Below are 72,089 nucleotides of genomic sequence, written 5' to 3' on the forward strand. Positions count from 1 at the left end.
CAGTCCTTGACTCTCATATCCTGCAGATGGGCCACATGCTTTGTCATGCCCTTAGCGTTGACCTCCTAGACCCTTTCCCTGCACCCCATTTCGCTGTGTCCCCCATCTGGTCTCCATAGTGCAGGCTGGCAGGAGGTGGCCACTTCTGCAACAGGTGGCTTCCTAACTTCTCAACCCAAACTGTAGAAACTTGGTGCTTTGGAGGCAGAAAGCATCTCAGATTGTCAATCAGGTTTTGACAAACATGTCTGTATCTAGAGATCTAATGTCTCTGACACTGTCTTGTTAGGCTATATAAAAGTATCCCTTAATTCCCAAGGAATTTCCTGTCTCATTCCCCCCCCCCCCCCCCCCGCTGGGCCATTCAATAAATCTGTGCTTTAATTCCATTGACAAAAGTGAAAATAATTCCAAGTCAAAACTAGGTAACTCCATTGGGTTTGAATTTCAAACATGGATACTTGCGTTCTTAATTATTTCCTGTAAGAGATGGGTTTGCTCCCATACTACTTAAAGACCAAGAGTGAAAGGCAGGGGTGAGAGGTTGTGTGGAAGTGCTGGGGAGGAGGAGGCAGAGGGCCCGGGAGAACCCCCCGGTGAGGAGGCAAACTCCACATCTCCTCAGGATTCACAGGCAGAAGGGGATGAGCGGAGGGTCCCTCCTGGAATTCTGAAATAGTGGGGGTTCCTGGAGCTGCTCTTTTGGGCCCTTTGTCCTGCCCCCTTGATGGGGAATCATCTGACGCGACAGGAAACCAGGCCCAGAGACTCTCCCAAGATGTCAGAACATCACCCAGAGCGGGACCTTCCTGACCATCTCTCTCCAGCACTTGGCAGAGACTGAGCCATAGCCGTGTGGAGGGTGGAGAAAAGAACATAGGTCAAGGAAGGTTTTCTTAAAATCTCTCTCTTGAACAATGATGAAGGTTTTCTTAAAACCTCTCTCTTGAACAATGATTTTATATATGAGTCACATGTCGGGGTAAATAGGCTGCTTACAGGCCACCTCCTGTGCACCATCTGGGCCTGCTTTGACGTGTTCACAGGCAAAGGCTCCCCTCCACCACCATCTGGGGAGGAACCGGCGTCCCCGCGTAAAAGGCAGCTCTTGCAAGAAAGGAGAAACTGCGAAGGCTGCTCTCCCTTCCCAAAGCCCCTTCCCTGCGTGTCCCAGGCCCTGGTCCCTGCAAACATCAGCACATCATTACATCTAAAGGCACCATCATTGCCTGCCCAATTCCCATCACTTCAAAGGAAGGGAAACTCTTGCAGAAAATGTGGTGCTTAAATCCATACCCAATTCTATGACACAATTGCATGTCTCCAGCCAGGGATTTGATAAATTTCTTATCACAAAGGATAGATATTCTGGCTGAGAAATGTGTGTCGTCCTGCCAGTGGGTCAGAGATATGGCACATCCTCCAGAGTTGGGAATGGTAGGAGGTTCAATGCTAATGTAGTCTCATTATGACTATAAACATAGGGTCTTACCCAGTGTTTGCACCCTTGATCCATTCTCTGCTCAACAGCCATAGCAGTCACCCAGAAACACACACCAGACCATCTGTCCTCCTTGCCAAGGCCCTTCCAGCTGCTCCTGGATACACAAGGCAAACCCCACCCCCAGCACGAGCATCTGCTGTTCTGTGCCTGGGACACCACTTCTCCGGGTGCCCAGGGGGTTTGCTGCTCATTTCCTACTATTATCTGTTCAACTAGGAAATGGTTATGGCTAGAAATGAATATGTGGGTGTGACCATCAAACAGATACTGCTTAAACCCATGAATCCAGATGAAGTAACTTGGAGAGAGCAAACAGAGACTTTGGCTGTCGTCCATGTATAGCGGGGAGGAGGCGACAGGACAGAGACGAGGGAGCCAGGAACATGGTGCTCCAGGGGCCCAGGGAAGAGCATGACTAGAGGAGGAGGAGTGATCGGCATGTCCAGCTTGAAATCACCAGAGGACAAATACAGTGAGCAGGGGAGAGGAGACCACAACCATTTGCAAACTAGAACAGATGGATAAGAAATAAATGATATCTTTGATCCAAGGGAGTCGAATCCTAAGTTCACAATGAGGAAAGCAGAAAGCCAGCCCTGTTTAGACTGTCAATGCTGAGAAACTGGTAACATCAGTCCCTCTGGACGTGGAGATGAAGGGAAAGCCTGAAGTACAGAGGACTGGTTGAAATGTGTGCAATAAGTGGTTAGACGGCTGGATTTCACCAGCTCCACTTAGCCAGGTCACTGACCTCTCTCCCTGGCAGAAGGCCAGACATTTATTTCCTGAAGAGGGTGACTCAAGGTCTGGTTAGGAGGCACCAAACTGAGTGGGAAGCAGGGCTGCCGCACTGAAAACAAAGAAAGTCTGTGCGTGTGGGCATCCTGGATGCTGGAACAGTCCTCTCCTGGCCTCATTCCACATAGAGTTCCCAGAATCCTGGTGACCATCTGAAGGAGAAACTGAGAAAGGGTCCCTGTAAAAGGCCAACTGGGGCTGACAAGCCCCACAGGGCATTCGGCACTTCCAGTCAGCTGGTAAGTGTTTATTTTAAATGCAAGCAGGCAGCCAGACATCTGAGGCAAGCATCTACCAGGAAAGACAAATCCAAAACAGACAAAATAATCAATTCAGAGAAACAAATACAAGAGGAAAGTGTTAAAATAATATCATCATTAATACCCTAGGGACATAGAGGAAGTGTTATACATGAAAAGATACCAGTGCAATGAGCTATCACCTCACACCAGTTAGGATGGCCAACATCCAAAAGACAAGAAACATCAAATGCTGGTGAGGATGCAGAGAAAGGGGAACCCTCCTACACTGCTGGTGGGAATGTAAATTAGTTCAACCATTGTGGAAAGCAATATGGAGGTTCCTCAAAAAACTAAAAATAGAAATACCATTTGACCCAGGAATTCCACTCCTAGGAATTGACCCTAAGAAAACAGGATCACAGATTCAAAAACACATATGCACCCCTATGTTTATCGCAGCACTATTTACAATAGCCAAGATATGGAAGCAACCTAAGTGTCCATCAGTAGATGAATGGATAAAGCAGATATGGTACATTTACAGAATGGAATATTATTCAGCCATAAGAAAAAAACAAATACAATTTGCAACAACATGGATGGAGCTAGAGGGTATTATGCTCAGTGAAATAAGCCAGGCGGAGAAAGACAAGTACCAAATGATTTCACTCACCAGTGGAGTATAACAACGAAGCAAACTGGAGGAACAAAACAGAAGCAGACTCACAGAACCCAAGAATGGACTAATGGCTACCAAAGGGAAAGGGGTTGGGGAGGGTGCATGGGGAGGGAGGGAGGAAGGGGATTAAGGGGCATTATGATTAGCACACATAACATGGGGGAGCACAGGGAAGGAAGTATAGCACAGAGAAGACAAGTAGTGACTCTATAGCACCTTACTATGCTGACAGACAGTGACCGTAATAGGATATGTGGTGGAGACTTGAAAATAGGGGGAAATGTAGTAACCACAATGTTGCTCATGTGAAACCTGAGCATAAGATTGTATATCAATAATACCTTAATAAAAAATAAATAAAATGACAGAATGCTATGAAGAGCATTGTTCCAGAGAACAATATTTAGAAATATTTAGAAATTAATTTAAAAATATTTAGAAACTAAAATCATGATAATAAGACGGAGACACAAAATACCAGGAATGGAAGATTCAGTCAAGGAAGCCTCCAGAAAGTAGAGGAAAAGCATAAAGAACTGGAAAGCATGGTGGGGAAAAGGTAGCAAAAACAAAATCAGTCTCGGAGGCCCAGTGTCTGATCAATAGGTATTCCACAAAAGAGAGCAGAAAAACTGGAGGGGACGTGTGTGGTCACATGTCCAATCGTAAACCCAAGCAGGTGAGCTGCAATGGGAAAGCGCTCAAGAGACTGGAAGAAAGACCCAGAGATGCCATAGGAGACATGAGGGTTTACTGGGGCTTCTGCAGAGGGAGTCCAGGAGTGGCGGCTGGACAAGGTTATGCACAGTTCTCATGGACAGGGAGGGAATTGACTTTATGGGGTGAGGGGACAGAGACTACCTGTGAGCCAGGTGCGAGGGGACAAAGACCATGTGCTTACTAGAAGGGATCATTCTTATGAGCCAGGGCCCCAAGGATCAAACCCTTGGTCAGAAGGATATGCCTCCCAATAAGATATTTCCATAGATAAGGTGGGCCTGGATTTGGCCAGCCCCAGGCCATCAGCATACCATATATTTAGCACAGTGCCCAAAGGAGGGGGCCATGTGGACACACAGTTATTCTGGGACAAAAGATTACAAGGGGCAATGCTTATTCCCACAGGAAAAAATCATCAAAGAAACAATTTAGGCAGATTTTCCAGAACCAAATAATGTGAGTTTCCAGAGTGCACGTTGAGTCCAAGAGTGTCCCATTGTCTTCTTTAGACCAAGAGCTACCTGAGGCAGGCTCTTCTCATGATGGAGATGGAAAAGCAAGAAGGCAAGCACATTTGAGGTCTCCGGCGGTGTGGTGTCCACTAGCATGCCACTGGCCAAAGTAATTAACATGGAGAAGCCCCACATCAATGAGCTGGGGGAAGAACAGTCCTCTCTCACTGGAGTTTTGCTGAACATTATTTCTGAACACTAATCAAAACTCACAAGAGTGTTTGGTCACTATCATGAATACCTGTAACTTGAAGAGACTTTCTATTTGCATTTTCCTCGCTAACAAGAGTAAAAGTTACTGAACCAGAGTGAGCCACACACAGCTCTTGAGCACTTGAAATCTGCCAGGTGAGACTGAGCAACAGAATTATAGCTTTGTTTAATTTTTATCAGTTTAAATGTAAGTAATCACATGTGGTTTATAGATACCATGTGGAATATGCAGCTGTAAACACTAGAGTTAAATTAGATATTTTGATCTGAGGATTTCTTTTATGAAATCAATTCTTAGGTTGAAGTTTTCTACTTTTATACATTTGAATACATATGTATTCATGTATTTATATATTCAAATACATATTTGAGAATATTTATGTATTTGAATAGATAGATCATGAATTTTAGGATTTATTTTGATGATGTACTTATTCTTTGTGATGATTAGAAATGGCTATGTGGGCCAATTTAACTCTATTACTGGACAAAAACTGCCTCCCTGGTCACCCCAACCTCCTTGCCAATGGGTTTCTTTAGGACAAGAAAAGCTAAGAGAGGACGTGAACAAATTAAAATAAATACAGGACCATCATTAGAAAAATAACTCAGAGTAGGCTCCTCTATTATAGTCAACACCAGATGGCCACAAAGGAATGCTATTTCCTATCTAAATAATCTTTTACATTGCTACCTAAAATTCACATTTATGAATTACACAAACATTAATCACATTTGGAAAGTTTATAACAATTCCAGCCAATAAACAAAAGCAGTGTGCATAAGAATGCTTCTATACAACTATTTGAGTACTTAAGTCTAAGAAAGTTGAAAAATACTAGTGAAAATGTAAAATTCTTTTTCTAATTTTTTAATCTCTTTCTCTTAAAGGAAAAAAAAATGAAGCAGGAATCAAGAGAATTGTGCAACAGAATTTTTGCAAATGATGCACAGTTTCTTATAAACAAAGAACATATTGAAAGAGAAAAAGCATTGCTTCAGCTAAGTATATTACAAAAACAAGAAAAGGAATTTCAAAGAGAATGAAGACAATCTCTCAGAGAGATCAGAAAGCTAAAATTCGACTTCCTACACTTTCTACTCTACTTTCTATCATAATTCTATGTATTTCTCTGGTTCATTTGCAAAGGAAAATATCTTTAGAATATTCTAGGTAGGATGCAACAGCCTTCACAAAGATTACCAGAAACACAGTGGGCAAGATGAATAATAAGAGTAACTGGGTTCCTTACACAAGTAGGAAAGAGAAAAGAGACCAAGAAACCAACAGGCAATGACTTAAAAGATTGTTAAAAAATGTCTCTTCCTCACTTTGTCTCTTGAGATTATACGTAAAAGCCAGGATTTCACCTTTTAATTTCAGAGTAACCAACAAGCTTTAATCATTAATTAAAATAATTAAATGCCATTTTCACTTATCAAATTGACAATGATAAAAAAAAAGCTGTAATACAGTACTGAGAGACTCAGCACACAGTTTTGTGGGAGCGTAAATTGGTACAACCACTCTGGCTGCGTGCTTCAAAAATATAAAAACACACCCATAGTTTGTGCATGTTCTACGCTTCACAGTTTATTTAGCAGCAAGGATGTCCTTCCCAGCTACATAAAGGAATGCTATGCAAAAATGGTGTTACATAATATATTGCTGGGGGAGGCGGGGCAGGAGGGAGGTTGCTAGACCAAAAATTATGATTGTATTTGGGTAAGTAAAAACTATATACATAAAAAAGTAATTTGAAAGAAGTAAAAGTATTACTATTTTTATTTTCTTTCTACTTTTCTATATTTTCTATAGACATTTATATTTTCTATATATAATATGTATAGAACATTGGTTTTGCAAGAAAAAATTCTTTTAAATGATTAAAAATGTATGATCATAAAAAAGGAGCAGGAAGAGAATAACTTTTAAATACTGCTGCGTGAGCCTCCCGTGCGGGTATTGTCCTGTGTCTCGCATTATAACAAACTGCCTTTTACAGAAGCAGAGGGCTGAGTGGGTTTCTCTTCCTTGTTCTCTACTGCTTTGTAGCATCTGGAGGTACTGGCCATGGAATTAACTCACATGGTGATCTGTAGTATTCCAGCACCACTACCTCCACCATCAAAGGCTTTAAGATTTGCGGAAATGAACTCAAACTCAACATCTGGAAAGGTTGAGGCCATTTACATTATTAGCACAGTAGGGTTAAGTAGGGCCTCCTTGTCATCTCAGACAGACCATTGCCAAGAATGTGGAGGTCTGGGTTTGGGCTTGGATCAGAGGGATGGCATTTCAGTCTCACGCACAAGTTTTTGCTTCCCCAAGATTTGATTTATAGGTCTGGAGACCCGACTGCATTTAATGCCAGTGAGGGTTTGGTTTCTGACTCCCTACTAACACTGGAACTTCTGGGTCCCTCCAATCCCAGGGCTCACTTCCCTCTTTTCAGTATCAAGGGGCTTCTCCCTGGCAGAAAATCAGAAGCAAAATATGAACAGGTATAAACCAGAGTTTTGCAACAACTTTTCAGATTGCTTCAAATGGCAGCATTTCTAATCCAAAAGTCTCATTTACTTCATTCAACAGAAAAAAAGCACAGCACCACTAAGAGCTTTTACACAACCTCCAACCATTTTTACATTCATATTGTTCCTTTTGTCATTCAGTTTTACTTCCACAATATGCCATCAGCCTTATTTTCAGATGTCATTCATTTACAGGCATTTTCCACTGTTGCCCCAGGCAAGCAATTACAACTGACAGAGAGCCAGCCCTGCTCTCAGTTCCCTCTTGGCATAAAGTTACATTCACAGAAATAACAGCCCGTCAGAAGATTAAAACAATTAAAATCGTTATGTGCCTCTCAAGAAAATACCACAGGATGAGAACACAAAATATCTGAAAATAAGACAGAGACTATAAAATGAGAGAGAGTCCACGTCTGCAGAGTTAGAATTCTAATGCGTGAAACCAACAGGAAGTCACACTATGGGCTTTGCTGACACGCCAGCGTCAGGCCTGGAGCTGACCCTGGCTGACAGTACTCGAAGCAAAAAAGAGAGGATTCTAGCTGAGAGGGAGGCAGAGCGGCAGCTGCTGGAGGCCAGGGGAAGCTTGGTGGCAGGCAGGGGTCCAGGAGGACCCCACTGTGCCCTGAAGGCTGCTTGCTGTGCCCTGTAAACTCATCTGAGAATACAGACCTTGCACACCCAACATCTGAGAATACAGACCTTGCAAACCCAACATCTGAGAATATGGACCTACAGATATATTAAGGAATGATTTGCCTTACAAAACGGTTGTTTGAAAAGTTAATACCATTTTGACGTATTTTCACACTTTAATTTCCAAAAGATCTTGAATTACATGCAAATTTTCAGGAACCCATCAAGAGCAAAGTCCATTCATAATATAGTTAAAACTAAGCTCAGGGTGATTATAGCATGAGCAACTCTTCTTTTTATGAGCTGGGATAAGGGAAGAAAACCAAAGGGGATAAACACTCCCTTTTTAAGTGCTTCTTTATTTATATTGGCCCCACAAGGAAAGAGCTGAAGGTCTTGAATGTAAGAAAAAGGTGAGAGCACGAAGGTGGCATTGGGAAGCATCATTCCTCACCTGCTAGTGTGGGGACCTGCTAGTTCCCTGTAAGCACCTTCTGCCCACCCAGGGAGTTCAGGAATACAGGATGTATTCATGCATATTGTGATCATCCAGTTCCTTTCTCAGGCTGCAGGCTGCAAAGCCAGGCTCTCCTCTGCAGGCTCCCTGCACTCACCACTGCTGAGGTTCTGGAAGCCTCAGGATGCCTGAGAACACTTTCTCTCCCTCCTCTTTCTCTAGAATCCCAGAGACTCCTAACTTTCCTGTGGTAAAAATTCTTTCCATTTTACTATCCACAGCAGCCCTGGCACAGGCCTTTGTCCACAGGGGCCAGACCAGGACAGACAAAGACAAGGGACAAATTGTCTTTGCTACAACGCCAGCTTTGCTGGTCGAATCTTCTCACCCCTCAGAGAAGCCTTCTCCCTGGGGGCTCCTGGCAGGCACAGCCCACAGGTGTCAGGCCCCCAACCATGACCCAGTGCTGAATGTAGCTGAGCCAAAGTGAGACCCCCGCCCCCCACCATTGCCTCCCACACATGCCCTTCTCTCAACATGACCACCATATGGAAAATGAACCCACAGCCCAGGGACCATGGAACCCTGAAAGGAGCAAGCAAGGGGCTGAGCGCCCACTTCTTGGGCTGCACCTGAGATGACAGTGTTGTGCCCAGAAGAGAAGGGTGGCATCAGCACAGAATATGTTTTAAAAACAAGACAAGGGCTTTTTGGCAAAGATTGCCTAAAGAAACAGATTAGGAACAGAGAAAAATGCCAGACTTTCTGCTCTACACCATTTCCCAGAAGAGCCTCAGAAAAGCAGAAAGACATTGAAACCCTCATAGTGAGTTCACCAGCGCATTTGGGATCTTCAGTTACTTCCCACCAACTGACTGAGCGCCCAGCACCTGGAGCACTCACAAAGCTCAAAAGGGCCTCTTCAGAGGCCAGGCCCCTGCCACCCCTCTTATCACTCTGGAGACACTCACCCTTGGGCTGGCCTGTAAGGGTGACTGATCCTAGCAGGACTCACCTCCCTTCCTTAAAAATACTCAGCAAGGAATATCTTGCATCTGCAAAGCCCATCTTGAAGACAACACAATACATCATCAATAAGCCTTTCACATGTACTTCAATCTTAGAAATAAGTCCTCTCCTGCATCCAGATCACAATTCTGGGGGCAACACACTCCTAGTTACCATGGCCCGTGTGTCTCTGACCACATGTACACTGTGTCATGGACATCCATAGCACCATTCATTTCTATGAATCATTCATTCTATACCCTACAGTTAATTTTCCCTTCAATTACTATTTATTTTCCTGGAGAATGCTCAAATGACTTTCTCCCTCTAACATTACTTATTCAAAGTTATACTTCTTTCAACAGGTACCAGACACTTGTGAGGCAGAAGTACAGACAAAATAAAAATATGGAGGTAAAAAGTATTTCAATATCCTATCATGCCTCACAAAATTAATATACAGAAATCTGTTGCATTCCTATACACTAACGATGAACTAGCAGAAAGAGAAATCAGGAAAACAATTCCATTCACAATTGCATCAAAAAGAATAAACTACCTAGAAATAAACCTAACCAAGGAAGTGAAAGACCTGTATTTTGAAAACTACAAGACACTCATGAGAGAAATTAAAGAAGATACCAATAAATGGAAACACATCCCATGCTCATGGATAAGAATAATTAATATTTTTTAAATGGCCATCCTGCCTAAAGCAATCTACAGATTAAATGCAATTCCTATCAAAATACCAACAGCATTCTTCAATGAACTAGAGCAAATCATTCTAAAATTCATATGAACCACAAAAGACCCCAAATAGCCAAAGTAATCCTGAAAAGGAAGAATAAAGCTGGGGGGATTATACTTCCCAACTTCAAACTCTACTACAAAGCCACAGTAATCAAGACAATTTGATACTGGCACAAGAACAGAACAATAGCTAGATCAATGGAACAGACTAGAGAGCCCAGATATAAACCCAACTATATATGGTCAATTAATATATGATAAAGGAGCTATGGACATACAATGGGGAAATGACAGCCTCTTCAACGACTGATGTTGGCAAAACTGGACAGCTACATGCAAGAGAATGAAACTGGATTATTGTTTAACCCCATACACAAAAGTAAACTCAAAATGGATCAAAGACCTGAATGCAAGTCATGAAACCATAAAACTCTTAGAAGACAACACAGGCAAAAATCTCCTGAATATAAACATGAGCAACTTCTTCCTGAACGCATCTCCTTGAGCAAGGGAAACAAAAGCAAAAATGAACACATGGGACTACATCAAACTAAAAAGCTTCTGTATTGCAAAGGACACCATCAACAGAACAAAAAGGCATCCTACAGTATGGGAGAATATATTTGTAAATGACATATCGGACAAGGGATTAACATCCAAAATATATAAAGAACTCACATGCCTCAACACCCAAAAAGCAAATAACCCGATTAACAAATGGGCAGAAGATATGAAGAAACAATTCTCCAAAGAAGAAATTCAGATGGCCAACAGATAACATGAAAAGATGCTCCACATCACTAATCATCAGGGAAATGCAAATTAAAACCACAATGAGATATCATCTCACACCAGTAAGGATGGCCAACATCAAAAAGACTAAGAACAACAAATGCTGGCAAGGATGTGAAGAGAGGGGAACCCTCCTGCACTGCTGTTGGGAATATAAGCTAGTTCAACCATTGTGGAAAGCAATATAGAGGTTCCTCAAAAAACTAAAAATAGAAATACCATTTGACCCATGAATCCCACTCCTTGGAATTTACCCAAAGAATACAGCTTCTCAGATTCAAAAAGATATATGCACTCCTATGTTTACTGCATCACTATTTACAATAGCCAAGATATGGAAGCAATCTAAGTGTCCATCAGTAGATGAATGGATAAAGAAGTGATACATACTCACAATGGAATACTATTCAGCCATAAGAAAGAAACAAGTCCTACCATTTGCAACAACGTGGATGGAGTTGGAGGATATTATGCTCAGTGAAATAAGCCAGGCAGAGAAAGACAAATATACCAAATGATTTCCCTCATTTGTGGAGTATAACAACAAAGCAAGACTGAAGGAACAAAACAGCAGCAGACTCACAGACTCCAAGAAGGGACTAGTGGTTACCAAAGGAGAGGAGTGTGGGAGGGAGGGAGGGAAGAGAGGGAGAAGGGGACTGAGGGGTATTATGTTCAGTATACGTGGTGTGAGGGGACATGGGGAAGACAGTGTAGCACAGAGAAGGCAAATAGTGAATCTGCAGCATCTTACTACACTGATGGACAGTGACTGCATTGGGGTATGGGTGGGGACTTGATAATATGGGTAAATGTAGTAACCACATTGTTTTTTTATGTGAAACCTTCATAAAGAGTGTATATCAATAATACCTTAATAAAAAAAATGAAAAAAAAGTTAAAAAAATATCATGCCTCTGATTCTATTAGTGCAATGTTTGGGGATTTTTTTTTGCAATCTTTTACTTTCACAAGTTATTTATGCAATTTTAACTCTCTTCTTCCCAGAGATACAACAGAGACTTGCCTTCTCAGGCTATCAGCAGCCAAACTTCTACTGTGAGAGTATATACACTGTTATATACAACATGGGCATTCAAAATAGCAACACTGAATAAGAGACGTGCATGCCCTTTATCAGGAAAACCACAGAACTTTTGTCTTAGTTTGTGTTCCCCAAAAGTCAGTACTGAGATTCAGGTGGTTTATTTGGGAGGTGATTCCAGGAAGGAAAATGAGAAGGAAACATGAGATAGAAAAAGGAGAAAAGCTGGGAAAAATGGGCAATGAAATCCTGGGGACCTCTGGGAGATGTTGGGAACTCACCTTAGGTCACCCACGTGCAGAATGACTTAGGTCAACCACCTGGGGCATTGATTCACCAACTCGCATCTCCCATTGGTGAGAATTGCCCCAGGACCCCTGACTCCCCGCACTGTGGGGATGCCTCTGTTTGGGGCAGGAAGGCTGAAATGGTGCCAGAGAAGAGATCTGCAGGTCTTGAGATGGGACAGTGTCTGCATTCTGGAGGCTTTGTATAGGTGAACTCAGGTGGGCCGAGGGGACACAGGATGGGGCATTGACCTTGTGATGCTACTGAGAAGTACATGAAAGAATCTGAGTAAGCAGATTAATATTATTTTCCTGGATATGGAAGCAAAGTATTTTACATAATATCTCAGTCAGCTCAGCTACTATAACAAAATGCCATAGACCAGGGGGTTTAAACAACAGAAATTTATTTTTCACAGTACTGGAGGCTCAGAAGTCCAAGATCAAAGTGCCAGCCAGTCTGGTTCCTGGTGAGATCTTTCTTCCTAGTTTGTAGTGGCTGCCTTCTTGCTCTTCACCTGGTTGAGAGATCATCTCTCTCACAACTCTTGTCATAAGGGCACTAATCCCATTCATGAGGGTTCCACCCTCATGACGTAATCAACTCCCAGAGTCCCCACCTCCAAATACCATCACACTGAGGATTATGGCTTCTAGGTATGAATTTTAAGGAGATGGAAATAGTCCATAGCACATAAAGATGTCAGCCTGTCACACACTTATTTATAAATACAATGCAATTCCAATAAAAAAATCACAAATATAAGTTTCTTGGAATTCAATAGAATTATGAAATTAATCTGGAAGGAGAAATGAGAAAGACTATCAGAGAGATTTTGAATCAAAGAGAGGAAAATGGGCAATATTAGTCCTACCCAATGTTGAAGCATATAATAAAGTTGACACCCTCTTCATGTGTTAGTGTTACTTTGGGTTTAATCCAGCATGAGAGGGAAAGCCCCTTCCCAGGTTGCACCCTAGCCCTGAATGTATCAATTGACTCTGATAAAGCCTTTACCTGTGTAAAAAGAAGGCGGCTGTACACACCAAGCAGGGGCTGAGTGTGGTAGCTGGCTGTTCACCGGTGTGATGTTGTGATTTATAAAAATATACATCTGATCTTCATCTGCAGTTTCTGGATCAGCTACCAAAACCCTTGGAATTTCTTGAGCAATAGAGCAATGGGAGCATCTTTTGTTATAATATTTGGTCTCCTGTCCTCAGTTCCTGAAAATCACTTATGAGCCTAAATGAGTGTTTTGTCATTCATAACAAGCCCTTTTTCTCCACTACTCTATGTTAATACGGTGACTTTTGGAAAGCACCTGAGGATGGCAGCTGGTTGCCAGAGGAACTAACCATGAATAGAGGGTTGGAACTCTCAGTCCCACCCCCTGGTTTCTAGCAGAGAGGAGATGGAGTGGAGGTTGAACCAGTCACCAATGGCCAATGATTTAATCAGTCCTGCCTGCATAATGAGGCCTCCATAAACACCCAACAGGCAGAGTTGGAGTTTCCAGGCTGGAGATCTGGGAAGAGTGCCACACTCAGAGACAGCATGGAGGCCCTGCACCCTGTCCCCATACCCTACCCTCTGTGTGCCTTCCATCTGCCTGTCCTGAGTTATATACTTTAAAAATAAACTGGCAATCTAGTAAGTAACATGTTTCTCTGAGTTCTGTAAGCTTCTCTAGCAAATTAATTGAGGGCAAGGAGGGGGCATTGGAACCTCAGATCTATAGCTGGTCAGTCAGAAGTACAGAAACACCCTGGACTTGGGACTGGCATCTGAAGGTGAGGGTGGGAGGAGCAGTCTTGGGATGAGACTGAGCCCTTAACCTGTGGCACCTGACATCCTCTCCAGGTACATGGTGTCAGAACTGAGTTGAATTATAGGACACTCAGCTGGTGTTGGAGAATGTCATGGTAGTGGGGGAACCCCCACATACACACACTTTTGAATTAGGTATTAGATTCATTTTAACCAGTAAGGAGAAAGATTACCAATGGCCAAGGAACTGCCAGTAGAAACACAGGAAGGCTCCGGTTTCCAGAACAATAGACCAAGTCAGAAGCCAAGCCTGTGGGGGAAGACAAAGAAATGCCGACAAATCAGACACAGAATATGTAAATTTTATGACACAGAAGAAAACAAATGATGGACCCAAGCGTGGCAACAGTTCTAGGTGACACTGAACATGGGTTTGTGTAACTGGGGTACCTTGCACACAGCTGGACAGAAAGAGAAAGAGAAGGAAAAATGCCACTGGAACTAAGGGGAAGACAGGAACCAGAGGCAAGAGTGGACGGGAGAGGCCCACTCAGGGCACTGTTTTACTGATTTGCGGCCACAAGGCCCGGAGGCCCTCCTCCCTAGGAATGTACAGCCTAGCTAAGGACTCACAGATTAACAGCAGGACAGTGCAAACGGGGCTGGAGGGCACAGAATCAGTTTTTGCCAGAGCAGGAAGGAGTCGGTTGAGCTCTGGCAGGAAGGCATGGAAAGATTTCGCAGACAAGGATGCATCTGAGCCAGAACCCTGCAGAGAGAGGGAGGTGAAGGAATTTGGGAGCTGCAAGAGGAGCCTCAGCATGGCAATTAAAGAAGGAACATGTGGTCCTGCAGGGGGGCAGCCCAGGGGGATGGAGGGATGGAGGTGCTGTCAGAAACGCTGTCAGGGGCCTTCACAAAACCTTAGCCCCAGACCCTGGAGTCTGGCCATCGAAGAAACATTAAATGTGTTTAAAGAGTGGAGAAACATAAGCCATGCCGTATGTGGTGCAGTGTGATGGTTTCTCTTTAAATTCATTATCACTCATCTTTAAGGAAATGTTCCTCACTCCTCGGAGAGGCGACCACAGAAACAGGCTGTCTTCCTCCTCTGCCTGACGCAGTTCCTCAAACTGCTGCGCCCTCTGACTCCAGCCAGGGGAGGGCAGAGCACACAGACGGCAGGAGGTGAGTATCCCATGGAAGGGGTCCCCTGAGGAGGCCCCTCATCCTTAGAGTTCAAAACACCCTTCCTGACTCTCCCACAATTCAGCTACAGCCCATTTTTCTGGTCCCCTCAGGGCAAAACTTCTCAGAAGTGGTGCCTCTACTCCTTCACCCTCTGTGCTCTCTTTCATTTACTCCTGACCCCATCACTCTTGAAGTTGCTCCCATTGGGTCCTCAATAACAGCATCACGTCACCAAACCCAGTGAGTGCTTCCCTGTCTCTGCTCTGGTGCCTCAGTGGCTGACTCCTGCCTTCCTGAAACCCTCTCCTCTCTTGGCCTCCGGGAGCCTCTCGGTTTCCTCCTGCCTCACTGGCCCTCACCTCTCAGTCTATCCTACCAGCTACGCTTCCTCTCACTCAGAGTGTCATCAGCATCTAGGAACCTGTTGGAGCTGCAGACCCTTGGACTCCCTCCCAGACCAGAGCCTGTGTGGTAGCCAGGCCTCCCTGTGACACACATCAAAGATTGACAACTGCTGGTCCAAAATGTCAACGTGCCGAGCCAGTCAGTCCTGATCTGTCTGCTTTACTCTGGCTACCCTTTCTCTCTTGATGTTTTCATCCAAGCCCTTGACTCTGAAAACCATCCACATACTGACAACTTCTAAAAGCACATCTACAACACCAGGTGAGGCCGCAGAGCACAAGTTCCAGAACTCCCAGGTTCACCGAACTGGGGGTTACACAAGCATCTCAAATTCAACATGTCCAAAATGGAAAGAACCTCTCTAAAGCCTGTTCCCTCTAATAATTGGTCATCTCCATTTTTACCATTTCAGAATGCCTCCTCTACCACCACCCTAGGTCAGCTCACCATTTTCTCCCCTGAACCACTGCAAAAGCCACCTACCAGGCCCTGCTCCTGCTTTTGTACCTTCAGGCCCCGCACAACAATCAGAGTGGTCTTTCCAGAAGGCAGATCAGGTCACGTGACTCCCCTGTTTAATCTCCAAAAGCTTCCTACCATATTTTATTAAAATCTAAACCCCTTGTCATGAGCTGTTAGGCCCTGCATGACCTGCTCACTTTCTCTTCTCCTTCTGGTACCCCTATTATGCAAATATTCTTTCATTTGGATTGGTCACATAGCTCTCTTATCATTCTTTTCTTCCTAGAGATCCTTTTTTCTCTCCATTCCTCAGCGTCTTTGTTTTCCTGTTCTCTAATTTCTAATTAATTTATCGTCTCCTCTGCATGATCTAATCTACTTTTAAATCCCTCCATTGGTATGTTTCATTTCAGATACTGTGTTCTTCAGCTCTAAGCAGCTCTGAAGGTTTTTTTTGTCTTTGTTGAGGTCCTCCCTGAGATCTGGAATACTCTTCTGTAAATCCCTGAGCATGTATGACTTTTATTTTGAAATATTTATCAAGGTGATTGGTGATCGCTGTTTCATTTAGCCCTCTTTCTGGGGTTCTGTCTTGTAGTTTTGTTTAGATCAAATTCCTCTGCCTGCTCACTTTGTCAGGGATTCTATGTTTCTTCCTTTGTATTAGATGTCTCTGCTATGCTTCCTGGTCTAAAGAAGAATAGTTCTATGAAGAAGGTGTGCTATAGTGTCCAGAAGCTCAAGATTCTTTACTCTAGTGCCTGGCTCTGTTTTGCGGGAGCCCCAGTTGTTGGTGTGCCATGGGTGGGGCACCTGTCTGGATTCTGTAGTGGTCTCAGTCTGGGTGGAATGCTTGCTTGAGCTGCTGCCTTTGTGATCAGCTCAGGATCTCTGTTGAGCTCACTGTGGGCAGGGATGCCTTCTGCCTGGCCTGCAGCAATGGCGGGGCTGCAGGGTTAATGGAGGAGGCAGACCAATGTGCCCCAGCCGGATGCACAGCATGGGGCTTGGACACCCGCAGGGAGGAAGGAGCTTTTGGTGCTGGATGGAGTCAAGCAAGCTGGGAGAGTTTCCCTCCACCTGCCAGGCAGCAAAGTCCGGTACTGCTGCTGGGCCTAGTGAGTTGGTTCCCGGCAGCACATGGGGAGGTGTCCTGGGGCTGCGCTGCCAGCAAGGGGGATGGAGCATCTGGGGCTCCCGAGAGTTTCCGGTATGTTGGACTGAGGAAGGGCTCGGGAGGTATCCTCCACCTGCCCTTTCTTCTGAGGAGAGAGTTCTGTCCAACCCTTGTTCCCTCTGGTACCCCTCCCACTGCCGGCAAGTCTTTCAAACTGCCACCTCTGCTTTGGGTCTCAGGACTGGTGGAGCATGCCTGCCGCTGTCCCTGGTGTCCAGCCCCAATAATCACTAGAACCCAGTGTTCTGTGGACTTGTGCTCCCAGAGCAGGTCTCCAGGCCAGGTGTGCAGCACTCCTGGGTTCCTACCCCCACCACTCCTGTCCTCTTTCTTCTGCCTGTAGGCTGGTGTCAGGAGAGGGGTTGGGTCCCGCTCCATCTCAACTTGGCAGCCTCACCCTTCTCTGTGTAGTCCTCTCTCCTTCCTCAGGTGCAGGGGGTCTGTTCTGCAGTCTTCAGGTCTAGTTGCATTTGCTGTATTTTCCTCTTTTATGTGGTTTTGGTAGGAGATTTCCATCTGGCCTTCCTATTCTGCTATCTTTAATCCCATGCAACTCAACCTGATCACTTTCTGTGTGGCTTCTTGTATTCCCTTCGATGTCTGAGATCAGAGACTGGAACTATCTAATTCACACTAGATGCTCAATAAATTAGTTGTTGAATGAAATAATGCTCCTTTTGCAAATAAGATAAATTTAGAGTTTGACTTCTTTGGGTTCTCCATATTTGCTGAGAAGAAGCTATGTGACACTGACAAATAACTTCAAGCCGGACACAAGAAATGGGAAGGGAGACTTTCAAAGACTGACTTGATGGTGTGTGAACATCAGGGCAGCAGGGGCTCAAGAGGCTACCAAATGAGGCCCCCACAGACAAACCCTAAAACCAACTCCCCACCAGTCCATCTTTGGGATATAATGGGATATGGTCCTTGTGGTGATGGGAGAGACAACTGTGAAAGAGACTGGGATTAAGAATGATGTAGGACCATTTGCTAAAGCTTCCTCCTTTGGGCTGCCCACTCCTGGTGCAGTTCATGAGCTCAATGAAAGCCCTTAGAATCTACAGGCCTGACTACCCGCCCAGAATGGCAGTTTTAAAGAATGACCACAAATTCTTTGATACTCTTCCCACTGAAAGGTGGGGGGGTCTGTGTCCCCTCCCGTGAATCCAGGGGTATAACTACTTTGGTCAATAGCATACAGTGGAAGTGATATTATATGATTTCCAAGACTAGGTGGGAAGTGCAATACAGCTTTTCTCTTATTTGCTGAAACTCTCACATCCTAAGAAGGCATGTAATAAGTCCATCCAAACTGAGGCCACCACGCTGGGAGTAAGCCAGCCACATGGAGATGCCATAGGTAGGCACTCCAGTCAGCACACCTGATCCTCAAATCTTCCCAGCTCAGGCGCCCATTATGCAAGTGTAAGTGACTTCAAGTGATTCCAACCCACAGCTATCAAGGCACCCTTGACTTTGAGTCTTCTCGCCTGCAGCCCTAAGCATCACGGGCAGAGTCAAATCCCCACTGTGCCTGTCCAACCCATGGGCATAAAAAAATGGGGGTTGTTTTAAGTCACTAAATTTTGGGGCAGTTGCTACATAATAATAATAGCCAGAGTAGGACATAAGGCAACAACACCTTTTGGATCTCTAAACCCCCAGGAAATCATCTGCCTTTTGAGCCTCTCCTTGCTGGGGGATGCAGGGAGTGCATTTAACTAGTAGACACAGGATTTTTTTTAGGAAAAAACAACTGAGTTTTAAGGGTCTTTTAACCAAGCTTTACAGAGACCCTCCTGCCAGGGGGAAATCAGCCTGTCAGTCTGGTCACCTACCCCTGGCCCCATCCCAGCCTGCGACTCAGACAGATGCTTCATCATTACTGACTGGCTGAAATCCAGGTCTCTGTTAGTGAATCATTCCCATGGATGGCCATCTGTATTTCCCAGATCTCAGTTTCCCTTCCCAACAGAACTTTCAAACTCCCAGGCACATTCATAAAAACATTACAGGTTGCTGGTCCATGTCACTCTGTACGATTCTCTTGGCTTCTTCCTTTCCTCACACTTGTCCCTTCTGACTTAAGTGATCTACCCTGCGTTACAGGTATTTAATTCGAATCCTATTCCCAATGGATGTGTCAATATTTTTAAACATCTTTTCTTACAAGCTTGGGGGAGCCTCTTGACCATGAGAAGGGGACTAGATGTCCCATTTTTCCCAAGACAGTATGTCTGCTGACTTGTCTTAATTAATATAGGTGCCCCTTTCACTTTCAAAAGTACCTCCAATTTGGGTAATAATATATACAGCCCCCTAATCCTAACTCCTCTCTATCACTTCATCCTTGGCCATCCTTGGCATGAGATAAACTTTATCTAGTTTGTTAGCAAGAATAATGAACAAGAACACACCATTCTGTTTTGTACAAGATACCTCAGGTAATGTGAAGGGTGGACTTGTTAGATGGAGTGCATTTTTCTTGTTTGTTTTCTGTGCATAAGAAGGAACAGAAACTGAGTAAATGGAGGAACAACAGGTGATGGCAAATGTCCTTTCTAGGCCTCAAATTATAAGGATTTATTTGAAAATCCATAAATACTGGTCTCAATCCAGAGTAGCAAATTTTCTTCTCCTCTTTAGAAATTTCTGGTTATCAAAGTTGCAGAAATTGCTTTCTCATTCCCTAAACGGTCCATTTTCTCGTTATGTAACAGGGGAGTAGTTGCTTGGGGCCGAATTTCCCTTTGAAGAATACGTATAGTCCAGGAGCAACGTCAGGGAGTGATGACATCAGGAGGTGGTATCAGCTGATGCAAGTGTTTAAGCGAATCCCAACTCGGTGTTCCCGGTGACTCAGATTCCTGGCGGCTCTTGGTAGGGTCGCACCTTTCCACGAAACTCCGGCGACCCGCCGAGAGTGCGCCCGCGTGTGCGCGAGGCCGCGTGGTAATTGGTCACCGCGCCGACCTCCGCCCGCGAGCGCCGCCGCCTCCCTTCCCCGCCCCCGGCACCACCTCCCTGCCTGCGCGTCGCCGGCCCTGCGCGCCAGTCGCTGACAGCCGTGGCGCGGGGAGCTGCTGCTTTTCCTACGGAGGCAGGTAAACAGCTTTGCCGGCTTAAAACCAACAGCGGGGGTGCGGGCGGGGTGATGAGAACTGGGGTGCGGCGGGGGCGCCGCGAGCCCGAGAATAAGGACTGGGCCTGGGGGCCGAGGCCCGGCCGGGTCAGGAAGCCGACCTTGACAGTGAAGAGGGGCAAGGGGCTTCAGGGGTTGTGTGCGCGTCCGGCGTGCCCCGGCGCCGGTGCTCTTCGAATGACGCCGCCCGTTTTGCTCTGGCGGTTGTGAAAGCCCCTCTCATTCGGACTGCGGCTGGCCGAGCCCCTTGGGAGGGATGTTGGTGATCCGACGGCCTAATCGCGCCCCACCGGGCGTGTCCGCGGCGGGAGCTGGATGGGCGGGCCGCGTGGCCAGGGGGGCCGACGGTGCGGGGAAGTGGGGGCGATCAGCCCGCGCTGACGCGGCTGGGGAGGCCAGGGAAGGCCGCTAACGGGCCCCGGGGAGAAGCGCACTGGGGCCGCGGGGCTCCCGGCTCCCCGTCCGCTGGGCGTCCCCCACCCCTCGCCGGGTCTGGCTGCCGCCGAAGCCCAGAGGGTTCGCGGAGTGGGGCTTGGTGCCACGGGCGCCCGCTTCGGCCGGGGCGTCGGCTGGGAGCAATCCCAGGGGGGCCCCCGCGCTCCTCCCGAGAGGCGGCCCGCCACCCTCGCGCCTAGGACCTTCCCTGGGGAGGCCGCAGCTGGCGGGGCTCGGGAACAGCCCGGGAAGGGTCCCCACGCCGGCTGCCTGGGTGGGGCGGGGTCTCGGGCGGCCCTGCTCTGCGCTCTCTGCCCCGGACCGCCGGGCGGGTTGGGACACAGATGGTTTCCTCCGCGCCCCGAGTGCTGCAGCTCTGCAGGCTTCGCACGCCATTACTTTCCTGCCCCTGTGAGTGGAAAGTCTGAGCCTTCGGGGGGCTCTGAGGGCGGGGAACCCGGGACACCCCTCGGAGAACTGGCCTCCGTCCGTGCGGGAGGCGCCTTCACGTCTGATTATTAAACAATCGGGAGAAATCAATTTTTACCGTCCTTTGCGTTTTTCCCCTTTTCTCTTTGTAGTGGCTGTAACAATTTTTTTTAATCGGAAGCCCACCACCATCACATTTCACACCTCACCGTCTCAAGCCACACATCTCCAGATTCACACACACCACCGTGCAATTTCACCATCCTCATCTTGGTTAGCTTCATGGCTGCTTTGTTTGTACGTAAAGCATCACGTTTTAATAAGCAGCTCCCCACATGGTGAACGTTTGAGATGTTTCCCTTTTCCCTGCAGAAAACTCCAGATAGAATAGGACTAAAATTTTTTTACAAATCAAATTATCAAATAGACAGGAACAGAAAATTGAATAAAAATGTCAGATCTCTGGAAAATTTAATAACTCTATGATTTGAAGAAGAAAGAGGAGAATCACCAGTGAAAAGGAACAGTTTCATCTACACAAACACTGAATTGAACTCTTACACTGAAAAAGAGCTTACGGGAAAGGGAAAGAGAGCAGACAGCTAGGATGTGATTTGTGTATTATTTGTATCTGACACAAGTTTTTCATATTTATAAATGGAAAACATGAAGGTTATAATAAATAAATGGCAAAAGGATGAATCATTTGTAGAATGAAATCAAAGCAAGTCTGGATTATCATTTTATATCACATGAACAAAAACAGCAGCAATGAGTAACAACAATCCCTACTAGAAAGTTGTCCTAAATTTTGCAAATTAAGTTATCCCAGGAGGATAACTAACTTGGTGCCTTTGGGCAGGCAACCTAGTTTCCTAATCTTCCTTTGGTCCATTCATGAGATAGAGGAAATGATGCCTACCTCTTGTTGCCAAGATTAGCTTTAACCCTTGGTATGTATACCTTTATTCTTTTCCTAGTCACACTCCTCGCTGGAGACATTGTGAATCAGTACAAACTTTTTGTAAAGCCATCTGGTGATTAAGAAGCTAAAAGCCATGACCCAGAAACCGCACTCCTGGGAATTTACCTGCAATGGAAGAAACAAACAAAAAGCCATATGCAGGCATATTTTCCCAGCAGAATGATCTAAAGTTAGAACCAACTGGGAAACAACCTAAAGGTACAACAGCAGAGCAGTAGCTAAGACAATCGTGACATATTAACTGAAGGGAATGTTATGTAACCCTCAAAAGTCGTGATTTTGGAACCTGTCATAGATGGGGAAAAAACTGACAAGTCCAAGCAGTTTAGTAAACTATCTACTTACTCAAACATGAATGCATATGTGAAAAATCTGAAAGAAGGACCACCAGATAATTAGTATTTTAATAGAAATGATAGGTGGTTTTAATTTTCTTGTTGGTGTATTGCTTTACTATGTAATGCCATTTTTTAAATAGTTCACAGGACTGAAGTTTTAAAAACAAAATCCACCCACAGTTGTCTGGCTGTGAAAGAGCCAGAGCTCAGTGTACATTAGCTCCTGCCTCTTTAGCTGACTTCGTTTTTGTTTCATTTTGTTTTGTTTTCCATTACTGTCTTATTTCTTTCTTGAATGGATTTATTTGTGATTTAATCATTTATAAGGTTTTTCTTTTAAGGAATCAGTTCTTAGATTTACTCATCATTTCTAGGTTTTTCTTTGTTGTTTTTAAGGACTCCTGGATATATTTGAAAACTCAACAGTTTGAGCCAAGCCAAGGCATTCTGTCTTCCTGGAGGCACACGTCTGGTTTAGCTGAGCCACAAATGTACGTACGTACCCTGGGGAATCTCTTTGGTCTTGTGACAGTTGAAAGTCCCCAGCTCCTTAGAGAAAATACAAGTCTGGAAAGATGGATCGCAAGGGCCTACTTTAGAGGCCACTTGGGTTTATACGTGTAACTCATACCTATTGCATCATTCTTTCTTATTAAAGCTGCTTGATTTTGCCGGGAAAGGGTCACAGCTTTCTCTAGAATCTGACTGAACTATGTGAGGAAGCAACCATTTAAAAAAATAATACAATAAGACAACAATAACAGAACAAACATTCCTGCACCAAATTGACACTGAAAGTGGTATCAACCACCTGACAGAAGGTTTTTTGAGGTGAAAAGTCTAAGCTGTAGTTTTAATTTACCTGTTGCATTCTCCCTTTTCAGATCGTATTTCCTCTTCCAAGGTAACTATATCAACTTTGAACTGCTATGTATTAAACATTCAAAACATGCCTGTGCTGGCTGCAGCATTATAAAATAATCCCAGGTGAACAGTGTACGTAGCAGCTCTTACAATTGCAAGAATTTTTTCTCAATTTGTTAATTCCTTTACCCCAGTCCATTCTACTTATTGCTGTTGCAATATTGTGTGATCACGTCAAGGGAAGTGTACCCTTTTATGAGAAGCATTATAAATGTTAAGTGGTACGCTCCCGAGGACCTTGCTCTGAAGCCTGGCTTGGAGTGCAGTTCCCTGGGAAGCTTTTGTAGGTTTCCAGATCCCATCGCTCAGACATCCTCAGACTATTGGCCTGGGATAGGCTCCAGCAATACTGCTTTATAAAAAGCCCTTCAAGTAATTCTGCTGATGGACCAGGTTAGAGGTCCTTTGCCCTATTGAGCCCAGGGCTGGGCTTCAGGGTACCAGTGAAAGCCCCCCAATCCAAGATAATTGGCAAAATTGGGTATCGCTCACACCAGCTTCTTTGAGGCGCAGTGACCTACAACAGATTAAAATATGACAAGTGAGTTCCACTTAACTCAGGAGAAACAAAATTTCCCTGGGGTAGGGGGGGAGCTATTTGGTGCCAATTAAGTTTCAAGTTGTAGCGCATTGTTCTAAGTGTCAATCAGAAGTTTGGCCCCTGACACATGACCATTGGGTAAGTTCCTGTCACATCAGACTCTCAGTCCCTGTGTATGTACAGAAATAGGTTGAGTGGGGTAATCTATGGATATTTTTTGCACCTTCTCTTTAGTTCCATTGCTCTGCCATCCTGCGTAAGTGCCAGTATGTGATCCTATGCATTGTGGCTTTACAATGCATTCTAATACATGGCAGGCCAGGTGTGCCCTGGATTTTCTCCCCTTTCAACAATTTCTTCACTCTTCTTAATTTTGAGTATCATTTCATCATGCTCTGAAAATCCCCTTTGAATTCTGGCTGAAATTGTATTGTCTTTATGGATTATATGGAGGCGAACTGGCATATTTCAATATTTCAATATTAGTTTCCCTAACCAAAAACTGTCTTTCTCTTTTTTCCTGGTCTTCCTTTATGTCTGTGAGTAAAATTTTACAGCTTTCTTCATATAAGTCTCATTTATTTTTAGGTTAAATCCTAGATAGTTTGGGTTTTTTTATTGCCACTGTGAGTGTATTGTTTTTTCCATGCTTATCTTCTAATTACAATTAATTTGGGGGCTCATTGAGCTTTCTTGTGTATTGATTTCAAAACTTGCCAACATAATGCACTCACTCATTTATTCTAAGACATTTTGTTTGATTTTCTAGATAGGAAAATCATCCCCAGCTAGAACATGTGGAGTAATCTGAAATACCAACGATTGCTTGCCTTCTTGTCTTGTTCACTACATTAATGGGAATGCCTTTCCTTTCTCAGTTAAAATAGGGTGTGAACTGGGTGTTTGCAGTAGTAATTCTTGCTGATGGAAAGGGACTGCCTTCTAGTTCTACAGAAACTTTTTTAACAGCTTAAACTTAAAAAATCAGGAATGGATGTTGCTTTTAATTGAAAACTTTTCAACACTTGCAGAGAATCTTATGGTTTTATTTCCTCCTTAACCGATGAATAGATCTTCTGTTTGTAAGCCATCCTTGTATTCCTAAAATAGCCTTTACTTTAGGAATACAAGGTATTCTTCTTTTCTCAACAGTTAAGATCAGTCTGTCAGAGTTTTCTTTTGGACTTTGGCACCCCTGTGGCTGGAGGCTGGGTGGCTGAGAGACCCTGCCCTCAAAGTACTAGAGATTGACTCAACGCTTTCTCCCCTTGGCTATCAACAACCTCTTCTCCGGCCACGGTGCCCAAAAGTTTATCTCTGCTGAGTTCTAGCTTCTTAAAATAATAGCCTAAATTGATACTCCTCCTTGAGCATCTCATAGATGTAGCAAAGTTAATGTGTTCAAACAAAATTCTTGGTGCTCTCTCCCAAGCAAGACCTTCCACCAGCTTCCCCTACTTCAGTGTGGCCACCATCTGCCTAGTTAAGAAAGCCACCAATCTGGTCAACCCTCACTCCTCCACTCCATCAGCAAGTCTCAATTGGTTCACTCTGCAAAATACATCTCATTTCTTTTTCCCAGCCCCTCAGCTACATCATCACCATCCCAGGCCACAAGGCCATCTTTCTCCAGCTCTTTCCTAACTGGTCTCACCATTTTGTTCCTCTCTTGACCCCTTAAATTTTCTTCTTTATAATCAGTCAGAGTAAGCTTTGTGAAAAAGAATCTTGTCAGGTTACTCTCCACGGGTCCTTCAATGGCTTCCACTACTTTTGAAATAAACTGGAAAGGAAACCTTCTCTGTGGCCATGAGGCTCTGGTGATCCAGCCCTCACCCACTTGTCATATTAGGCTCCAGACACTTACCCTCCATGTTGGTCCCTGAACACAGCCAGCAGAATGCCTCACTGTGGTGTCCTCAGCCCCTAGCACAGCACTAGGGCCTTGGGAGACACTTAATAGATATTTCTTGAACTGATCAATTAGTTACTGTAAACATTACATTAAGATATGTCATTTTGACGACTTTTTTCCTCTATTTCTTCTTGGTTATTTCTCAATCCAAGTTTACTATTTCTTTAAGAACTGCCACATACTAGTTATTTTATAAATAAATATTAGTTGAATTAATTCTAAAGTTGATATTTGTAATTTATTTTTTAGTAGACACGTTGTCCATCTCACACACATTTTTAATTCATAAAACAAAGTTGTATATAGTAAGATATTACCCTTTTAAAAGTGTTCCTTTTTAAGGCTGTTTTGCCTTTCTCATTCCCTATGTGAAACTGTTGTGTTTTCTAGTGGTATATGTATGTGTATATAGGCTTATCTTATTGCACTTTGAAGATACTGCATTTTTCACATATTGAAGGCTTATAGCAACCCTGTTTCAAGCAAGTCTGTTGGCATCATTTTCCCAACAACATTGGCTCCCTTTGTGTCTCTGTGTCACATTTTGGTAATTCTACAATATTTCAAACTTTTCATAATAAATTATAAATTAAATACATTAATTATAAATTATCAATTTAAATTATAAATAATAATTTATATTTGTTGTGGTGATCTGTGATCAGCGATGACAACTCCCTGAAAGCGCAGATGATAGTTCACATTTTTTAGCGATAAAGTATTTTTTAATTAAGGCAGGTACCGTTTTCCAGATATGATGCATTGTTCGCTTAGTACACTGCATAAGTATAAGGTGAACACAACTTTTATGTGCACTGGGAAACTGCAAGGTTCTTTGGACTTGCGTTATCACTGTATTCACTTCCTTGCGATGGTCTAGAGCGAAACCCACGCGGGACCTCCCAGGTGTGCCTGTGTTATGTTGTCAGGTAGCTACATCTTCTTTGGAAATAACACATTTTTCTGACTTTTATTAATTAAGTCCTACTTTCATTTCTGTTATGTCTTTGTAACTATGATGCATTATTTTGAAATGTTCTCTTTCTGTTCCTTTTTTGAGTTGAATAATCCTTTATTTTCTTTAGTTCTGTTCAGTCACACCACCCACACTCCTTTGATAGTTACATGGGCTCCTTTATTCCCACATCCCTGCCGTCATGGCATTATCCAACTTTTTTTTGGCTAGTCTGATAACTGTTAGTGATATAGCATTTTTTTTGTCTGATTTTATCTGATTCTTAATTATTTTGAATATTTTTTCATGCCTTTTTTGGCTTTCCCTCTTCTGAAAATTATCACTTTGTATCTTCGACCATTTTTCCATTGGCATTACTCTTCCTCACTGCTTTGCAAGAATTCCTTGTTGGTTCTGAAAATGAATCCTCTTGGTCATTAAATACTACAAATATTTTTTACCATTGTGGATTCTATTAACTTTTTCCATTGTGAACAATTATCCTTAATTTTTATGTAATAAAATCCTCCAATTATTTGCCTCACAATTTGTGCTTTTTTTAAAAAAAGTCCTTTCCCCATCCCTTCCTTCAGGTCACAAAGACATTCCCCTATATTTTCTTCTTCAACTTCATATTCTTAACTTTTACAGGTAAGTCTTCAATCCATCTAGCATCTGCTTCTGCATGTGGTGTTAGGGATCCAGTTTTATTTTTCTCCAGTTTCCAGAAGCATCAACTAAACAAGCTTCCCTTTCTCCATTGATGCGTGGCACCTTCTTTATCATGTACCAAGTTCCTGCTAACATGTACATATGGGTTTCTCTCTGAACTTGCTGTTCTGCTTTCTTTGCTGTGTGGATCTGTTCCAAGACTTTTACCACATGATCTTTATTACTGTGGCTTTGCAGTAGAATTTAATGTCTGATACAGCAGATTCCCTCACCTTTGTTCTTCCTTTTTAAGGTTAAATTTGCTATCCATGGACATTTCCTTCCCCTGGTGAGTTTATTGAACTCCTTTAAAAATCCAATTGGACCTTTGACTGGTATTTTGAAATTATAGGTTCCTTTGCGGGTAACTGATATCATCATAATACTAAGTTTCCCCATCAAGTCCCTGGAATACCTTCCATTTTTACAGATCATTTTCTCTCCTCTTTGTTGGGGTTAAAAAAATTTTTATTCCGCCTTATTTTTTTCTTAAGTCAATTCCTAGATACTTCACAGTTTGGGTTGCTATTGTGAGCATCTTATTTCTTAAATTTTTTTTCCTGAAAATTATTGCTGGCGTAGAGAAACGCTGTTGACTTGTAGGCTGATCTTGTATCCCCTAACCTTGCTCAGCTCTAATACTGGGTCTCCTGTTACCTCTGTCATATCTGCTAGATTTTCTATTTACATAATCACATCGATTGTAAATAATGACAGCTGAAGCACTTTCCTTGCAGTCCTTTGTCTTTTACATATGGCATCAGACAGAACCTCCAGTCCCATGATGATAGACCTCCTTCTCACATTTCTGATCTTAAAGGAAATGCATTCAAAGGCTACCCTTTAAGTATGTTTGTTTGTGTTAACTAACCTTTATCAAGTTAGGGGAGTTTCCTCCTATTGCTAGTCTGCAAAGAGTATTTTTCTTGGTAATATATAGGTATTGACATTTATAAAACACTTAAAGTCTTGAAATGTGCCAAAGGATTGGGCCACAAGCTGACCTTTCACAGGGCATCTTATATGAATAATCATAGGGCAGCCAGGGATTCAAAACCCAGTCTTCATTCCCAGCTATGTCACTAACATTGTAATCATCGATATGCCACTTCATTCTGAATCTTGGTAGACTAATTTATAGAGTGAAAGGTTTGCATAAAATGATTAATACAAGATCTTCCTCATTTTATCACAAACAAAAATTATCATCTAAGGGCTCATGTGAGTTTTTAGTCCCTCCTGCTTTAGAAATGATCCCTACTTCAAAATGTAGTTATTTTTAATGCTTTTCACGATAAATGTTGCTTTTGCTGTTCTCAACTGATTTTACAATGATATTGTCTTCCTATACTCTATGGTTATCCAACTTTATCCAGTATTTGGCTTCAGTAAGGTACCAATTGGCAGCATACATCCATGTCCCCAAAGTCCTCTTGCCCGCTCATCAAGGCTGAGTCACTCCAGACTCACCAGGCTAACTGCCTGCAGGTATCTCTTGTTCCACATGTAGCTGGTCAAAGCCAAACCCCTCATTTATCTCCCTCCAGACCTGCCCTGCCCTCCGTGTTCTATCCACACAGTTGCCCATCCAGAAACCTGGGCACCACCTTGACTCGTAAGTCTCTCACCTTCCGCATCAAACACCAAGCCCTCCAGAAGCTACTTTCTAAGTCAAACCATCGTCTCCTGGCTGTCCCCTGGCTAGGCTGCCATCTGCTACCTCTATCACTGCAGTGTAGCCTTGTAGCTAGTTGCCCTGCATCCTTTCATGCCCACACGCAGTCTCCAAATCCTTCTCTGTCATGTCCTTTCTTAAAAAGAACACAAAAGTCTTCAGTGGCTCCCCAGTGCCTCCAGGATCAAGTCCAGCCTTATCATTAGGCTGCCCATGTAACCTAGGTTCCCAACTGGGGCACTCCTGAGAATGAAAGGGACACAGTTAACCTCAGCACCAGGAGCAACAGGTGTAAACTACCTCAGGCACGTCAGGACTCTGCTCACCTTCTTATGGGACCCTTTGGTGCCTGACCCCCCCTGATCTCTCTCTAGTGTGTGTTGATGCTCCACTTCTGTGACACCTGATGTGGTCCCCACACCTGCCATTGTTCTCTCACTACCTGTCTCCACTGAGTGCTGTGGCCCCATCCACCTCCTGTGCCTGGCTTCCCGAGGGCCTAGTCCCCCTCTGTGTCTCCCTTACCATATGGTGTCATCTTCTGCTCAGTGTCTTCATGAACCTGTGGAGCCATAACTCTCACAGGCTTGAGTGAGGCATGCTCAAAGCCAGACTCCATGTCACTCTGCTTGCAACCTCCTCTTTCTCCTGCCTCCACCATTTCACATAACATCTCCATCCATCCGGAGTCTGCCGTTGTTGATGGCACATGAGATCAATGTTTAGGTCACTGAGTTGAGATGTTAGACAGCTGGCCTTTGCCGAAAAGAATGGTTTGAAAATTTATAAAGGTGGTCCCATTAGTGATCTGTTGTAACTATTTCATATGTAGTTTGGTTATTTGTTACCTTTTATTACAGATGTTTTCACACTCAGCTATCCAGTCAGCATTTATTTTGTATGTTTATGAGTCAGGCACCTGTCCAGGCACTAGAGACGCTACTGTAAACCAAGCAAAACTCCCACTCTGGAGGAGCTTACATACTATGGAGAAGATGAACAATAAGCAAGCAATAAATAACAGCTGTCAAGTAGGCGTTGCTCTGTGCAGAAGGAAGCATGGCGAGGGGATGACGCCTGCTGATGTAGGTAGAGTTGTGTGGACATTAGGGCAGGCTTAGTCCATCTGAGTAGCTGGAGGAAGAGCCTTCCAGGCCCTAGGAGCAGCAGATGCAAAGGCCCTGAGGTGGGAAAGTACAGGGGGAAGGCTGGCGAGAGGCAGACCATGTGAGGCCTAGCTGGCAAGGTCTGGATTTATCCAGAGCACGAAGCAGTGCCACTTGGGGGCAAGGGAAGTGTCATGGTGTGACCTGCATATTAAAAGGCTCCAGCCACAGAGTAGAGAACATACAGCAGGGGCCAGGGGGAAAGCAGGGAGGCTGGTCAGAGGCTGTTGAAAGATTAGCAAAAAGCAATAGAAGGCTTCAACCAGGATGGTAGCATTGGAAAATGTGAGGGGTTTGGGATTTAGGATTTACTTTCAAGATAGAGCTGATGAGGTCTGCTGATAGATTCCATGTGTGCTGTGAGAAAGAAAATTCAAGAATAACCCAAGGGTGTTGGCTAGGTCTGGCTCATTGGGGTGAATGAAGTGGTCGTTGACATAAATCCCCTTTAGACTGGGAGTTACTGACTCCTCAGGTAATTCCCTAGTTCAGTTCCTGAGGTGTTTGAGCAGAAGCATTAGCAGCATGGAGGCCAACAGCCAACTTCCCTCTGACCCCTGTCTGAAAGAGCCTCCAAAAATCGTAAGGTGACCTGAGCAGTTTACCTTGGCTTGTAACTTTCAAATATATTTCTATGTACTTATGTCCAGCATTAATATGTTCTTTGTTAGTGGAAATGTTAACGGATGTTAATTCATTATTTGTTTCATCCTCTTCCTCTGAAAATTATCCAATTTAGTTTTTAGCTCTGAGGGATATTAAAAATAATTTTCTCATACGTTACGCTGCTTTTGTTTGAAGATAACCTCAGTGCTGGGGATAAAATTGACAGCAGCATTACAGCGTATGCCAGTTTTGGTTTTACGGCAATAATAACATTTTGCAGCATATGGTTTGACATGGGGTACCATAGAAACTGTTTAATAATCACTCTACTGTTTGTCTTTGATCTCTGTCCTTGGAACTGAACATCCAGGGTAAATGAGATCTTTAATCTGAAAGGAGATATTTTTATTTTTTATTTGATGAATGTACAAAGGGTCATAAATTATCATCCAGGATACTTGGGTTGTTTGTTTATTCCTAACATGTGCTAGCCCTTTGATATAAGACATGTTTCTTTTGTACCAAAAATTTGGAGAAAATAAGCCAGTCAGAAACAATTAAATGCTGAACTGAAAGTCATGCAGTGAGCAAGTGACTGAAAATCTTGTTAGTACAGCCATCTTAGTCCACTTTAAGCAGCCTCATTTGTCTGTCTACAGAGAGAAAAATGAATTTACATGTGGGCTTGCAAAATCCTGCATGTTTCTTGTTTCCAAAAAATATTCTGTTGAGAAGTGCTTTGAGGAAATTCCTGTTGGCGATTGTATGTTCAAGGGATATTAATTCCTTAACCTAACAAACATCTGTTGTGTATCTGCTCTGTGCCAGGCACTGCCCTAGGCCCTGAGGAGATAGCATACAAGAGGCCCATTCCCTGCTTACCTTCCCACCGAGGAAAGAAAACATGAACCAGCTACTTACAGTTATTTAATTACTGCAGTGCCCACCTGAGGGTCTTCCTAAGTAGACATTAGACTCACAAGACTTCCATGGGTCCATACCAGGGTCTCAGAAGGGCCACACCAGGGTCCCTGTGGCAGTCTACACAGCAGCCAGGGACTTGTCTGCACCCCTGCCCCAACAGGGGACTGCTGAGGTGCAAGGGAATAAGATCCATATTGGTGGATAAAGGGTTCCCCTTGGAAGCCCCAGGCCCCACAGGAGCCGATGTCCCTTAGAACAGCCCAATGGAGACAGCTTCCAGGGTCCCCATAAGGATGTGCTGGATTGCAGTAACCATTGCTCTCAAGAAACTCAAAGCTGTGACAAACCCACATTGTGTTTATAGTTTCTCCCAGTCCAGATTCAATTTATCAATCAGAAGCTATTTTTACCATAAGCAACATTGCTTGGCATTCCAACCTTACCAAGTTTCCAGGAAACAGCCAGAAATTCTCTTAAGGTCAAATTTGTCCTTAGAGAAGGAGAAAGAGTCGTGTTAACCCTTTACTTAAAACTACTTTTGCCATAAATGCTGCAAAGGAAGACAGAGTGTGGGGCAGGGGAGGAGCCGCTGGGGCTATTGCTGTGCATCACTCCCTCTAGAGCAAATGCTAAGTGGTTTCGACGGAAACAGAATGCTGACCCCCTCTTCATTTTGCAGATAAGTCATCATGATGAAAAGCCACGTAGGTGGCTGGATCCTGGTTCTCTTCGTGGCCGCATGGAGTGACGTGGGCCTCTGCAAGAAGCGACCAAAGCCCGGAGGAGGATGGAGCACTGGGGGGAGCCGATACCCAGGGCAGGGCAGTCCTGGAGGCAACCGCTACCCACCCCAGGGTGGTGGTGGCTGGGGGCAGCCCCATGGTGGCAGCTGGGGACAGCCCCATGGTGGCGGTTGGGGGCAACCCCATGGTGGCAGCTGGGGGCAGCCTCATGGTGGCGGCTGGGGGCAACCCCATGGTGGTGGCACCCACAGTCAATGGGGCAAACCCAGTAAGCCAAAAACCAACATGAAGCATGTGGCAGGAGCTGCCGCGGCAGGGGCGGTAGTCGGGGGCCTGGGCGGCTACATGCTGGGGAGCGCTATGAGCAGGCCCCTCATTCATTTTGGCAATGACTACGAGGACCGTTACTATCGAGAAAACATGTACCGTTACCCCAACCAAGTGTACTACAGGCCGGTGGATCAGTACAACAACCAGAACAACTTTGTGCATGACTGCGTCAACATCACGGTCAAGCAGCACACGGTCACCACCACCACCAAGGGGGAGAACTTCACTGAAACCGACATCAAGATGATGGAGCGCGTGGTGGAGCAGATGTGCATCACCCAGTACCAGAAGGAGTACCAGGCTGCCTCCTACCAGAGAGGGGCGAGCGTCATCTTCTCCTCCCCGCCTGTGATCCTCCTCATCTCCTTCCTCATTTTCCTGGTCGTGGGATGAGCACAGCCTCCCTGTGTTCTCCATCTTTGTCATCTTCCCGTTGGGGTTGGGGGCATCTCCCCGCAGCCCTTTAGTGGGGAGGTCTCATTCTTGCTTCTCTCTTCATCACACAGGCTAATACCCTTGGCATGATGGCTCTGGGAAATGTACATGCTATTTATTCGAGCCCCATTAGACTGAGTCCTTCAGGGCCCTGTGCCAGTACCATGATGGTAAGAGAATAACAGCAAGTAGTCATTGGTTGATCTGGGCTTAGTTTTTGTCTAATCCAACAGTTTGGGGCTAGAACAATTCTCAAAACAGTCTTTAAATACCTTTGCCCAAATACTCCGGCTCCTTCCCAAGCTAGGACACAGCACACTAATGCCCATCTTAGCAACGATTTCGTAGCAGTTTGGAGACGTTTGCTCATCTGTATTAAAAAAAAAAAAAAAAAAAAAAACCTGACTGCATTTCCCTGTTCAAACAGCATTTCTGCCAAATTAGGAAGGGGTCCACATGACACTCATTCAGAAAACAAAGCTAGAAATCCTCAGCTATTGCTGGGCCCAGACAGCCGGCTGGAGAGCATATAACCTGTGTCTGCAGAGAACTGCGACAATGTTTTGCATTTTGCATTGTGGGCAACACAGAAACTACTGCATCAAGAGTAAACATTCATGTAACCCCAGACCTCTGGACAGAGGACATTTTCACAGCGAATGAACTTAACTAGCATAATACAAAAGGCTTCTAGGACTAAAAAAATATCCAGCATTTGGGAGCAGTATGCTTGGAGTCCAGCTCCCATTCTGGATAGCTAAAGCACCTGTATGTGGCATTTCTTTACTATAGATACTAAGGCAGTAAAAAATTAAACTATCTTCTCCACACTGAGAGAAAATCTCCTTTGTTCATTTACCTGGAAACCAGAATGATTTTGACACTGGTTAGGTGAAGCCTGGAAATTTTAACACAGAGGAAACTGCAGCTGTATAAACTCCACTGTCATAAAGGATTGTGTAATGGAGAAAATAAATGTACAGAGAAAAGAAAGCCTTGCATTATCTTCATTGCTGCCTCATAATTGTCAAAAAGTAGAATTATGTCAAGTCCAGTTTCATAATTGGCTTTTGACTCAAAGAATTGGGAGGCAGTCCGAAAAAAAAAAAATCTTAGGATAGGGATGACAGTTATATGATCCATTTGGAGTGTTAAAAGGAAATTATATTACTGTTATTTAAGTCAGATAAATCATTTCCTGGATTGTCCCATATTGTTACCTAGCAGATATATGTTCTGCAAGGTTATTGGCTTGCACTGTGCAGATAGTCTGTAAAAACATATATATATATATATATATATATATATATATATATATATATATATATAGCATATGACAAACTCAGAAATTTTGATTAAAACAGTTAACATCTAAAGTACGTAATGCATTACCTGTTTTTGTAAGGTATTGAATACTTAACATGTGGGAAACCCTTCTGCGTGACCCTTAGGCTTACAATGTGCACTGAATAGTTTTGTATAACAATCCAAAGTGGTCTTTGAAATATGCATGTACTTTCTATTTTCTATATTTGTAACTTTGCATGTACTTGTTTTGTTGTATAAGAAATTTATAAGTGTTTAATATCTGACTACTATTAAAGAGGAGCTACGATGAGCATCTCTCATGGCGTTGGCAGTGAATACTACTGCGTGCCCTGTGTTGGCAGGGCCATTGGGGGGGGTATCTGAGCAGAGTGGCACTTGAGGTCATCAGACCACCTGTCATGGCCAATGTTTCATGTACCCACTCCTGATTCCACCCTCAGCTTTACTGCCAGTCACAGGTCAGCTGATCTCTGCCGCCCTTTCATTTTTTTCCACAAACACCTAAGTGGTTGGTGCTGGGCAAGTGGCAAAGGCCATTATAAAGGCAACAGAGGAAGACAGTCCTTGCACTCTGTGAGCTTGTTTCTGCCCTGGATTTTGAAATAGAGGATTTTCTTGACTTGACTAAAATAAAACTTAAGCTTTAAAGCACCTACTTTATGCCCTCAGAGCCACTCAGGTTATTAAATATCCCCAGGACCTGTGAGCCCCAGTGACAGTCTCTTTGAAATTCAACACCTCAGGTCCAAAAGGCCACTTCCTTTGTCACTATCTGTCAGTTTGTTTTACACACGTGTCTGCCTTCTTTGCCAGGGTGAGACACTAGCACTGTGATGTTCTCGGCTTTCCTTGGCAGGTTTTCTGCACATGTAATTTACCAACAGCAGGAAGTAATTACAAGAAATGGCAGTGGTTGAAAGCACAATATTTATTAAAACCATAGCAAGTGCCAATATTCTGCAGTGATTAGAGGATCAAATTTTTGTATTAAAAATGGAAAGAATGTCATATCGAAATTACCGAGTATCATAATTCTTCCAAGTGGTAAAGATACCTCAAGACAAATGCTGGGCATAGAAGCCACAGGGCATAAATCTGCAAAGAAGTAAAAAGCTAACCTTTTCAAACAATATTGCTTCTCTCTCACTTACCAACTTTACATTTCCCTGTATGGCCGCGGAGATGACTGGTTAGCCAGAGACGGGTAAGATTCCTCAAGGGAGGAACAACCTAAGACAGGCACAGTCACAGGGGGGCCATCAGGTGAGAAATTGGGGATCAACAGAGGTGAGGCTTAGAACCTCACCCCCCCTGTTTTGAGAGAAATCTTCTGCACCCGTGGATGTTTTGTTGCCCTTGTCTACCTTGGATTAATACTTAGTCTATAGGCACACACCTGATCATCTACATTTGCCCTCTTACAGCACTAAACTATGTTTTCTACCTTTATCTTGCATCTACCTACCACTTCAGCATTTTATTAAAAATAATAATAAGGGAGAAATGTGGGATTCACATATAAATCAAGTATAAAAATCAAACGAATAATCATAATTGACCTGATTGTGTATAGTTCATAATGCGTGATCAAAACCGAAAGTTTCTGTGATGACTGCCCTTGTACTGTTCACCATGTAAGAACTTACTCACTATGTAAGAACTTGTTCACCATGTAAGAACTTGTTTGTTATGCTTCAGAAGATTGGAGACTGTTGAGGATTAGGCTTGGGTTGATTAATGATTGTGCATTGAGTCCCCTATACAGAATTTTATTGTTAACAACCATATGATCAATAAATATGAGAGATGCCCTCTCAAAAAAAAAATGGAAAGAATGCATCAACACCTTGAAATCCCATCATTCACAAAACTAAAACAAATCACATATACAGTCTCAAAAAAATTACTGCTTTAAACATGAGCCTCAATGTTAATCCTTAACAAAAAATTTCTAGAACTGTTTTTGTCTGGGGCCATATTTCTCATTTAAAAATAAACTTCATGATCTGCCAATCATAATTTCTCAAAAATAGCCCAATGGACAAGACTCCCAAGTATTAAAAGCATAGTTCAGAGGGCCAAGTGAGTAACATTTGTATTTTTCCCCTGTTATTTCTGACTCCTGTGAGCTGTGCTAAAGGGATTTTCACTTAAAAATCAATTTAAAAATCATGGACATTAAGTAATTGAATCTAACTGCTAGAGAAGGTTCCAGAGAAGTGTCAGGTGTCACCTCTTATTTCCCCTCTTCCCTCTCTGCAGGCTGAGACCAAATGAGTGTCCTTTGCTATGGAGGGAAATTTGGGTCTGTCCTCCCTCCTGCCCTTGTGGGAGCCTTAATCTGGGCCAGAATCTGAGCTTCCCCAGACTCAGGCCCTGACCTTTCCGATTTATGCATTTATTTCCACCTAAGCCAGCGTAGTTCCTCTGAACTGTGATTTATTTCCAGCTAAGCCAACATAGTTCCTCTCTAGCTCCCCAAGATTCTGCACTTCTCACAAGCTCCCCGATGATGCTGAGCTGGTCCTGAGGACCACCCTGGAACAAGGCTCTCGTGGTTCCCAGAGACCCTTGGGCCTGTGTCAGAACCCCCAGAAACAACCGTGTTCCACGCAAGCTGCTGGGCCCACCTCAGTTTCTGATTCCAGAGTCAAATTCCCTGGTGATGCTGATGCTGCTGGACTGGAGATGACACATGGAGATGCTGCCTGCATTTTCCAGGAAGATACAAAGGAAACAGAAGGTGGCCGGGCCCTGAGATACCCACAGAACCGCTGGGGAAGGCAAGCACCTGCCCGGGAAAGAAGCTGGGAACTCTCCCTGGGAAGAGACAGCTGGGAGCTCTAGGGCTGAATGGCAATGGAAGCAGAAGGAGGTGGTTAACTCCAGCAGTCTGGAAAGTGGGGAGCGCGGCTGAGTCCCAAAGCCCTCCGGAAGTGAGAGATTCAGCTAAACCCAGAATCGTACCTGGCCCACTAATGCAGCACTTCTCAAACTCAGGTGTGCACCCGTCATCTGAGGACAACTTTGTCTGAATGCAGGTTCTGAGAGCACAGGTCTAAGGTGGGCTAAGAGCCTCTGCATTTCCCAGAGGTAATGCGATGCTGCTGAGCTGAGGACCACAGTCTGAGAAGCAAGAGCCTGAGGCCTAGGTCATCTCTCCAGACCCTGGCCAAGACTTCAGGGAAGCACTGAGAGCTCAGGAGCCTAGGGCGGAGCGTTGGCAGGGACTGGGGGAGGCTTCACCTTCTCTTTCAAGCTCCTCCCCTCCTATCTCAGAGCCCAGTCCCCCGCCCGGCCTGAGGCAGCAGGATCAGTCCCCTGCAGGCAGTGGTGAGGTACCTGGTAGCTTATCTCAGCCAAGCAGAGTCAGGTGGCTGCCCCAGAGGATGGCTCTCCACAGTCTCAAAAACCTTCTGCAGCATCTTCACCCCAGGGGCCCCTTCTTTCCTTAAACCTTCAACAGACATAATTGTTCCATAGCAATTGCCCACAAGTTCCAAGCTAAGAGGCCTAGAAAGGAGGCATTTTCACCAAAATGGCTTCTCCAATATGGATATGGGCCTCATGGGCCCAGGGTGGCACAGGTGACGTGTATATAGTAGTTTGCTGTTCAGACTTAGAGTTAGACTTAGAATTATGATGAAAACTTCTCAAGGGTAGTCAGCCCCCTTCAAAATCAAGGACCTCAGAGAGAAGCCCTGGTATGTAGCCCCAGTAAGCCTGAGGCTGATTCCCATGGCTACTATGACAAAATAAACAGGGCAGGAAGTTAGGCCTGTGTGGAACTATCACTGTTACACACACACACACACACCCCACCCAGGTCACACTTGAGATGTTGACTTCTCCGCAGAGCCCTCAGACGAGAGCACTGGGGCCCCTGCCCTCACTGAGTGCCCTAAAGGGTCCTCTTCTAAGCAAGGGTGACTGCAAGGGCAAGGGGGCCTGGAGAGACCTTGGACACATGGGCCAGGGTGTACGCACCGTGAACACGAGACCCGCATGAGGTACTGGCTGGATCCAGATGAGAAAGAGGAAGGTAGCCATGGGCTGGGGAGTAGCCTCCCTGTGGACCTTTCCTCCAGGAACTGCAAATGTTAGAGACAGTCCTACCCCAAATTTCTAGGGGAAAGCAGTGAAGGATTTTGCAATAAAGTCATTAAATTTTACAAATGTCCCCAAGTCATGAAAGTTTGTAGATTCTCAGACAGGATAGGACTAGTTGTGTTAGGTTCTGGCTCACCTTTTCTGAGGTCCCTCCAGGCAGACAGCTGGCAGACTTGGACTGGGACACCCCAACTGATCCACCACCCTGGGCAGCTGCTCCTTACCTTCTACCCAGGTCCCCACATCTACTGCTCCAAGTACATCTAGGCTTCCAAACCCCTTTTTGGTGAACCTCTATAAAGTGGAAGGTGCTACAGAAATTTCTTGTAACATTGCTCAGATTCATAGAACTCCACCGGTCAAGTGACCACAGTCTTTTTACTTCCACCAGGGAATTTGCAACACTTGCTTCTAAGATACAATCCTTTGAGCCACTGATGGTCTCTCAGTTTGATTTAAAGAATTTTAATGAACCAGAATTAATTTTTTAAATTACTTCCATGCAATAGAATGCTATACCACAACTAAAAATCATGCCTTAAAAGGATAGTTCATTACATGAGTAAGTGTGTACAATACCATTTTAAGTGAAAATCCATTAGAGTATGAACCTGTAAGGAAGGGCAGAGAATCCGTTTTTTATAAAACAAAGAAATAAAATATAGAAATATACAAAATACATAGGCCTTAATGTTAAAGAGCTTATTGCTAGGTGGTGGATAACAGGTGATTTTCTCTTTATATTTTCCAGAAAATTTACAATGACCAAATACTACTTTTATAATGAGAAAAAGAGTAGTAACTATTATTTCTAGTTCCTCTCATGGCTTGTACCAACTGGCCAGTACACGCTCAGGGATCTTTTTTGTAGTGTTTTCTCAGACTTAAGAACAGTTTTTGAGGATATATCATGTACCAGGCTCCGTGCCCAGCACTTGGCACACAGGGCCTTAACTGATCATCATAAGGTCCCCATTTTTAGGAACCTAACTCCCAAAGACATTCTGTCACTTATCCAATGTCACATGGATCATATGTTCCCCAAAATACATTATAGAAACTCTCTGCCTGTAGATTGTGATTGTATTCAGAGATCCCAGGGCTGAGGCATTGTGCACAGCTCATGGCTTCTGTAATGGTGCCCCTGGTCTTCTGCCAGCCTTCAGCTTTGGGGCACTCAGCTGACTCCAGGTGGAACCCGGAGGAAGCCTCCTACCCCAAACAGACACACCGTCACTCCCTGTCCCGTCCATGCCATCCAAACATTATTTCAGAGGTGACCTTCAGCCCCGGCCCAGTGGTTGTTCACAGATGGTGGTCCCTCCAATCAAACCATGATCCCCTCCTGCCAGAGCCCCCAGGCTGGCGGCCACCAGGGCAGTTGGGGTTGAGGGTCTTTTTCTTCCTAACTGCCCTAGCAAATCTAGCCCTCTCCTCTCTCCCTGTCTAAAGCAAGCAACAAACAAATAAACAAACAAAAACAAGATCTTTATCTTAATTTTTGTATTGGGCAAAGATGCTCATTTTCAGTAACTCCATCTCTCGGCAGCCTTACTCAAGCCAATCACTTCAAAAAACCTTAAAGGACCCCACTGTCGTCACCTTCCTTGCTGATCACACCGTCTCTATGGGTTTGTTAGGGCTGCTAACAAAATACCACAGACCGAGTGGCTCACAACAGCGGAAACGTATTCTCTCACAGTTTTGGAGGCCGGAAGGCCCAGGTCCAGGTGTCAGCAGGTGTGGTTTCTCCTGAGGCCTCTGTCCTTGGATGTCAGATGACCTCTTCTCTTCTCCCTGGGTCCTCACAGAGCCTGCCCTCTCTTCTTGCCTCTGTGTCCTAATCACTTTTTACAAGGACACCAGTCTTACGGGATTAGAGTCCCCTCTAAATGGCCTGATGTTCGTTTAACTCTAAATGAACTCTTTACAGGCCCTATCTCCAAATACAGTCCTTCCGAGTCACGAAGGACTAAGACTTCAACATACAAATTTTGTGGGGATGCAATTCTGCCCATAGCACCATCTTTCTAGAAATGTCATAGCAGTGTGCCAGTGTCACTCTGAACACAGTGCAAGGGCTTCCCCCAGGCTCCGAGGGCCCTGCGTTCAAACCCTCAGGCTTCTCATGATGGGTCACCTTTCATTGTCTGGATCCCTGTGTGCCCTCACATTCCAGTCCACTTAGGACTGCCGAGGGTGCCTCCTCATACAGCCCGTGGCAGAACAAACAGAAATGCTTGCATGCTGGATACAGCACTAGACCCAGCCACCATGCCCCAAAAGCCGGCACAAAGTGAAAAGCTTCACGATCAATAAAATCTGTTTAGTTTGGCTCATTCTTAATGAAGATCTGAAACTCTGAGCCAGATAATATTCCTCCCATACCCAAATACAGGACAAATACCCCTGGCTTAGAGTTATGCTGATTATGACTTAATCAACATAAATCTGGGTATTAGCTGTAATTCAGCGGGTACTATAGAAAGCTGGCAAGGTCCTATCACCTCTTGCTACCAAATTCCAAATGCTAGGCATGCCCACCACCCTGCTCACACTGGCTGCCTGCACATGGAATTTGTCCACTTGGGTTTCTTTATGGCCTCAACTCATCTTCCCAAGGACCTAACTCCAGCATGCAGGAAGAATCCCACAACTTCCAGGCCCTCCCAGCTGTGTGCCAGGTGGCCTTGCCATTGTCTAGATTCACAGACCCAAGAACCCAATGAAGAAGGAGACTGTATTTTCTTTTTCTAGCCAATGCCATATTTCTCCTGCTCCCTGCATGTCTCTGAGTCTGCTTTTATTCCAGTCCTCCAAGAAGGCCTTTCCTCTCCACCAAACTGAAGACTCTTTTCTCTACACTGCCCTCTGGGAGGCTACAGACACAAGGTGGGTTTGTTATTTTGATGGCATCATGCAGACATTGAGGCTATTGCTGTGAACCAGATTAGCCCAGAAGGAGGGCTTTCAGCCTCCAGTAAGGACCATCAGTCAGGGATAATGTTTCCTCAAGAAACATCTCTGAACCTTTGATGAATGAGGAAGAGAATGAATGAATGAATGAATGCTTAGTCAAGCCCAGATTTTCCCCCATTAAGTCTATCAGAGACCATTCGTAGCTTTGAGAACTTATGAGCAAGAATTTTCAGTGCCACCCGTGAAAGAGGCCATGGTGGCTCTGTAACACATCTGATTCCCACCAGCTTGGGCTATCATGTTCTTGGGGCATGAACTCAGTGAATAAACTAGGGTGGGCTATTTGGCTCTGCCCAGCCAAGAAATGGAAAATGCCCAGCAAAAACTACCATCTTGCTTTTGACCTAATCAACTGAAGAGTAACCAGACGACAGAAGCATCATTTTATCTGGCATCTCCTGGTTTGCCATAGTAAAATCACAGCATCAAATGGAAGAACATTTGTGTCCTCCAGGGTGAAGGGTGTAGACCATGCAATGTTTATTCAGCCATAAAAAGGCAAAATGAAGTTCTGACCTATGCGGCAACATGGAGGAGCTTTGAAAACACAATACTAAATAAAAGAAGCCAGACACAAAAGGATAAACATTGTATAACTCCATTTACATGACTTATCCAGAATAGGCAAATCCACAGAGACTAAAGTAGATTACCAGTTGCCAGGGGTTGGAGAGAGGTGGGGGATTGAGAGTGACTGCTAGTGAGAACAATGTTTCTTTCTGGTGTGATAAAAATATTCTGGAATTAGATAGTGATAACATACAACTTTGTCAATGTACTAAACATCACTGAATTATACACTGTGAAATGGCAAATCTCATACATGTGAATTATATCTCCATGAAGCTGTTGGTATTATTTTAAGCATAAAATTACCTACCTAAGAATAGAAGCAATGAGAGGTGGAGGAGCTCAGCATTTTTCTGAGATTTGATCTGTTATAAGAACATTTCAGCCCACTTGTTTTTCTCCCAGGTATTCCAGAAAACAGTCTGTACAGAAGCACTAATAACCTTGGGTCCACTGAATTTATAAACACTTGGCTCAAAGCCTTTCCTGCCACAGAATCAGAGCCTAAATCAATGAGAGATGAGGCATGTAATACGTCTTTCTTGGCCTTTAAAAAAATGAGCACAGCAATATTGAACCACAGAGGGGCTGAGTTTCAAACATGTTTGTCCTTCCTGCTATTTATCCTAGAAGACCTGCTGGTATCAAGACGTGACAGAATCGTTACCAGGTGAATAGACCTGTTACCCATGTGTTGCAGAAGCTCAACCCTTTTACTCAGCACTAAATATCAAAGTTTCTGCAAGAAAAAAGCTATGGATCTTGAATGAATGAATGAATGAGGGACCTGGGAAGTTGCTTCGTGCACCAGGCCTTTTCTACTAAATTATAAGTTACTCCTAATACGGATTATTTCAACACCTTTTTTCCACCTGGTGGAAACTTTACCATTTTCACCAAAGATGGAATTTCTCCAACCTCCCCATCTGCCTACTGGAGGTAGCCCAACTGTTCCTTCACCACCTCATAGGGAAATTATACAGATGAGTATGGACATGCCCGTGCATGCTATGCTTTGGCAAGACTGGACAGAGTGAATACCCGGCCTTGAGCAATGGAGGGGCCCTCATCTGAGCGTTAGCTTCTGAGCTGCCCACATGACACACCTGTCTTACTCATCTTGACTTGCTTGCCCTGTTCAGAGCCTTTAAGACTTCAGAACCATCTGACTTATGCATGTGATGTTCTGGCTCTCCCTCTGCCAACCCTCCTTTCCTTTGGTTTTCCCTCCTGTGTTTATATCTGATCATCCTTTTCTGTGTCATCTCACACCTACTTGTCACTTCCACTTGGGGTCAGGAGATCAGAGAAGATGTAAGAGGGACATTGTTTCCTGTTCAGTTGGAAAATCTAAAATGTTTCCCTACGGCAGCTTAAATGAAGGGGCAAGGAGACATCTGTGGTGGAGGTGGACATGGTCTGGGAACTACTAGTGGAGAAATGTCTGTGCTGAACAGATTGTTCCCCACCACCACCCCCAGTGACCATTACCCAGGACTGGAGAGGCACGTGAATTGTTCAGGAAGTGTTAGTACTTCCTCCGGACCACAGAGGTGAGTCAGATGGAAAAACCTGCAGGGCAGAAACAGTTGTGACAGAAATCCACCAGAACAGCAAAAATGTGGGTGTCCTCTTATCCCTGCCTCTCCACAGCTCTCAGTGGCAGTCCAGGCTTCCGCTGGCTCCCCTGTAATAGGACGTTACCCTGCCCATCCTCACATTCCTCATCAACATCTCTGTGGACCTCCACTGCAATGCTCACCACCTACTCCACACTCTGATAATCCTTGCCTGGTACCATCATAAACACTGAACCGACAGGCTGTTCCATGGATCACAGATATTAACCATTACAGCTACTAATCTCACTTCGCCAAGCCAAATTCGAAAAGGTGTAGGCAAACGCAGCATGAATCTACCCCATATTGACCCCTACTGGCACCCTGAACTTCTCTCCATTACTTTTCTCATGCTGTTTTCTCTACCTGGAATGTCTTCCCTGCCCTTCTCCACAATTTTTTTTATTAAAATATCATTGATATACAATCTTACAATGGTTGCACATAAACAGCACTGTGGTTCCAACACTCACCCATACTATCAAGTTCTCACCCTCTCTATTGCAGTCACTGTCCATCAGCGCAGTAAGATGCTATAGAGTCATTACTTGTCTTCTCTGTGCTGTACTACCTTCCCCATAACCTACCTATATTGTGATTGTGAATTATAGTGCCCCTTAAACCCCTTCTCCCTCTCAACCCACCCTCCCAACTCCTCTCCTTTGGTAACCACTACTCCCTTCTTGGTGTCTGTGAATCAGCTGCTATTTTGTTCCTTCAGTTTTGCTTCATTGTTATACTCCACAAATGAGTGAAATCATTTGGCATTTGTCTTTCTCCACCTGGTTTATTTCACTGGTCATATTACCCTCTAGATCCATCCATGTTTTTGCAAATAGTAGGATTTTTTTCTTCTTATGACTGAATAATATTCCATTGTATATAAGTACCACCTCTTCTTTATCCATTCATCTACTGATGGACACTTAGGTTGCTTCCATATCTTGGCTATTGTAAATAGTGCTGCAATAAACATGGGGGGTGCATCTATCTTTCTGAATCAGGGATCTTGTTTTCTTCAGGTAAATTCCTGAAAGTGGAATTACTGGATCAAATGGTATTTCTATTTTTAGTTTTTTGAGGAACCTCCATACTGCTTTCCACAAGGGTTGAACTAGCTTACAGTCCCACTAGCAGTGTAGGAGGGTTCCCCTTTCTCTGTATCCTTGCCAACATTTGTCGTTTCTTGTCTTTTGGATGTTGGCCATCCTAACTGGTGTGAGGTGATATCTAATTGTGGTTCTAATTTACATTTCCCTGATGATTAGTGATGTGAAGCATCTTTTCATGTGCCTGTTGGCCATCCATATTTCTTCTTTGGAGAAGTGTCTGTTCAGATCCTCTGCCCAATTTTTCAATCGGATTATTTGTTTTTTGGGTTTTGAGGCATTTGAGTTTTTTATGTATTTTGGCTGTTAACCCCTTATCATATAAATTGTTTATGAATATATTCTCCCATATTGTAGGATGCCTTTTTGTTCTGCTGATGGTGTCCTTTGCTGTACAGAAGCTTTTTAGTTTGATGTAGTCCTATTTGTTCATTTTTGCTTTTGTTTCCCTTACCTGAGGTCTTCTCCATTATTTATACAACTCCTATTTCTACATTAAGACCCAGCTGAAAATGTCTATCCCTGGGCCCCTGTGTGAGTCCAGTGAAGCTTCTAAAGCCTGTTCCGAGCATTTTTAAACACATAAAAGAAAATACAGAGATTACATAGGAAACCAATTATGTTGAAATAAAATTATCAAAACATTTTACACTGATTAACTTTAAATATTTTTAAAATTCACTAAGATCCACTGGTGGACCTAGTAACTACCATAATATCACAGGGATAAGTAAGAGATATTTTAAGATCTGCTATACATGAATTAGGGAGACAAACTTGCCCTGTACTTTCCCATTTTTGCACTGAAAAATCCCGTGACCTGGGAGCCCCCTCATCCCTGGCAAACTGGGACAGTTTGTCACCCAACTGTTGTCATTGCTCATTTAAAAATTAAAACAATTCTCCAATAGAGAAGGGCCAGCATACAACAGGTACACAGCTGAATCTAAGTTGACTGATCAACTTGGCGAAACTGGTAGTTTCTACTAAAGCTGAAGAGACACCTATGACCCAGCATTTCTACGCCTGAGGATTTGCCCAACAGCAGTGATGTTCACCAAGAGATGTACATAAGAATTTTCAAAGCAAATCCATAGTCCCAAACAGGGAACCACCCAATCTCTATCAGGTGGTGAATAGATTAATAAATCATGGTTTGTTTATACAACCATGTATCACATAGGAAATAGAAGTAAAAATAATACCTCTAGTCAAGAATGTTGATAAATATACAAACAAAAGAAGCCAGCCACAAAATAATACCTATTGCATGATTCCATTTGTGTAAAATACAAAAACAGTTGAAACCAGCCTGGGAAATCAAAGTCAGACCAGTGGGTGCGCTGTGGGGATTGGGGGGCATTCATGAGGATTTGGAATACTCTGCTGATTCCACAAGGTTGTTCCATTTGGGAAAATGTATTGAATCGTGCACTTATGGAATGTGCACTTTTCTGTATTCATGTTATACTTCAGTAAAAACGTATTTTAAGAAATGTTGGATTCCCCATTCACATCTCCTGTTCTCAGCCCTGTAGCCATCAATGCCAAGAGGTGACCTCTGCCTACATCGTGCAGTGTGGCTGACTCTGCAGCTTGGGTACCCCTCTCACCCGCCAAATGCAACCTGACTTGATGAGGCTCCAGTCTTTCTCTTTGTATCACAGACCCAGCCCCTCTTTGTATCACAGACCCAGCCCCTGGCATGAACTTCTTCAGCCTTTGCTAGTTGCCTGAGCAACGGTAAACCCTTCATTAGTATTTCTGGCAAGCCAATAATGAACATGTGAACACATTCCTGTGCATTCAAAGCATCTTTGAAACCTTAGCTCTTTGCCCTTTATATTATTTCTAGAGAAGGATTTGTATTGAATTGTGTGACTCCAACAGGTGCCAAGCAACGTCTGATAAGCTCTGACAGTGTGTGTGTGGGTGGGGAGACATGTACCTCTTGCACAGATGTAAAAACACATTCTCAGCTGAATTTCTGCCTCCTGCAAGCTGTCCAGTAAACACAGCATGTATTGCCTGAGACAGAGGATAATTTACATGATAGAGAAGGCTCAACTTTCCCTAATGGAGGACAACTGAAGTCACTGGAGGCAGAGACTGGCAGGGTGGGGATTAGAGCCTGGGTCTCCAGTTTTTGCCCCTGAGTTTAGCAGCATCCCCTTGAAGCCACTGTGGTAACAAAGGTGTGATGGCTCTGACACGATGTCTGGCTGTTTTCACCTTTTCCAGGTAACCTCACCCTACAGGAGGCCTTTCTCCTTTTGGACATTTTCCTGCATAATAGACAGAGAAGACAAACTGTAGGTCACATTATCAGGTTAATTATGCTTTTAAAAAACATCAGAGACAAATGAGAAAGGGGGAGAGGAGGTGTGACTGAATGAGGAACTTTAAAACGATGGCCGAGCCTGGCCTTCCCTGCCCTTCTTAGGACCTCCAGGTTGGGTTTCTGCCCCTTCCCAGTCCACTTCTTTCTGGATTGACCTCAAATACAACAGTCCTCCTGCTACCCCTGCTTTAAATCTTCAGCAGCTCTCTATCTTCTCATTTACAAACGTTCTGTTCCACAAACATTTGGTGATGTTCAAGATGAGCAACTGTCTTCAGTGGTCCTTGATATGCCATGAGGAGATTCATCACCTGCCTCCTACCCAACCCCACCTACTACCCCCTCCTCCTGCGCTGAATCAATTCCCCACATCCCAGCTCCAAGCACCAGCAGCATTCTGAACAGGGAAGGGCGGGAACTGCAGAGGAAATTACTCTTTGATTAGTGCATTTGCTTCTCCAACAGTGATGGCCCTACGTGTCCTATTACATGTCTGGACAACTGTATGCCAGTAGAAAACTAGCGCCATGACAGGTCTTCACCATGCGGCCAAGCTCTCTTTCTTTAAAAGTGCAAAACTATTGCATTTATCCCCATTAAATTTCCTCTTGCTGCCTTTACATATCCCTACCTGCTGCAGTTTGTCATGTTGAGCCTGCCCCCTGGCCCACAGCCCACCTTGGCAGCTTTGATCCATGTGCAGCTCTGACAGCCTGTCCTCATCCACGTGGCTGATAAAGAAGGAATAAAGGGACTCTTATTTGCATCCAGATTCTAGGCACTGTGCTAAGTGTGTGGCAAACAGGTGAAATAAAACAGTCCTTCAATATCTGTGATCTCAAGAGAAGGTGTGAACAGCAATGGGATGTCCCGCATGATCCTTCAGCTACATACCAAGTGCTATGGGACACCCCCAGGAAGACCTCTGACTGTGCTTGGGAAGAGAAGAGTGGGTGAAATATACAGGGGGCTGGTTTTTAAGATGTGCATAAGGCAATAATTAAAATTCTAGGACTGTAAAAGCTGAACACAGGTGTATTCTATGACCCGGCAAGTCTACCCCCTCATAGTGTGCATCCAACAGGAAAGTGATCATATGTCCACCAAAAGGCACATGCAAGAATGTTCCCAGCAGTACTATTTGTAAAATCCCAAGCTGGAATCACCCCAATGCCCACCTACAGGAGAGTGGAGAACTAAATTGTGGACTAGTCCTACGAAGGAATGAACAATCTAGTACTACCCACAATGTGGGTGAATCTCAGAAGATGCAATTTGAGAGCAAAATAGACACAAAGACTGTGTTCTATATAATTCTATACATACGAAGTACAAAAACGGACAAAACTAATCTATGGTGTAAGGAGTCAGGACAGTGGTCGTCAGTATAGGGGACAGGGCCACGACCCAATGGGGAGACAAGGAGGTTTTGGGGGTACTGTCCTGCTCAGCTTCTGGGTGCAGTTTACATTAATGTATTCAGTGTGTAAAAATACATAATGTTGTATACGCAGGATATGTTCAGCTTCCTGTGACTGCAGTAGACATCAATGACAAGAAAAAATTGAGTATGTCTGTTTAGGCAGCTACACAACTATCTAAATAAGTATTAATTTTCCACAACATATTCCTATTTCTCTACCATTAGGCTATGAGCTCCTTTCACTGCCTCTTCTATCTCCATGTTCTCCTTTCTTAGCATAACATGGTCCAAGAACATAATAGACATTAGATAAATCTTTAAGAAGTCAAGATGTGGCAAACAATCTTTCCACACGCTAACCTTCCTGGATACAGTTTGCCATGGCATCATGTATCTTAATGATGACTGTATTTATTTATAAATGCTCTCCAAAGGTCCAAGACCTAGTCAAACTAGGAATTGATTGAATAATGATCCACTCATGCATTCTAAACTCAGCCTTTCCTTATTACTTTTTTTCTCTAAACCATATGCTTTTCCATTGTTCATACATTTGAAAGAAATCTGTCCTGGTCCTTGCATCATGAAGCATTCTCCCTGTTTTCTCAAACATGACCTACATTTAATTGTATCCCCAATATAATTGTCAATGCCAGAAGACACAAGTCACTGGGCCCTGGCCTCTTAGTTCATTTAAAGAAACGAATGTTCTCTCACTAATTGCTTGGCTGTTCATCTCTCCAGGCCCAGAGCCGGGTGCCTGGCAGCCTTGGAACAGCTCGGCTCTCTCTCTGCTCCTTCTTGCCTCTTTACAACTTGCAGAACTCGCATCTTCTCGAACACTTTAACAGTCTTCCCCATTCCCCTGTGCCTCTTTGTACGCTCACAAGAGGAATCTGCAGCCTCATCAGCTCTAAACCAACCTCCCAGTGTTGTCTGGGCAAAGCCCTCCTCAGAACATAAGAGGGATGGAGGGGACCTAGAAGCACCTGCCCCAGCTGGGGACAGGCAGGGTGGACAGTAAGCAGAGGTCAGAACCGAGCAGTTGGCCCGCAGGGCAGCACTGCCTGCCTGGCTGGGTGACCTTGGACTTATCTGGGCCCCGTGACCTCACAGTGTGAAGGAGCTGGACTGGAGGATTCCGAGTCCTTTCCAGCTCTAAACAAACATCCCAAACCCTAGTTATGACCCTCGGCATCCATACATTAAACAAAATTGTACTGGCGCTGCCTCTGGGTAGTGAAATATTCAGAGATCTTTTCTCTTCTGCATTTTGCTAATAGTTGGTATGAAGTTTGCACCACTAATGAGTTTGTGTGTATTCACAAGACCAATAAGTCTATGGTTCTAGAAAGAAAATGGAAAAGTTTTCTTTTAAAAGAAAAATCAAATTGATTTTTAAAGTAAAACCAGAGGAGGAAGAAAGGGCTGGTTGAAGGCCCCAAATCCAACGGGAACATAGAAGCTCTGCAGGAGCAGCCTTGGCCCAGGGGTTTCCCACCTCCACGGTGCAGTCTCTGCAAACTCTTCTGGTGCCATCTGCTGGTCATCCCTGAGGAAAGCACTTAATTTGGTTTGAAAAAGGACTTCAAAGTGAATCTGGAGAACTCTTAGGAGATCTCGTTCAGGATAAAGATCCCATTCTATTTACAGGCAACTCATGCCCCATACTCACCTCCAGAATTCCTCTTTTGATTTTGCATTGCAGTAATGACTGCAAAGGGGCACCTGAGTAAGTCCCTCTGTGTTGTGTAAGGAATGGTCACCCGTGAACTGTGTGCACCCCTCATGCCAGGAATAGCAGACTCTCCAGAGCCCCCCCTGGCATCACATGGACATCACGTGCAGAGGGAAGCCCTCTGAGGAGCCTTGCTCTCAGCCTGCACCTTCTTTGAACAGTGCTGATTTCATCTCCCTCTGTCTCTGTCCCCTGGGTTTCCACAGATCTGCACCTCATTGGCCTTTGGACTAAGTCAGTGGTTCAAGCATTCCCATATGGTCCCGGCAGCCCATAGGGCTGGCAGATCTTCTCACTGTCCTTCACCCAACATTAGCCTTGCTGTTCCACCTACCCGATGGAGGCCTGGCCCCTCACTCGTGTGGGCCCCAGCCATGGGGCACACAGTCCAGCTGATATCTTGTTTTCTATCTGAGAGCTGCCCAGCAAAGGACCCTCTGCTGTCTGATGCTGGTCTTCCAATGCAACAGTGACATGTCCAGCAGGACTTGTTTAAACCACCCTCTGTTCTGGGCATTGTTTGGAAAGCATTTTCCTTTTAATACTTCTCTTTCAATTCTAAAAGACACGTCAAAATACCAGCCTTAAAAAATAGCCTTAAAGGGACTCTGGACAGAGGCATCCATCCGTCCGTCCAGCTGTGACTCTGTGACATAATAAGAAATATATATTTGATCTTCTTCCCCAGTTCCTGACACAGAGCTTCTAAAACCTTGTGACTTCCTGAGTGATAGGGGTGACAGCAGCATCTTTTATTACAATATTTAGTTTCTGTCCCCAGTCCTGGGCACAGAGGGGTTCAGGGAGCCTCCGGGTTGGTGAACCCACCCACATCCAGGGTGGGGAGTGTTCCCAAGCTCCATGGGGACTCTTGCACTTGGAACCCTTCCAGATCTTTCCTATGTATCTCTTGACATGGCTGTTGGTTTGTTTCCTTTATAAAACCCTTTATAATAAAATGGTACTACTAAGTAAATAAGTAAGTCAACAAATAAATCTATAGATACCTAAATATATCAAAGAAAGAAAAAGAAAGGGCAACTCTTAAGTCTTTCTCAGCTTCATCAAGGTCTTCACATATATTTATTAGTAAACGTGATGAGAAGGTCCATCCTTCTCAAGGCAAAGGACTCCCGGGAACCTCTGATTGGTCCTGCCAGGAGACAAGGGCTGCCATATTTGGAGAGCAGCAGGAATGCAACCTCCCCCTGCAGCTCCTACAAGGCTGGTGGGTCTGGCTGCTGAGCAATGTGCTGCAGGACAGCGTGGCCGTGGTCCCAGCGGTGCCGTCCCAGAGAGAGCCCAAGGTACGTGGCGGGCAGAGCTCATGCGTGGGGTCCGTTTCTGTGTTTAGGGTCGCTCATCTCTAATGTGATTGCAGTGGTTTCTTTACTCCCACCTCTGGGAAGGGTCCCAGGTCAGGGGACACTTGTGAGAACAGTGGGGCATCACTGGTGTGGCATGTCTATGTTTTTTGGTGCTATAGTACAATACTGTTTTCGGATTTGCTGGTAGGGATTTTCTTTTGCTTTTAAACCCTTGCCTATAAGGACAAGTTTCTTTCTCAGGACCTCCATGCTTCTATTTTTTTTATTTGACTCACCTATAATTTATGTTATTATTCTTATTCAAGATTTATCTTACCAAGGAGTGTGGGCTGATGACACGGGGTGTGGCCCCCTGTTCAGGAGATTCATGAGTGTTTGCTTCATGCTTGGATCTCTTTGGAGAAAGCTGGTCTGAGCTCACCATGATTAGGGGGCTGTCAGGGCAGGGGGGTGCTGGAAACCTGGACACTCAGGCTGCTGGGCACACTGTGCCCACTCTGCGGCCAAGGCCAGGCAATGCCTGCATGGTCAGCAGAAGCCTTTTTGCAAGCGTCCAGTGACTAGACCTCACTTAGGTGGCATTTTGCCTTTTTTTCTACATAAGAACCAGTCATGCTTTAGTTGAACATTTTTACAGAGGTGTACTAACCACCTTTAGGAATGCTGCAGGGAGCGAGTGTTGGGGGCTCAGCCAGCTACCCTTTCAACCTCCCCCAGCCCTGGCACTCATGGACTCCCAGTAAATCTTCATCTAGGAGACAGCCTGAATGTGCTTCTCTGTAGTGACTCTCCTGTATCAATAGCCACATGCACAAAGGTCCAGGTGCTGGAATACCCCGAACAGCTGACCTTGAGAGGTGGGTTTCCACAATAGCTATTGTAGTTGCAGGAGCCAGATGTGACAAATTACCGGATTGGGGGTTGGGTCCAGGGGACATTCCCTGCTCTCACCAGCAGCCCTTTAGATGTCCTGGGGCCACCTGACTGGGGACCCTCCAGCCCTTCCTCTCCTCCCATCATCTCATTTCCTCTGAAATTCCTCACAGGCCCTGTTCTGCAGTCAGCTTAGGCACTATCAGGGCTGCCCTCCATGCCAAGTGAGTCAAAGTGCAAAACTTGAGCACCTCCCCTCCTGCAGCCCAGAAGGGGCTCCGTGAGTGGGCACGTGGGAATAGCATCAGACAGAACTGGATGCAGATCTGCTGCCCACTATTGCACAGCCTTGGGCAAATTCCTTATGTCCTCTGAGCCCCAGTACGACTTTTATAAAAGTGGAATAACAAGATACCTGCCCAATGTGAGAATTAAGTTAAGCGATGCCCAGGTTGACATGTAGTAAGTGTGCAGTAAGAAGCTAGTTGAGGAGGGAGAGTGGGGGGTAGGTGGGTCACTGTCTCCGTGGGTGGGACTGGGGGTACCTGTGGTACACATTGACCCCTTGACATAGAGAGCAGGGGTTTTCTACCTACACTCCCATCTCTCTCCCCCTTTTCCTTTCTCTGTTATTACCATAAAGCCCTTTGAAATGAGCAGACAGTGACTGTCTTAGAATCGACAGCAGAATGTGCCAGAGGCAGTGCCAGCTTAGAGCAACAGAGAATAAAGAAGGAAGATTAAAAATACAGTCCATGCCCAGAAATCATTGATTCCACCTCTTCTACTGTATTTTCCTCCAAGGGACCCCTTGGTCTTAAACACTTGGAATTACCAAAGAAAACCTCGCTCTGTTAAGTCATTACCCATTATTTTCCCATGCACATTCAAAGGCTTTATAATTGCCAGTTGCAGCTTCTTATCTGTCTGAGAAAACCCGGATAACCACCCTGAGTGGATGTAATTCCAGGCAAAAGTAGGAAACTTAGTATTGACTTAACCCTGTGCAGCCTAAACATGGGAAAATGATTATGCATATGGAAAAAAAACCAAAGTAAATGGTGCAAGGATGACATTCCTTGCTTAAATCCCTACACACAGGGAGGAGAGCGGGGAGACGAGACAGGGAACCCCACTGGGGATGGTAACTAGCCCGTCCTTTGCTGTTGCAGATTCTGACACAATGAGGAAGCATCTGGGCGGAAGCTGCCTGGCGGTGGTCTGTGTCCTGCTGTTCTGCCAGCTCTGCACAGTCCAGGCGAGAGGCATAAAGCACAGAATCAAGTGGAACCGGAAGGCCTTGCCGAGTCCCTCACAGGTCACCGAGGCCCGTGTGGCCGAAATCCACCCTGGCACCTTCATCAGGCAGGGCCGAAAGCTGGACATCGACTTCGGAGCCGAGGGCAACAGGTACTACGAGGCCAACTACTGGCAGTTCCCTGATGGAATCCACTACCATGGCTGCTCTGAGGCCAACGTGACCAAGGAGAAGTTTATCACCAACTGCATCAATATCACCCAGGCGGCCAACCAGGAGGAGCTGTCCCGAGAGAAACACGACAAGCTTTACCAGCGAGTCCTGTGGCAGCTGGTCAGGGAGCTCTGCTCTGTCAAGCGCTGCGATTACTGGCTGGAGAGGGGAGCGGGGCTGCGGGTCACCATGGACCAGCCCGTTATGCTCTGTCTGCTGCTTTTCTTTTGGTCAATCGTGAAATAGGCCTGCAAGGGGGCTGGCAGTCACAGAGATGAGAGGGGAAGCAAATCACGGAGGGACCCCAGCTCCTCTCCTCCAGCCCCACACCCACACATGTTCTGAAGGTACCAAGGAGCAGTGATTTTTCAGCGCTTCAAAGAGCACTCCCCAGGGTCCCTTGGGTATTCGCTTGTATTTGATAAATGTGCGTGTATCCGTCCCCTCGGGCTCCACCAGAGGGCGGCTTGCTCAGCGCAGCTTCCTTAGCCCCCGCAGGAGCGTCCAGGCACACCGTATGGTTATTATTATGCAATCAGTATTTGGAGAGCAGATCAAAGAACGCACCAGGGACTGTGCCAAGCACTTCACAGTGCTCCCCACGGCTCCTAGACAGAGGCGTCCTTCCCATTGTAGAGATGAGGTGAAGTGGCTAGAAGGTGGCAGAGACAGAATTCAACCCCAGATGTTCCACTCTGGGCAACCCCAGGGCTGTCTTGTGAGCCATTTATGGCTCGCAAGGCCCGAATCCAAACACATATTTCTGACAAAATGGCAGCAACTCCACTTTTAGAAATATGAAAAGGTCTGAGCTGACAACCATGTATTCTGTACCTAGTTACATGGAGACTTCAATTCCTCTAACATACAATAAAGAGTATTTTTCAAGGACATGCCTGCTTCCTAACGTCTCCTAACCCTATGTGCATATCTTTATTTTCATGCATACAGTATCTTTAAATATATCCCTTTACCTAGGTACCCTACACAATCTCTAGCTGGTTTCTGCTGCCGCTTTGGCAGGGGCCACCATTTCTGTGAACCACTGATCGCCACAAGAGAATCATTCCCTTCCAAAAAGGTTAACAAGAAACTTGTTTTAGGAAAACCCAGTGAAGAATTCATTCACACCATAAGCAAGGGTAGGTATAACATTTATTATCTACTTATCATTAGTTAAATACATATATACATATATTACAAAATGTTATTAATGTCAGTTAAATGTATGTACTACAAAATATGAAACCTTTAAATAAAAATGACTAATCTAATGCTCCAAGATATCCCCCACCCCTAATCCCACCCCCAGTCCCTCTGGGCTCCTCTCTAAGACCCAGGAGATGTTGAGCTATGTTTGGAAATGATAGCTGCTGAATATTATCAATTCTTCTTTAAAAAGAGTCTGTAAGGGTGAAAAAAATGTGCATTCTCAGACAATTTATCCAAAGTATTTTAAAACATGAATGCTGATAATGGTACCTCTTGTCCTCAGCCTCCACTGCTATCAGTGTTCTTCTCAAGGCTACACTTTGAAGGTTTTAATATAGAAGCCGGTTGGGGAATTGGGGGTGGGCCAACTGGGTGGCACAACTGGTGTATTCCCCTAGATACAGTTGGAGACCCCGACCCCCACCCCCTTGCCCCCACCCTGCACAGAAACAGCACCCCAGAGGCACGCGACGCCTTTGTTCTCCTGCAGCCGGCCATGGGCTTACCTATTGCTTCCACATTCCTACAGGTCAGGGAGCAGCACTGACATACAGAACAGGCAGAGACCATTTCTCGCATGTCAGTTTTTATTTTTATTTTTTAAATAATAACAACAGCAAGCAAAAAAGAAAGAACAAGTACTCGCAGGCTGACATTGAAATTCCAAGTCCTTGCTCTCCTGTTTTAATTACAAGGCCACACACAGCCGTGTAAGCAGAATGACTTCATTTCTGACCTGAAAACACTTAGGCCATGATGTAGTACATTTTCTGTAATTGCTGTCTTCTCTCGTTTTGTTCACAGTTTCAGAAACCAGATTTAAGTGGGGCGTGAAGGGAATTTATATGTGGTGATTCAAATGCAAAATCTATTTTTGGAGCTTTTAATTAAAACTGTATGTGCTTGAACATCTTTAATGATGTTTAGGAATTAGGAGGTCAAGAAAAGTCTCTATGAGTCTCATTTTTCACATTAGCAAAGGGTAGCTGAGTGCCTACTATGCACAAGACACACAAGGGGCTTCTGAGTTAGTCTTGATACGGTCATTTTAAATGTGAATAATTTCAACAACCACTGCTTTCTTGTCCCTTCCAAATGTTGACTTTTTAAAATATGTTTATTGTAAAATTGATGCTGAAATTAAAATAGAAATGCAAATAAAACACTTTTCATAATCCCAGCAACTCAGTGTTTTAATTTTGTTCTATAACCTTCTAGTCCTTACCATTTGCATATGCAAATGTACATATTTGCAATAATAATATAGGTAAGCTTTCATATTCTAAATTTTTCCTTAACTTTATTCTATGATTTTTTTCATTTTCCTAAGATTCTTTTTGTTCTTGCCTCTCTGTCTACCTTCCCCAACCAACCCCCTCCTTCCCACCTGATATGTAGCCTCCACACTTTCGCTGTGCTCAGATAAGTAAGGGAGAGTTTTTTGTTTGATTACTCCTTTTAAAAATACTATAATTACACATACCACATTTGTTCCTCTGCAGTTTGCCCCCTAACTTCATGCTGCATCATGAACCTCTCTCCAGTTCAACAGCCCGTCCTTTCAGACTGCTGCAAAACAGCTCGTAGTGTGAGATGGACCCTAATTGGTAATTCTTTAATTCTTTAATTATTTAGTTAATTATTTCTTTAATGATGGGCCTTCATGTTGCTTCTGGATTCTTGCCAGTGCAAACAATAAACATCTATGTATATACAAGTGTGTAATCTTCTACTTTTATTTCTATGAAATAGATTTATACATGTGGCATTTCTGGAACAAAGCCTGTATGTAACTTAAATTTGTCTAGACCTGACCAGATAATGTTTTCACTGAGCAATTCCCATTCCCACCTGCAGTGTATGGCATTAGCTTCTCAGAGTTTCTATGTCACTTACATATAAGAAGCTGCCTTTTCTGTAGACTCTGCTTGAACATTTTCTCACACCTTTGCAGACAACACACCAAAAGCTTCCCAAGTAATTTCTGACCATATGACCATTTGAAAATCCTAAAACTGTTATCAATTCTCATTCTAACCCTGGTCCTTGTCCCAAAACATCTGGAAGAGAAGCCTTGAAAGCAGGCGATACATGTCCAGGCTTTCTGCTCACAGAGTGGCATATTGGCACAATTCCACAGTCCCCAGTGGACAAGGAGGCACTGAGGTGAGTTTGGTCCCGTCTTTTTATTACTTTTTAGTAAAACTGCACATGCAAGTATCCACATTCCAGTGAGAGCGCCCTCTAGGTCAGAAAGACCAAAAGGGGTGGGCAACACACAGGCTGTTCAGGTGCCCTCACTGCTCTCCCCTCCAAGCTCCAGCAGACACTTAGCAGCCTTCCAGAGCCCCTCACACCCACCTTGCTTTGGATATTCTTGGCAACACTTAGAAAGACCACCTTCTGGCCCCAACAAGGTGTGTCTCAAGTAGTGGCTGGCTTGAGGTGGTGACCTATTGGGTCAGGGACTACTGGCCCTACTTCATCCCTGAGATTTGGTCCCATCTTACATTTCACCTGACACCTCTTCCTCATGTGCTGTATATGGCTGGACAGGGACGCCCCAAAATACAAGCATGTTGCTGGAAACTGCCAGGGTCTCAACTGAAATGTTGACGGCAAGGCCCTTGTGCCCACATGCAGGCAGTAAAAACACACGAGCAGATGACACACGCCGAGCAAGTGATCTAGAAGGACTTACACAAGTGGGATCATGACACATTTCTGTTTCCCCAGCTGAAAATCAGGTGCTGGTCTGTTGAAGAGCAGACCTCTGGGAAATCTAGCTCAGCCAGCAGCTGTGTTCGCTCTTTCTGCCCAAGGACACAGCCCAAGACTTGCTCTTCTCTTCCTGTCACTGCAGGCAGAAGCCCCCGTTTCAGTTGGGCACCCAGCTTCCCTTATGGAAGGGAAGAGAACCAACCTCCCCGGCCACCCAGAATTTGATCCACACCTGCAAAATGAGAATAAGTCAGGCACCCTGCAAAATGGGAGTAAGGTACTGAGTTTTTGAGGCACATCTCTAAGCCCATCCCAGACCACTGATATCCTGCTCCAGGAAAACAGACTCAGCAAATAGGCGCCTTAAAGCCTTCACCTGGGCCCCAGGGAGGCTTCAGACTGAAACAGGTCCCATTCACTGATCACCGCCTTTCTAAAGACCTGCCTGGTGCCTGCACCCACCCCAGAGCTGACCCTCCAAAAAGAGTTTATCCCCCAGAACTTAAGTGTCCCTGCATCCCCAAGATGCTTCCTGAGTCTCCTATCTCTGTCTACGCATCTATCCGGTCAGCCTTGGAATTCCCCAATCTTACTTTAATGTAAATCTTCTTGTGGGAAAGCATTGCCTTCTTAAACAATACGGATTGTTTTAACTCCTACAGGCTTGGCTGTGAATTGTGGAAGGAAATTGGCAGAAGTCCAGAGAGGAACTAGAGGAAGCTGGAAATAGGTCAAGGCCAGAGGACCTAAAATAGGGGACTCCCTGGCTAGAAGGAGGTGGGCCAGCGTGGGAGTTTATGGGGATGAGAGAAGACCTTCATAGGGAAAACTCCGCCCTCAGGCTCATCAGAGGTAACATAAGCATCCAACAGGGCTGGTGTATGCTCCCAGGGCTCCAAGCTTAAGAAACAAGGTTTAACTCCAAGGACAGGGATTTTCAAGGACTAAACAAGGGAAGGATCCAGGGCAGGGTGAGAGGCCAGACCCATGTCAGTTATGCTGTACATGAATTTCCAAATCCATAATTAAGGTTTCTAATTTTTTTAACTGATTGTTTTGACTCAGGGCTACTTAGCAATCAAGAACACATAGAAATATCCACAATATTATGATTTATAAGAGATATATATTTGGTCATTTAGATGACCAAAATATATTGCTCATACATATTTCATTTTATCCATGGTTCCTGGCTCACAGCTCTGAAAACTCTTGGAATTTCCCAAAGAATAGGAGCAATGGGAGCATCTTTTGTCACAATATTTGGTCTCTGGTCCTCAGTTCCTTAAATTGCTGCAGAGCCATAAAGGTGAAATTGGTATCTCGTTATTCATAACAAGCACTTTTCACCACCAGTGGGTTTATTTAATGAGGTCACTTTTGGAAAGCACCTGAGGATGGCAGCTGGTTGCCAGGGGAACTAACCATGAACAGAGGGTTGGAACTCTCAGTCCCACCCCCTGGTTTCCAGCGGAGAGGAGATGGAGTGGAGGTTGAACCAGTCACCAATGGCCAGCAATTTAATCAATCGCACATATGTAATGAAGCTCCATAAAACCCACAAGAACAGGGTTGGGGAGCTTCTAGGTTGGTGAGCACATGGAGATTTGGAGGGACTGGTGCACTTAGAGACAGCATAGAAGCTCTGCACCCTTTCCTTGTACACCCTCTGCATCTCTTCCATCTGCCTGTCCCTGAGTTATATCCTCTTATAAACCAGTAATCTAATAAATAAACTGTTGCTCTGAGTTCTGTGAGCTTCTCTAGTAAATTAATCGAGCACAAGGAGAGGTCGTTGGAACCTCAGCTCTATAGCAGGTCAGTCAGAAGCACTGGTGACACCCTGGACTTGGGACCGGTGTCTGAAGTGGGGAGTGGGGGCCAGTCTTGTGGAACGGAGCCCTCAACCTGTGAGATCTGACACTATCTCCGGGTAGATAGTGCCAGAATTGAGTTGAATTATAGGGTACTCAGCTGGTGTTAGAGAATTGCTTGGATGTGCGGGAAAACATTGGAACTGGGTCCAGAATGCTTTTAGCTTCTTTTAAATGTAATTTATCCCTCTCTGTGCCTAAGCCAAACATCACCACCTCTGCTCCCCTGGGGAAAGAGATTAAAAGCAGGAGAAGATCGGTGAGTTTTCTCAGTTTTTGGCCCAGATAGCAAAGCCAAAGGGTTGAAGAACCCCCCCCACCCACCCAAATTGAAAGGGCTTTTCTGGGCTCATTGTCACAAAAGCAGATTCTAAAAAGTTTCTCCTGGAATTTCATACTTAGTGGGGTCTGCAAACCTGCTCCCTGTCAACTGGGGAATACTGACTGTGCAGAGGGATGTTTCCACAAGTCCAGCAGCCAGACTCGCTCAGGGCAGGACCTGAGCCTGTCTGTGGAGCCTCCATATCTATATTTAAAGACCATTGGGGGTGGCTTTTACTTAGAATTATAGATAATTTTTCTTCTAGGCACCATCTCAGCTCCTAACTTATTCAACATGTCCTTTGCCTCATCTTGGGTATTTTGTTGGTTCATCCATGCCTTCATCCAACAGACATTTATTGAGTTCCTACTATGTGTCTACCTACTCTGTGCTGGAGCAATAATGGTGGGCAAGCAAGGCAAAAGCCCTGTGGTTAGGGTGTTTACATTTTGGCTACCCATGCTCACATGCACAAAACTGGAGGTGTACTGGTATGCCGGCTCTCCAGAAGTCGGGGGAGGTTGGGGGGAGCCCTGGTTTGTACCATTTGCCCACTTCTGTGGTGTTAATAGTGACATGACATTTTGTACCCTGGTCTTAATTTATAAAGGTGATGGAGTGCCAACACAGCAAGCGAGGTCAGTGCCCCTGAAAGAACAGTGTGATGTTACTCACAGTTACCCTAGAAATGAGAGGCATGGCTCCCCACTGCAGGGCCATGGGAGGAGCCCCAGGCTTTGGTCTGGAGGCAGGAGTGAGGGGTGAGTGAAGGTCGGAAGGCTTTATTGGGATTTCCTTGGGAAAAGTAAGGCAATAGACAGTTTCAGATTGGCTAGCTTGAAAAACTTGAGCCGGCCTTGGGTTATACTGGCTGTCTCCAGTTTTCTGATACTGGGTCTTTTAAAGTAAGAGAATATTGCCTCCTATGAAGTTGGGCTCTGGGTGGGTTAGTTGCATATCAAAAACATGCTCCCAGCAGAGCCCTTTGCTATCTCTAAGAACTGGCTGATCTTGGGAGGACAGTATCTCCCCAGCCAGAAATTTTCTTTAAGATGTCAAAACATCACAATACACCCAAAAAAAAAAAAAACATAATTAACACACCTGGCCAATTTCAAGTCCAGGGTCCCATGGCTGAGTGTGGAAAGGGAAGACATGTGGACAGTTCCCTTCCCGGAACCTGTGTGACCAGCTGCAGCACACCTAAGTTAACTGTTTACTTTGTAACCTTTACATGTATTCATTTGCTGTGTAGGTAACTTGTACAGCCCTCTCAAATCAGAGCTGAAGTCATTTCAGGCAGGGCCTGTAGATGGATTGAAGATTGCCCTACAGATCTATCTCCCCACATTCGGGGGGAGACCCAGGCATTCCCCCAGGAGGTTGGTCACCAAAGAGCCAAAGCCAAAGAAAAAAGATGGGACCTGGGGACACCGCGGGAGTCTGGGATCACTCAGCAGTAAATCTTTATGGACTCTCTCCTGCATGCCTGGTGTCCACGGTGCTCTGCAGATGCCCCAGTGAATGAGTCACCACCGCTGCCTTCCACATGCTCACAGCCTGATGGGGACTTGAACAGGGACCTTGCAACGTGGGAAAGCCCTATGCTAGACATGGGCTAGCAAGAAAGACTTTCCAGAGAAGGCAAGTCTGAAAGGATGATGGGGGGTACCCAGGTGGAGAAGATAGGAAAGGGGCAGCGTTATTGCAAAAAAATTACAAGACCACAGTACATTCAAGGGGCTGCAAGTAGTTCAGTCCAGCAATGTGGAGACATGAGGAGAAGAGTGGTGCCACGGAGCTGGCGAGTGAGACGGGCAAGATCAGCACAAGTCCCTCGTCCTACTGACCCTCTGTCCTACAGGACAGCACTTTTCAAGCTTTCGTGGGCACACCAATTTCCTGGGGGTCTTGGTAAAATGCAGACTGCTTCAGCGGCCTGAGACTGCATTTCTAACAAGCTCCCAGGTGATACTAACACTGCTGGTCCATGGACCACACTTTGAGGAGCAAGGGTGGAGGTTGGCGAGAGCGCAGCAGGGTGTTAGTGAGGTGGGTGCTATCGCAGGCTAGCACTGAAAAGACGGCTGTAGCTGCTGGGTGGGGAACAGGCAGCACACAGCCAGAGCTGCATAACACTCAAGAGAGGAGGAGGGTTCAGTCTGGCACACAGTAAATTAGAGGTGTCCATCTGGATCCTTCCTTAGGTCTGGCTCCCTTTCCCCCACCACCGGCCTCCCCCATCTCTCTGACCAAGGGGGATGCTGGAGCCCCCAGAATTCCTCCCACTCCAGGACATCTTCTCATGCCTCTGTGACACCAGCCTGAACAGCATCACTCAGCATTACGATTCAGGCAAATTTGTGCTCCATATCACTCAATCCTATTACGCAGTAGAGTCATTCAATTTAGGGGCAGAATTGATTTCAGTAGCTTTATAAATGATTGTCCCCAGAGTATATATTCAAGACCTAAATGGTGGTCATTTTATGCTTTCTAATTAAACTTTATTGAATTTTTTTGGAAGAAATCTGTGCTTTAATGAGATTCATAAAAATCTTAGGATATATTGCTTTGAAATGGGGAAGCATCAGAGGCTGGAAGGGGACTGTGGGAGCTTGAAGGAGGGACAATTAGCTGCTCCTGGGGACATTAGAGATGAGACATAGGTATATCCAGTAAAAAGTGAGAGAACCGTGCTAGGAACAACATGGCTAAAGGCAAGCGTGAGCACCACCCCAACCTGGTGTGATGCTAGAACAGCCTGTGCCTAGGGGAGTGGCAACAAATGAAACAGGGTGATCCCCATAGAACAGAACCCAGCAAACCCTGTATGCCAGACCAAGAGCAGGGCATCCCCAATGGCCAGCATGTTAGGAAACACACCAGCCCTGTGTGCTGGGCATCTGTGCCAGGCCAGGCGACACAACGATGGAGCCACACTTAAGGAGCATAGAGTATCACTAGCAGAGATAGACTTGAACCATGAATACAATTATTATTTAATTACTTTTATATGTGATGAGAGCAGAGCGTGAGTTAAGAGCATCTGGGTATTAAAACTGGGGGAATGAAGCACATCAAAACTCACTCCCAGCTCACCTACGTGCTGGTGAGAGTGAAACATGGTTTGACAACTTTTTTCCCCAGCTTTCTTGAGACACAATCGACAGATAACGTTATGAATGTTTGAAGTGTACTTCATGCAGTTGTACACTTATCTATGCAAAATGATCACCATCATTGCATTAGCTACCACCTCCATCCTGTCATATAGTTACCATTTCTTTTTTGTGGAGAAAACATTTAAGATCTACTCTCTTAGCAACTTTCACATATATTATATAGTATTTATTAGCTATAATCACCATGCTGTGCATTAGATCTCCAAGTGGTTCATCTTATAACACAGTGACTAGTGTATCTCCATTTTCCCCACTCCCCAGCCCCAGGCAACCATCATTCTGCCCTCTGTTTCTCTGAGTTTCTCTTTTGGATTCCATATGTAAGTGATATGATACAGTATTTGTCTTTCTGTCTGACTTCTTTCATTTGGTTCCACCACTTTGAAAACTGTTGGGCAGTTAAACATGAGCCAGCAATCCCATCCAGGTGGAGATCCAAGAGAAATAAAACATATGTCCACACAAAGACTTGTACTACACTCAGATTGTTCATAGCAGCTGTCTTCCGAACAGCCCACACCTGGAAAAAGTCCATCAAGATGTGAGGGGATAATCACACTGAGGCTTATCCATATGATGGAATACTACTTGGTAATGAAAAGGAACATCACTGGGACACAGAATAACATGCATGAATCTCACAGGCATTACATTGTTAAGAGAAAGCAGTCAAATGCATGTAGGATTCTATTCATACGAAGCTCAATAACAGACAAAACAAATCTATGGTGATTATCTTTGGAGTGGGAGTGGCTACTAACTGGGAAGGAAGGAAGATGAAGGAATTTTGTCTTGGATGGAAGTTTCTATATTTGAATCTTGGGAGTGGTTCTGTGGGCACACACACATGTAAATAAATTTTTTTCACATTTTACACCTAAGATTTATACATGTTACCATATGTAAATTAAACATCAGATTTTTTAAAAGCTCCTAAAATCCAACAGTCCCACCCTCAAAGCAGGTGGACTAACCCACTCTGAACCCTCACTCTCTTCTTCAGCTGTCATCTCCAGCTTGTTGCCACCAAGGCTGCCCTTAACATCCAGAATTCCAGCCACATGCAAACAGGATGACCTTCCATCCACTAAGACCACTGACCCCATAGATGGGGAGCTCTCTGCTGGTCACACATTTGACACCTGGGGCCCCCAGCAGGCAGCCACCAGTCAGAGCCAAGGAGAACTCTGCAGCCCTGGGTGTCTCATGGCTACTGACCAGACCAGAGGTTGGAAGATGGGCAAGTCCCTGGGTTAGGGCTCCTGGGAAGGCCCAGGCTCTTTGTTGGCTCTGATTGGGCACCAAATGGCAGAACAGAACCTCTGGCTTTGCTACAAAGGTATTAGAACCCCTGTGATGTGGGATGTGACCAGAGCTGCACCAAAGAGAAGGGTAGAGGACCTGCTTCCCCCACCAGGGCAGCAAGAGAAGCAGCTGGCAAGGCCTTCAGCTGACCTGCCATGCAGGCAGCCTGGGGCAAGCGCGAGGAGACAGTCCAAGAGTGCCGAGCAGAGATGCAAGGCCAGGGGAGGAACCCCAGAACCCATGGGAAGAATGGGGGCCCACAGGGCCTCGTGCAAGCAGATAGACGAGGTATGGCAGTCCAGAAACAGCAGGCTGAAACGATTTGAGACTCACTCTGAAATGAGCTCCTCTGTTCCAGCGGCACCTAACCCAGGGCTTGGCATACAGATGGCATCTAATAAGTGCCTTTATTTAATTATTCTTTAAATATTAATGAAAATAAAATTTACATGGCTATATTAATATTGGGAAAAGTAGATCTTAAGTAGAATTATGATATAAAGGTGCACATATCAAAGTAATAAAAGGGTCAAGTCCATAGGAGTTTATAAAATCATAAAATAGCATAAATTTTAATATAATGCAAAAGCTACCAGAAATAATATGCAAATCCGTAATCATAGGGGAGACTAGGTGCTTTTATTATTTTTAACATGTGCCCCTTCTCAGGGCCCAGGGTCCTACTTCTGCTATCTCAAAGCTGCAGCAATAGTTTTCTAAGCTTCACGGCCCCACCTCACCATGCTGAGGGCAGTGAGCTGGCTAACTGAGGATTTATTGTTCCTGTTACTCTCTAGCACCCGCCTTGTCAACAAGATCTGGCCTTCACCCTTCCCCACATTTTCACTGAGTGATCGTAGGGTTCATTTGAATTTTCGTGACATTTTCTGCTATCTGCCCCAGTGAGGCTCCCCTTGAAGTTAATCTTACCTGAGAAAAGACAGCACTTGACAGCAAGAAACAAGCCAAAGTCAGATAGTCTGGATTTACAATCTAGCCTTTCCACAGCAGCTGTGTGACCTTGAGGGAATGAATTAACCACTCAGATCCTCCGTTTTTTCATCTGTGAAATAGGAATCATTGTTCCTGCCTCACAGGGGTGTTACAAATGTTCAGTAAGAGAATCCACCAAAAGTGCGCAGCAAGGTGGCTGACTCATAAACTTTACCAACATTAGCTTTGTCCCAAATCAGGTTCCCTAAAAGCAGAGCCTGAGGATGAAAATTTTAGTGCCAAGCAAGGATATGGGTTCGGCCTGATCCTGATCCTGCAGGAGGCTCTATCATCTATTTTGGATCTGCTGTTCTTCATTTTTGTGGTCCTCCGAATCTACTCAAATCCTTTAAGGGTGTTTTCACCCTGTACAGAAGAAGGTCACAGCATCTCATCAAAGTGCATGAGGTCCTTCAGAGCTGGGTCCCACCTCATTCTCCATAACCCCGTAAGATGCCTTACAGTCCCCCTATATTGCCAAACCCTTCCCCACCCCTACAGGATTCCTGCTCACACCACAGGAGGAGCCCAGACATGACCTCCAACAGGCCTGTTCTCGGGTTCTAGGGGAGAGAGCTAGGCCCCTTGTCACATTGTGACTTAATCATTCAATTAATTAATTAGTCATTAATTCACTTAATTAATTCATCATTTACATGTATCTCCCACAGTGGATCGCAGGTGCCTCCAAACCTAACAATGTGTCTGGGTCACCTTGCATCCCTCTACACAGCTGCTGCCCCAGTCTTGCCATACTGTCTGCAGAACTCTCGGGATGGGGTGCTCAGTGCCTCCCTGCCTGCCTCACTGCCGAATCCCAGTGCCCCAGAATCCCTTCCCGAATCCCTTTACGTCCACTAAGATACTATCCCTTTGTCTTGGAAGCACCAGGGCTTACTCTGACATGCCCTAGAGAAGTTACTCCTCCACTGCTGTTCAAACCCACTTCCCAGGCCTGGTCTTCGCTGAGGGATGGGTCTCAGCCGAATCTAGCTCAACGGTTGTTCTGAGGAGCCGCCTGCCTCCCAAGAGCCATAATATGGCATCCTCATGGGTCTTCCTGGAACTGAGGAGGAATCAGTGTTCCAGCATCAGCCAGCAGGGGGCAGTGCAGAAACACACAAAGGAGGCCCTTTCTTCCGAGGGCCATCTGATCACCACTCCCTATGACTATGAAGGTGTCTTGAGCCGTTCCTCAGAACCTGTGATCAGCAGGATTCTTCTCTTACCCTGTATTTCTATCAAGCTAGAAAATGCTAATTCACCTCCTGAATTGTTTGGAAAGGCAGCAAGCTCTGCCAGTCAGTTCTAGATATTTGATCAATTGTAAACCAGAAATTGTGGAGCTTGCTTTCCATGTTATCGGACCTGAGTCGGCATCATCTTTTTTTTGCCTGTCACACAAGTAAGAGCACTGAATACTTTAAGCTGGGAGATGAAGATGAGTGGGTTACTTTTTTCGGCTTTACTGAGGTATAATTGACATATGAAATCATAAGACATTTAAAGTGCACATCGTGGTGATTTAATATATGTATCCATATTGTATATACACATACACATTATTTTGTGTACATACATATACACAATATTTGTATATTGTGATTCAACATATGTATACATTTGATATATGTACACCCCTTCTAGTTAATTAACACATCCACCATCTCACATATCTTTCTTATTCTTTTGTTTTTTTTGGTGAGAACATTTAAGTTCTACTCTCAACAAATTTCAGTTATATGATACAGTGTTGTTAGTTACAGTCCCTACATTTTACATTAGTTCCTCAGATTCATTTTCTAGCTGAAAGTATGTGCCCTTTTACCAACCACTCCTTACTTCCCCAGCCCCAGAAAATAAGTGAGATTCTAATCCTCTCTGATGCCTCGAGTTCTAGGATTTCTGTGGAGGGTTTGGGTGTATCTTTTAAATATGCTTTTAAAATGTACTGTAGATTTCTTTATCTGGTTAATGAAAAGAATTTCTAATGTTGGAAAAGAGTCAGATCCTCTGCATTTAATCACTTGCACTACAGTTTTCTTAAGAAATCCTGTTCTTGAATCTACAACATTTAAAATCATGTTATTTTGGCCCTGACATCATGACCTGGAGTTATTCTGGCTACTGAATGTGTTTCTGAGATCATGCAAGCATATAGGTGCTCTTGATTGCACTGTCAGGACCATGAAGAAATGTTTCTTTCTTGTCCTTCATCTCAAAAACATACATGAGCACTTTCTTCCCAATACATGTGCAATGGCTCGGTCTGAGGAGCCAAGCACAAGCTTACAGAGGGGCGTTTTATGCTGACCAGGAACATAGCCAACTAAACTAGGGCTGGATAAACATGTAAACCAAAGGCAAACTGTCAGCCTCTACATTTTAAAGGACTAATGTAGACATTCTAGTACAGGATGCCTCAGGGGAGTTTCTGACTTTAAAAAGCCCTTTGTAAATCACCAGCAAGAATAATTAATCCACATCTTGGTCAACGGTCTTTATGAGACTTCCAGACACCCCTGGCATTCAGCACAGAACCTCCAGTAACAAATGCCAGCTAACCCCATCCTTACTTAGTCACTAAGGCCCTCTCCATTGCATGCATTGTGCACCTAGCTTTGCTGGTTAAGTCATTTCCCACAGCGGTATGGGTTAGCAATGCTGATCCATATATACTGGAATTGAACAGTTAATTAAATGTATGGTGAATAATAGGGACCAAATCCTCTCTGCCACAGTGGGAATTCACAGTGAAGCAAGGTGGGGAAGCTGAAATGATCCATGCGGGGATGGATTAGAGTTGGAAACATCGATATGAACTCAAGTTTAGCTTGACATAGACAGGGATGTTTACATGCAGAAACATTTATAGATCTATGTGTGTGCAGGGGTTAGCATACACACATATATTTCCTTTCTCTGTCTGCTGTGAAGGCCTAAGAGAAACAAAACCCCAGTAGCAACAAGCTATCAAGAGCCTGGATCTTGGGATCTAATAATATTCCCCAGTAAGAGAACCAGGGCTCCTTGGAGAATAGGCTGATTCTAGGGCTGGGGCAGAATTAGACAAGAAGGACCTGGAGAATCTTGCAGTGCCAGAAAATAAGGAAGTGCTGGAAAGTAACCAACCAACAAACCAACCCACATTAGGGGGCTAAATCACAGGGACACAAGGGTCCTGAAAGAGCTCCCAATGGCAGAAGCTGGGACAATATGAACAACAAAATAAAGCAGCATTGGATTATAACCCAAATAAAATAAAATAAATATCCACACTGATATAAATAAATGAGTGAATCAATAATATAAGTGAAGAAGAGACAAATCTCCTGGGTAGAAGAATTCCAAATAATTTATTGAAAGAGTCCACCTTCAAGGGGGTGGAGCTAACACCCCTCCTCCCCACCCCTTATAAGGGGCCTTGTATAGTGACATCCCCCCAGTATGAAAAGTGGGGGAAAGTGTGACCTTACAGTGGAGAAACCTGACACACACCAGCTCAGCCAGATGATCAAGGTCAGTAACAACAATGATAAATTGTGTTGCTAGAATGTACTACTAATATGATCTGAGGTCAATGGTGCTTCCCCTCTGTGGTCTTCCATCCAGCCCCCCATCTGATCATGAGAAAAACATCAGACAAATCCAATAGAGACATATTCTACAAAATGTCTTCCGAGTATTCTTCAAAACTGTCAAGGCCATCAGAAACAAGAAAAGTCTGAGAAACTCTCTGCCAAGAGGAGCCTGAGGAGGCATGAGAATTAAATAATGTATCAATATTGATTCATAAATGTAACAAAATGCCATACTAAGGTAAGATGTTAATAATAGAGGCACTGGGTATGGGGGACATGGGAACAATCTGTTTTCTATCTTCTCAATTTTTTTGTCAGTCTAAAACTATTTGAAACAATAAGGACTTTTGTAAAAATACAAGCAGCAGAAGAGAAAGTATTTGCAATATATAAAGGATAAGAGATTACTATGAGGAATGTATAACTTCCATAATCAATGAGGACACAATAACCCAATAGAAAAATAGACAAGGGTGTGAAAAGGCAATACATCAAAGAGAGGCAAGTGACCGAGAAACATAAGAAAAAATGCTTAATCTCAGCAACAATCACAGAAATGCATATTACATTAAAATAAAATACTGTTTTCCTCCATCACCTTAAAGGACTGGTGAAGAAACAATGAAAATCTCTTCATGTTAAACTTGTGTCATTAAATATAAATTAATACAAGTGAATTTTTAGGAAAACTTAGAGCTTAAGGAGCAAACAGATAGAAGACTGCTTTTTTGTCTTAGGTCTTAATTAAACTGCACAATCTCTCTTGTATCTGTCCGTCCTCTCAGACACTTTCCTTGCTTTTACTGATCAGTGACAATTTTAATAAAAAGGCTAAAATGAAAAATGAAGACCCATACAAATAAATTGATTTAGCAATGAGAGATGCTGATTATTTTCAAAGTTTCAATAATATCAGGTAGCATTTATTGAAAGTTTAGTGTGTATCAGGCCCTGTTCCCAGGAGTCATCTGCAGCTTGTTTATCTTCATAACCCTACCAGGCAGCCACTGTAATTCTCCCCATTTTACAGAAGGGAAGACTGAGGCTGAGGGCCTAAGCATTCATAGTAAACAGGGGTCCCAGGTAGTCGGGCAGGCTTCAGAGACCACACTTCAACATCCACGGCCTTGTTGCCTATTTTTAATAAGTTTAAAAATTTTTATAATTTTCATCAATATGGTGAGAAGATCATCTCGTGCTGGATCTTCAGCTGAAGGTCATGGCCTTCGAACAGCAGCAGTGGGAAGCAGGTCTGTCCACTGGCTCTGCGTCGTCACACTCCCCACCCAGTGCAGGATCGTGTAGGTGGGTGTTCCTGGCCCCAGGTGCCCTGCCAGAGGTTAGGAGGGCTGGGGGTCTGCAGCTGTGCATTCAGCTCATGGGTCATAAACCAGACCCTGCTTGGTGCCCTGTTTTCCCCTCGGTTTCTATTCACCGCATCCTCTGGGAGCCGAGACTGCCCAGGCACCCCCTTCCCCATGTAGGCGTTTCCCCTTGGCGTGAGCTCAGGGCTCCCTGCGGCTCTGAGCGAGGTCCCTGCCGCCGTGGGGCACTTCCTCGAACCCCAAGCGGGCAGATGGGGCCGCGCTGCCGGGGCCCCAGGAGGAGCGGCTCGCCCCGAGATACACCCAGCACCGATTCTCCCCGTCCACGTCGGCATGGCTCGTAGGGCCTGCGGACCTGCAGCCCGTCAATCACCAGTCAGCGCCACGGCCGTCAGCGCCCGGCCTAGTGTAGACCTAAGGGAAGGGATGGTCAGGCCCACCGGGACAAATGAGAATGTCCCAGCCGCTAGGGAACAGCCTCCAGCACGCCCCGCCCCGCGAGGATGAGAGAACAGCAGATGGGGAAGACGGAGGCCCAGTGGACACTCTCCTGCGCCCACCGAGCACCAGCGTCCTGCGAGTCTCAGGCGGCCACGGCACGGCGTGGGCGGGCAGAAGGAAGCTTCGGCTCCAGGTTGTGGCCTCTCCCCCTGCTGATGGGAAGAATGGGAGCTGGCAGGAAAGGGACAGAACAAAGGGCCAGAGGAATATCAGAGGGTCCTTGGGGACAAGGCACAGCTGGCCCGGGCTCATTGTACTGGGGCAGGGGGCCCATCTGAGAACAAACCACTGCCTGGGAAAATGCCTTAAAGCTGCAGAAGAACCCCATATGTCACCACCACGTCAGGCTCCAACCCCAGAACTGGACTTCCTGGATCTCAAGAGGGATGTAAAACTGGGCTCAAAAAGCTCATCTTTCTCCATATGCATTTAAAACACCACTCTCATTACAAAGCAAGTGTTAACTCTGGGGAAACATGGGTATTAACACTGTCGGCCAAGAAAGGGGTTTCCCAGGTGAATTAGCCACCATCCAGAGATCAGACCAAACTGAGTTCGCTGATTGGGGTCGGGGACAGGTAGACGAGGATCCTGAAACATTTATGCCACAAGACACAGGTGCTCAGGGTCCTTGAGTGTCCAGGTATCCACGCCATGGTGCTACTGAGGCATTGCTCAGGTCTGAATGAGGCCTTGCAAAGTCCTGGGGTCCTCCTCTGGTGCATGGCCAACACAG

General features: G+C 44.8%; 2 protein-coding genes across 3 annotated transcripts; both read left to right on the forward strand.

Moving 5' to 3' along the window:
* Positions 1 to 20,037: 20,037 nt before the first annotated feature.
* On the forward strand, positions 20,038 to 35,067 carry PRNP (prion protein (Kanno blood group)). 2 transcript variants are annotated; one of them, XM_017663892.3, is made up of 3 exons: positions 20,041 to 20,294; positions 22,916 to 23,010; positions 32,616 to 35,067. In XM_017663892.3, the coding sequence occupies exon 3, from the start codon at positions 32,626 to 32,628 to the stop codon at positions 33,400 to 33,402; it is 777 nt and encodes a 258-aa protein (XP_017519381.1). In that variant the 5' UTR covers positions 20,041 to 20,294; positions 22,916 to 23,010; positions 32,616 to 32,625; the 3' UTR covers positions 33,403 to 35,067. The 2 variants fall into 2 exon arrangements, with proteins under 2 accessions (XP_017519382.1, XP_017519381.1); XM_017663893.3 differs by lacking the exon at positions 22,916 to 23,010 and having other exon boundaries at positions 20,038 to 20,294.
* A 16,818-nt stretch (positions 35,068 to 51,885) lies between these two features.
* PRND (prion like protein doppel) lies at positions 51,886 to 56,726 on the forward strand. Its single transcript, XM_017663883.3, has 2 exons — positions 51,886 to 51,969; positions 54,036 to 56,726. Exon 2 carries the CDS (start codon positions 54,047 to 54,049, stop codon positions 54,578 to 54,580), a length of 534 nt encoding a protein of 177 aa, XP_017519372.1. The 5' UTR covers positions 51,886 to 51,969; positions 54,036 to 54,046; the 3' UTR covers positions 54,581 to 56,726.
* Positions 56,727 to 72,089: the final 15,363 nt, after the last annotated feature.

Source organism: Manis javanica, chromosome 5 (genome assembly GCF_040802235.1).
Source record: "Manis javanica isolate MJ-LG chromosome 5, MJ_LKY, whole genome shotgun sequence".
NCBI lineage: Eukaryota > Metazoa > Chordata > Mammalia > Pholidota > Manidae > Manis > Manis javanica.

Excerpts from the sequence above, each read along its gene's own strand:
- PRNP (XM_017663893.3), top strand. The coding sequence starts at position 32,626 with ATGATGAAAAGCCACGTAGGTGGCTGGATCCTGGTTCTCTTCGTGGCC.
- PRND (XM_017663883.3), top strand. The coding sequence starts at position 54,047 with ATGAGGAAGCATCTGGGCGGAAGCTGCCTGGCGGTGGTCTGTGTCCTG.